General features: G+C 50.7%; 1 protein-coding gene across 3 annotated transcripts; it reads right to left on the reverse strand.

The window, feature by feature from the left end:
* Positions 1 to 1,653: 1,653 nt before the first annotated feature.
* TRIM62 (tripartite motif containing 62) lies at positions 1,654 to 33,004 on the reverse strand. Of its 3 annotated transcripts, XM_040468441.1 has the most exons (6): positions 32,899 to 33,004; positions 31,935 to 32,368; positions 19,838 to 19,933; positions 14,717 to 14,973; positions 13,775 to 13,890; positions 1,654 to 3,959 (listed from the first exon to the last, which is right to left on the reverse strand). In XM_040468441.1, exons 2-6 carry the CDS (start codon positions 32,340 to 32,342, stop codon positions 3,409 to 3,411), a joined length of 1,428 nt encoding a protein of 475 aa, XP_040324375.1. In that variant the 5' UTR covers positions 32,343 to 32,368; positions 32,899 to 33,004; the 3' UTR covers positions 1,654 to 3,408. The 3 variants fall into 3 exon arrangements, with proteins under 3 accessions (XP_040324375.1, XP_040324369.1, XP_040324385.1); XM_040468435.1 differs by having other exon boundaries at positions 31,935 to 32,974; XM_040468451.1 differs by lacking the exons at positions 31,935 to 32,368; positions 32,899 to 33,004 and adding an exon at positions 27,186 to 27,254.
* Between the last annotated feature and the right edge of the window lie 26,828 nt (positions 33,005 to 59,832).

The following is a 59,832-nucleotide window of genomic DNA, read 5'->3' on the forward strand; positions in this document are numbered from 1 at the left end:
CCTCATGGGCTTGTCTTGATATTAGATAAGTACCAGCACTTTGCCTGGGATCCAGATAGGAATACTGTCCTCCTATCAGTTCTCTCCTGCTCTGGGTAAGACCTTTGTTGATCCCTCCTTCCTCCCCAATGCTGAGATGCCTTTGCCTCCCCTCTTTGCTTGCCTGTGTTAAATGGGGGATTTCTGGTAACATTCAGCTTGACAACTCCAGATTCCTCATTCATGAATTCTTTGGACCCTGAGAGACACATGAGCCTTGTCTTGAAGTTGAGGCTTGACTCACAATTGCACAAATGCACAATGGTATGGAGCCAGGGAGATGCACTGATTTCCCAGAGTCCCAAGTTAGGTGTGCAAATTAGCTCCCTACAGTTACTCCCAGACACTAGGAAATGGAGAGTAAATACCGGGAAGTGGCCACCACTTCTTGGACCTTGTGCCAAGGCTGAGTAGGGGAAGGGTAAGAAGGACTGTGGAGGGGGTACTGCCTCCCCAGAAGACAGATGCACTGAGCAAAGATGGAGGGACATGGCTTTGGGGCAGCCAGTGGGGCAGGCGGGTTGGGGATACTTTAGTCTCAAAATCACCTCCCCCCAAACTGGGTGCTCTCCATCAGCCGATCAGAGACCTTTCTTTCTGCTCCTGCCAATCCCCCCAATCCTTGTTCATGGCCCTTTTTCTAGAACTCCAAGCAATTCAACAACTGGGGTGGTTCCTTCTCCTCTCTCTCCAGCTCCAGGTATAGGCGAAGATCCATCTGGAGCCTCAGGGAGCATCCAGTGTAACCCCCTTCATCTGCAGGGGAGGAGACTGAGGAAAGGGCCTTCAGGGTGCAAAATGAGTCAGCGCAGAACTAAGACTAGGCTCAGGACTCCTGTTCCTCAGCTGTGGGGGGCCCAGGGCTTTGCCACTTAGAGTGTACACAGCTCATCTGTCCATATGCAGGGCCCTGCCTGACTCCTGGTCAGACTCCTTCCCCATGAGCCAGAGGTAGGATGGACCTCCCTGTACACAGCAGACCTGGGGACATTTCTGGCTTAGGTAGTCCCACACTCCACACATAAGGAGGCGTAAGGAGGAAGGAGGAAGATAGACTCCTTAAGGTCAGGTGTCTTAGGGCACTGACTCCTGGAGACAGGTAGAGTGGGAGGCAGGACCTCCCTAAGTGCACTGCATTTACCAATAAATCATATGAGATGGGTGTTATTACCCTCATTTTCTCTGTGGAAAAACTGAGGCCTAGAGAGGCTAAGCCATTTCTCTAAAGTCACACAGCAATGGAGCTCAGATTCAAGGCCAGGCACTCTTATAGAATTCAAGAGACCATGGCACTGTCTCATGAGCTCCCCTCTTCTCTCAAGGCTGCCATGGCCCCCTCCTCCAGGCAGACTGCCAGTCTTCCCTGACAAGTAAGTTGTGATGTGAATGCTGGCTTTAGAACTCCGTTCTAATCCAAGTTCCACTGCTTCCCGGCACGGACTTGGGACTGTGGGCAAGTCGTGTCTTCTCTCTGAACCTCATTTTCCACCTCTGTAAAGTGGGCATAATATTACATACCCAGTAGGTTTGCTTTGTGGATTAGCCATGTTAATACATGAATACCACCTGGGACAGAAAAGGCAGGCCTTTGTCAAGATGAATAGAACTGACCACTGACATTCTGTAACTTTAATTTAATACAAATTCATCATAACTCACAAAATGGGAAACATTTAAAATAAAAATACTGCTGGGGGGGTGGCCCAGCTTCTGGTAGATGAAGGGGTGAGGTGAGAATGAGGATTCCTCCCGCTCATGGGGGACCCCAATGGGCAGCAGTTGTGAGGTGGGAGCCCCCCAAGTTCAGCTGGTCTGGCTCCTTTGGGATGAGGGTGGTCAGGGACCCCACAAGCTCAGAATCTAGGCTCCAGGACTAGAGAGCGAAGTGAAGGCTTGAGACATTCGGCCAGTGCTGCGGATAGATCCACCGCTTGGGCTCTTGCCCTCGGGCAGGGACAGGGCCACGGAGCAGGACACGTGGAGGCTCTGCTGCTTCAAAGCCAAGGCCTGGAGGTGAACTCCAGTGACAAAAACTGTGGATGGGCTTGTTCAACGCCTAAACATCCTTCCGGGCCTTTTTGCATGGCTGCAGTGAGAAGAAAGAAAACTACGTTTCCCAGGCACCCTTGCTGCCAAAGCTCTGGATCTGATTTATATTTCGCCAACAGTATCCCTCACAGAGATTTGGATTTGAGAACTAAACTGAGTGGGACAGAGGCAGGCCTCAGGACACCTACTTGCCGGCCCGGCCAGTAGTGGAGGGAACACAGTTCTGCGGTCAGCAGCTTCCTGATGCAGTGGCTTCCTGCAGGTGGGAGCCGCAAGTTGTTCCTGGAAATTCAGCAAGGAGTCTGCTCCTCCAGCCCTTCCAATGATTTTGCAAATCAGGGATGTGATAATAAATGCTGTCAAATTAAACTAGCTAAAGCAGCTCTTGTTTTCTGCAACAGGATTCTAACTGAGACAGACGCCAAGCCTGATGGGAAGTCCCAGCCAACAGCCTGTCCCAGTGCTCGCCTGAGACAACTGTTCCCCTCAGCCTCCCCGCACCCTAAGCCTGGTCACAGAGGCCGGTTTGGACCCTTATTTAAGCCTCTGGGGACCTCCGTCACCCAGTGATGCGTGTCCTGCAGCTGCTTTTGGGCTACCGGGCTCTGCATCAGCCTCGCGTGCCATCATCCTGATTTTAGACCCGCGGGCTGGAAGTTGGTGGCACAGTGACCGTAACACGTGGGTTCAGTGACCGGGTGCCTCCCACAGGCCACAGCATCATCTCTACCTGCAGGTCAGTGGGAGAAACAGGAACTATAAAGCTCTTGGTCCAGAGGTAGAAAGAGAGGTGGTTCTCGGGAACCCTAGGACCAGCTACAGCCTGTGCCCACTGTGGGCTGGGATCAAGGGTCAAATGGCCCACGGTGGGGTGCCGAGCAAGTCTTAGACCTGGAAGCATAAGTGGGTTTCATGTATCTTTCAGGCTGCCAACTGCCGGCAACACTCTTGACACATCCTGAGGTCAGGGCATGTGGGCAGGAGGGAGACAGGGAGAAGCTCCCCCTCCCCGCTGCCCAGAGGATGGGGATGAGGGCTAGGCAGGGGCCGCCCTGAGGAGAAGCCATGTCACATCCTGGGACCAAAGCTGCCTCCCCATCAAGGTCAGAACTACAGGACATCAATGCTGATGGCGTTTAAGAATCATGGAGCATGACCACCAATATAGAAGGGAAATGGAGGCTGAAGGGTAAACACCCAGCCCGAGGCCTCATGGGGTGTGGGGGCTACACTGGACCGGAGTCCTGGCCTCTGTCCCCTGGGCAGAGCTCTTGCTGGTGGCCGTGGCCCAGGTGGCCCCTGTGGGCTCCCTGTGCCGTCCTAGATGCGGACCGTGTTGATCCTCAACGGCTGCACGTTCTTGCCGTTGGCGTGGCTCTGCCCCGGGCTGAAGTAGGAGCAGAGCTTGCCCGGGAACTTCTCGCGGAACGTGTAGAGCCAGGACATGTCGTCGGCGTTGTAGAAGATGAGCAGGCCTTGGTCGTAGTCCAGGAACACGCCCACCTTGTCGAGCTTGTCGCGGACGTTGAGCCGCGTCCAGGGCTCGGTGCAGGCGCTGTACTGGTTGCCATCATGCATGACGATGCAGTAGAAGCCGCGGCTGGGCTGGATCTGGATGCTGCCCTTGCGGCTGGCCGCCTCGTGGGCCAGCCCGATCACCCACTGGGTCTTCTCCGCCACCACCACCTCCCAGTAGTGGACGCCGCTGCTGAAGGCCTCGGAGCCCAGCACCGACACCTCCACGTCGAAGCGCTTTGGCGAGTCCTGCAGCGGCTGTGGGTGCAGGTTGCCATAGGCCACGATGGTGCAGTCGTCGGACAGGATCAGGCGCTGGTGGGCAGTGCCCGGGTCCAGGGTCAGGGCGGCAGGCACTGCAGGGGGCGGAGGAGGGAGGAAAGATAAGTGGGGAGAAGGTTGGGGATCCACTCTGTGGTGTCTCCCCGAGGGCCAGGTTCTGGTTGGTGCCCAGGAGGCTGTGTGATGCTGAACACATGTGATGCCTGCCCTCTCTGGTCCTCAGCTTCCTCCTCTGTAAAATGGAAGGGCGATAGCTGAAGTCCTTCCAGATTTAAGCCTGGCTGCAGGGGAGCAGAAGCTGTGGCTGCTTGTTCGTTGCCAATGCCTGGGGCAAGGACATAGTGGGCACCCCACAAAAGTTTGTTGAGTAAACCATAATGAAATCCAGTATTAGGGAACTTCAGAACTGAGAGAGCTTAAAGATTATCCCAGGTGCTGGTAATCACCCTGGGACTGGGGCATGAGGAAATCTCTGGGGTGGGGTGTGGGTTTTCTCAGTAGGTGGGATCCATGCATCTAAATGCCCTGAATGAGGGGCGCCTGTTAAGCAACCGACTCCAGCTCAGGTCAGGATCTCACAGCTCGTGAGTTTGAGCCCCGGGTCGGGCTCTGTGCTGACAGCTTAGAGCCTGGAGCCTGCTTTGGATTCTGTCTCCCTCTCTCTCTGCCCCTCTCCAGCTTGCATTCTGTCTCTCTCTCAAAAATAAACATTAAAAAAATTAAAAAAAAATTTTTTAAATGCCCTGAATGAAATGCATAGGGAAGTCCCACGACCCCTTTGCCACCCATAAATTTTCAAATGCTCAAGCAGACAATCATGTGGATGAAAAATCATTTTTATAATGACCTAAAATTACAACTTAACTCCCTTTTATGTATAAACAGGAAATCTTTTTTTAAAGTTTTTATGTTTATTTTTGATAGAGAAAGAGAGAGAGAAAGAGAGAGAGAGAGAACGTGAGCAGGGAAGGGGCAGAGAGAGACAGAGACCCAGAATCCGAAGCAGGCTACAGGCTCTGAGCTGTCAGCACAGAGCCCTACCGGGGGACTTGAACCCACAAGCCAGGAGATCATGACCCGAACTGAAGTTGGATGCTTAACCGACTGAGCCACCCAAGTACCCCAGGAAGGAAATCATTTTGTACAGTTTTAACAGGCTGAGTATTACTACCATGTAAACTGAGGGGAGACTGAACTTGGTTTGTTTGGAACTTTGCTGAGAATTGTTCACTTTTCGGGAAAGTATATGTCTGACAAAAATGCCACTGACTCATATAACCTACCTGTTGTGGACCATATGTGAGGCACAGTCGTGTTTCATCTACGGTGTGAGCACCTGACTGCTTCATTATGTTTTCCACTGTGGCTGTGAGTGAGCATGTACAGATCGGCATACACAATATTTTATTATAAATCATTTCCTTCTATTTTTCCTTTACATTGTCATCACAGTATGTATATACATACCTGTATATATACAGTTTTTCAAGTTTATATACATAGTGCAGTTGTGGAAAGGTTATTATTACCTTTGAGACATTGCAAACTATTTGTTATGAAATGTAGGTGACAGGTCTGAAAAAGCGGAAAACCATGGATTCTAGGCTGACTCTTCCACTTGACAGATGGGGAAAATGAGACCCAGGGAGGAAAGGTGACTAATCTCAGGTCACCCAGCACTCAAAGGCAGGGCGAGGACTAAGCAAGGTCATGTGCAATCCAGCCCCAGCTCTACCTGTCACACGTCACTTCCACCACACGCAGCCCCAACACCTTCACCGGGACTGCCCCTCCACTGCCTCCTCCCTGCTTGTTGTAATCACCTCTGCATGAGGCTCAACTCCAGGGCCCATCTTGTGAGAAGCCTTCCTGGTTGCCCACAGGAAGGTGGTTGCTCCCTGGTTGCTCTTTCTTCTGAAATTCCTTAATTTTGTGTTCTGGTTATATAAGGGGTATTGTCTTCTGTGCCCACATCTTTTTGCACCATTTGTACCAGGAGGGTAAGGGCTGTGTACCACGCAGATAGGCTGTCCCTTGTGCGCCCGGTGCCCAGCACAGAGACAGGCATGGTGAGCGTTTCCAGAAAGGCTCACCAAATTAAACTGACCCTTGCTTGTGTTCTCTTGGACAGGTGGCACAGGCTGGGTTATCCTGTTCTGGGCTGGCCACACTGGCTTAGCAGGTCTGGCTCTCAGAGTCTCATGAGCTCTCATGTCAAGGGTTCTATTTACTCTCTCCTCCGTGACGGAGCTGAAGCCCAACCAGAAGATGGAGAACCTGGAAGTGGCCTTCCTGAGCCTGAATGACCATTTCCAGGCCAGAGCAAGACAGAGGCGAGGAAGGGTGAGGAAAAGGAATCCTGCCGCCAGTACCCAGGAGCGAACAATTTCTTCATCCTGCTCTCTGGCGGTTTCGTTATCTGGTGAAACAGGAGCATGACTACACTTGGCTGGAGCCTTACCCCCTCCTTCTATCACCTCTGTTGGCTGCACGCATGCACAGAAATAAAACGCCTCAGTGGTGGCAACTGTCACCAACAGGGAGCAACAGCCAGTTTCTGAACTGGTGCTCCCGTTCACAAGGCCACTAACAAAGCTGACCGTTGACTTACATCAAGCTCTTTCCACGAGCTCTGTTAGGAGTAAATTTAGTTTTGCATTTTACATTCTCCTTTCCTGTTCTTTGAACTCAGAGGGATGCATGGAAACAATTAGCCCTGTGAATAGAGGGGTCAGTCAATGGAATCACAATTCTCTATCCAGGGACATGGAAGAGGGGGAGTCAGGGGAAGGAAGACACTGGATCAGTGGACATATGTTTTACCCTGTGGTCTGAGCGGTCACAGGGCAGCCTGTCAGAACCAGAGGCTCCTGCCACATGGAATGTAGGAATTCCCACAGTGGGGTCAGGAGGTGAGAGGTGGAGGGAGGTGTAGGAAGTTATGTGTGAAGGGAGGCAAGGGAAAGAAAAATCTAATTAGACACAGATGGGCCACTCCTCCCGGCTGTGGAATGCGGGTCACACTCAGGCGTGTACAGAGGAAGGGTTAGAGCACGCACAAAGCCAAGGTGTGGGCAGCGGCAGTTCTGAGTGCCACGCGGGAGCCTGTGGTGCTCAGGATATCTAGGAGGTCAGCAACAGGCAGGAACTGCAGCTCAGGGCAGAAGGACCGTGCGACCCCGCGGGGGAGGGGCGGAGACACTAGCACACCAGATGGAGGGCTCAGCCCCAGACTCTAAAGCCTAATGTGGGGCAACGTGGGCCACTTCTAGTGCCACCGATGAGTGGGGAGGGCGCTCCAGGAGGCAGCCAAGTGGGCTCTCGGTGGTTCTGAGATTGGGCCCACAAAGATGAGCCTGCAGTGCAGAGGAAATCCTGACTGCGTAGAGTGCCAGCTCCTTGGGCGTGGAGCCTCAGCTTGGAAGCCCAGGGGACTGGGTGAGGGCAAGGCCCGCCACTCATTGGGTGGGCCTAGGGGCGGGGCCTGCTCTTCATTGGGCAGTGCTGGCAGTAGAGGCGGGACTAGGCGGAGGTGGGGCCTGATAACTGGGTGCTGGGTTCCACATCTCAGGGGCAGGGCTAGGGGCGGGGCCTGGTATTCTTATTGGCATAGGGCGTGGCCTGATTCTCAGACGCTTTTTACACTCCAAAGGACAGGCTGGGGTCCACCTCCAGGGTCTCCCATCTCCTCATAAACAGAGGTTCTGTCTTCCAAGCCTCCTTCCCACCCTCCCTGAGGCGACGGCTGGCAGGAGTAACAGCCTTCAGACCACAGACAGACCTAGAAGGGGGCCTAGCAACACCTTTTCCCCTCTCTGAGACGTCAGTCCGGGGTGGAGACTGGCAATCCCTCCACCCATCCTTTATCCTTGGGAGAAGTGCCAGATCTCAGCAAAACAAACCAGTCCCCTGGGGTTCACTATAGTACAGATCAGAGCTCTTTTCTAGGTCCTGACACACTGTTTTATAAAAACAAAAAGCAGGTATTGAAGCAGCCCATTTAAGCCTGAGACCTCGAGGTCAAAGGCATTTAGGGCGGGCATGGACTGTGGAGGCCCCAGGAAAATGTCTTCTGGCCATCTTCAACCACACATCACAGGCCCAAGCAGCAGAGAAACCCCCTAGTCAAGTACTATCACTTGGCAGCAGATGGCTGGTTCCTCTTTGTTCTCAAGGACGGTGGCTTGACCCTTCAGAAGCCTGACAGGACAGGAGACGCTGCCAGCTCTTTCCTCTGGCCAGGCCCTTACATAATCCACTGCCCCAGTTCTCCCACCTCTTTGGCCCCCTCTGCGCCATACTGGCATTCGAGAAACACGTTCACACCCACTGGTTCATGGGAATACCACAGCAGCCCCAGGAGTGCAAATTACCATCCCATTTTCCAGAAGAGGAAACTGAGGCTCCAAGGAGACTTCTCTGAGTTAAGTGGCCTGCTCAGGTTGCCACTTGGGGTGGAAGTAGAGTTGGAACTTGAGTTAAAGCCTTGTCACACCGTGTTCTTTCCTCTGTGTGGCTCCAGAAAGCCTGCTCAGCAAGACTGAGGAACCAACTGATTTGTCATTATAATAATGATAAACAAGTATCAAGTTCTTACTAAGTTCCAGGATTATTATCACAAATAGATAATTTTATTTAATTCTTATCCCTAGGCTGGGAGATAAATCACATCTTCTCCATCCCTGTTTTACAGAGGAGAAAACTGGCCCAGAGAGGGCAGTGATTTGCCCTGGGCTACACAGCTAGGTGGTGAGCACGCTGGAACCCACAAATGACTGGATTCAGGTGAGCAGGGGGAGGGGCGAGCCGCCCAGAAGAGGCAGATGGTAAAACCAAAGAAGGCGGGCAGTGTCTGGTGTCCTGGGAGCAGAGGCCACCTGGTCTGGTTGGGGAGAAAGTTTGTGCTTGGGGGCAGCAACAATCAGGCCAGGCAGTTGGAGGAGGCTTTCCAATGTCGGCTGAAGGGTGGGACAGGGGGTGGGGGATGGGTAGAGAGTGGAGGTTCCAAAGCAAGGGGAGTGACAGGTGCTAAATGGAGTTCTCAGATGACCCAATAGGAAGCCCAAACTGGAAGCAGGGCAGGCAGGAAGCTGCTAGAATCCATGGGCTAGTTCCCTGGGGGCGCCTGCCCCTCCCATCTGGACATAAAGGGCCTTGGTGCTGGCAGAGGAGCCATAGTGACTTCACAGGCCCTACAGACAAAGGAAGGGGCCTGGCTAACCAGGTCACTGGTCTCTGAACTCCCCAGGGACCGCTATCCTTGGCAGGATGTTCAGGGCACAGGCTACTGTTCCTTCAGCCGCTCTTCCACGCAGTTTTCTCTGGGTCAGTGGTTCTCAACTGGGGCGATTTGCCTCGCAGGGGTCATTGGACAATGTCTGGAGACACTTTTGGTTGTCAAAACTGGGGAGGGGAGCATCTAGTTGGGTAGATACCAGGAATGAATGCTGCTGAACATCCTATCATGCACAGGACAGCCGCCTAAATAAGGAATTATCCAGCTTCAAATGTCAATAGTGCTGATGTTGAGAAACCCTGCTCTGGGGCAACCAGCAAGTTCCCACATCCATTTACTCACTTGTGAGGGGGTTGGGAAGGGGCTAACAGCCCTATTTTACAGAGGAGGAAACTGAGGCTCGGAGGAGAAGTGACTTGTTCAGGATGTGTGGCAAGTTCCGTTCAAAAATACTTACTGAGTACCTACTTTATTCTAGTAGCAGAACTGAGACTCGGATTCATTCATTTCTTTATTTACTTTTCCACAAACATTTACCGTGCTGGCTGCTCTAGGGATCTACAGTGATGAATTAGACCCAGGGCTGACCCTGAGCTAAAAGTCTAGCGACACAGACAGCTGCACACACATTGACAAAAGAGTGAGATCAGAAAAGTGCAGGGCTACCTGAAGAAACCCAGGAAGGCTTCCCAGAGGAGGTGTTTATAAACTAAGACATGAAGGGGAGCAGGAGTTAGTCATCAAAGCCTGAGGTTTGTGTAGAGGGCACAAGGGAGCAGCATGTGTGAAAGTGGAGGAGGGAGAATATGGCTCATTTAAGACCTGAAGATGGTTCGGTGTGGCTGAGTACGATGTGGAGGGGAGAATGAGAGAATGGCAGGGCCCAGGTCTTATAGGGCCTGGATTGTCAGGCTGAGGTCCCTGGATTGCCTCTCTAAGCTGTCACAAGGATGCAGCAGGTGGTAACTGAGACAAATAGAGCTCCTGAGACCAGCTGCCCGAGGGGCTGCCCTGGGTCAATGGTGGGGGACGCGCTTCTTGCTTCCTTGAGTTATGCTGTTTCACCCATGTGTGGCCCTCATCCTGCTGGGTCTCAGTGTGGAGGTCCCTCCACGTCTAGGAGCACATAGAGGCTAGAAGGACCCCAAGAGGATAACCCAGAGTCCCCCCAGTCTGCTGGAAAATGCGCCCTTCCCCAGACTAGGCACAGATCCAGATTTAAGAGTACCAGGAATGGGGTGCCTGGGTGGCTCAGTTGGTTAAGTGTCTGACTTCGGCTCAGGTCATGATCTCACAGTTTGTGAGTTTGAGCCCCACGTCGGGCTGTGTGCTGACAGCTTGGGGCCTGGAGCCTGCTTCAGATTCTGTGTCTCCCTTTCTCTCTGCCCCTCCCCTCCTCACACACTCTCTCTCTCACAAATAAATAATTTGTGTGTGTGGGGGGGGGGTTGCGCCTGGGTGGCTCAGTCAGTTAAGCATCCAACTTTGGCTCAGGTCATGATTTCACGGTTTGTGAGTTTGAGCCCCACGTTGGGCTCTGTGCTGATGACTCAGAGCCTGGCACCTGCTTCTGATTCTGTCTCTGTCTCTGTCTCTCTGTCTCTCTCTTTGCACCTCCCCTGCTTGCAGTCTGCCCCTCTCTCTCAAAAAACAAATAAACATTAAAAAAAATTTTTTTTAATAAATATTTTTTTAAAAAATTAATAAAAAAAAAAAAAAGTACCAGGAGCTGTCCCTTCACTCCTGGGAAATCAGTATTGATACATCAAGTGTGGTCCTCAGACACCTACAGGGGAGCCCCATCTCTGTCCAGCATTCACATGCTCAGTGGTGCCTTCAGCCTCTCTCCATCCCTACCTGGAAGGCCCGATCATGAGCATCCTGGGTTCATTCATGCTCCTCCCCCACTGCCTTTGCCCATGCAGCTCCCCACACTGGGGACAGTCTGGAGGCACCACCAGGCCCCAGCCTTCCCCGAGTGGCAAAGCCATCAGCCTTCAGCGCCCGGTTCAGACATCTGTTCCTAACAGCTCTGTGCCTGCTTTCTCATCTGAAAAAATGAGGATAATAATAATGCCGACCTCTGAGGGAGGATTCTCCTTTATATCCTTGTCTTACCTCTAAAGGACGTGGTGCCTTTGTAGGTTGTATGATTTCGGGTGCCAGGGTCTACTCACTCTACTAGAAACCTGTTCAGACCTTCTCTCCCAGCAAACCTCCCATTACCTCCTCTCGCCCATCATCATCTCGGAGGATGACCTTGCTTCCTACCTCGCTGGGAAAGGGGAGGCTATGGGCAGAGCGTTCCCTCAAGCTCCCACCGCTGCCCATTTATTCTCCCTCCTCTGGGCTCCTGAAGATGAGCTGTCAGAAGAGGCAGCAGCAGACCCCACTCCTGGCTGTCCCTGCAGCACCTCTGTCTGCCCTGCATCCTCGGTTTTGCCACTGGGTCTTTCTCATCACCCACAGATAGGCTGTTACTTCTCCCACCTTCAACAGCCTCTGCCGCCTTCTCGCTCCTTCCCTTAAATAAAACTCCTTGAAAGCACTGTCTCCACTCGCTCCCCTCCCATTCTCTCTTTTTTTAATTTTTAGAGAGGAGTGCGTGTGCAAGCAAGCATGAGCGAAGGCGGGGCGGGGTGTGGAGAGGGGGGGGGATTCCAAGCAGGCTCCACGCTCAGCCTGGAGCCCAATGCAGGGCTCGATCCCACGACCCGGGGATCATGACCTGAGCTGAAATCAAGTTGGATGCTCAGCCAAATCAAATCAACTGACTGAGCCACCCAGATGCCTCATGTCCCTTTCTCTCTCTCGGATAGCTTCCTCTCCGGCTTATGCCCCTGTGGCTCCACCAAAGCTCTTGTCACTGAAGACCTCCATGTTGCCAGAGAACAGTCAGTTCCGTGTTCTCTCACTTGGCTTAGCGGCCTTTGTTGCCATTAGCCACTCTCTACTTGGCTTCCAGGACTCACCCAGGTTCCCCTCCCACTTCTCTGGCTGCTCCTTCCTGATCCTCTTGGCTGGGTCTCCCTCCTGTCCCTAACCTCTAGGAGTGCCCCAGGGCTCCAAAGTTTAGAGTGACTTCATCTCTCTTCTCTCCACTCTCACTTTCTAGGTGATCTCACCTAGGCTCATCAAATACTGTCCACGCGATGCCGACACTGCCCTGACCCTTGTCCTGTACTGCACATGTCATCCCGACTGCCTTCTCTACACCTGCACTTGGACGTCTCATCGGTACGGCAGACCTCACACGCTTGCAGCTCTGTCCTTCCAGGCGCCTCAGCCCAAATCGCTGTAGTTTCCTTGTCTTCTTTCTCTCCCGCCCCAGTTCTCTCCCATTCATTAGCAAATCCTGGTGGCTCTCCCTTCAGAATACGTCTTAAATCTGATCACTCCTTTCTACCTCCACCGCCATCACCCTGCTCCAAGCCACCATCACCTCGCAGTATTATTGTGGTAGCCTCCTACCCAGTTTCCCAGCCTCCACCCTCCATCCCCTTCAGTCCGGTCTCAACCCAGCAGCAAGAGGGAGCCGCTAGGAAGTTAAGCTCACGTCACTGCCTGTCCCCAAACCCTCCAACGGCTCCCATCTCACTCAGCGTGAAATCTGAAGTTCTCACGCTGGCCTGTAGGCCCTCACGGGCTGGCCACTGCTGCCTCCCTGACCTCCGCACCTCTACTCTCTTCTACTCTCGCCACATGAGTCTCCTCACTGTTCCTTGTACATGTCAGGCTTGCTCCGCGTCAGGGCCTTCATACTTGCTATCCCCACCGCCAGGAACACTCTTCCCTCAGAAACCTGCATGGATCACTCTCCTTCTTCCTTCAGGCCTTTACTTCTTCTTCTTTTTTTTTTTTTTTTTTTTCAGTATTTATTTATTTTTGAGAGAAAGTCGGGGAAGTGAGAGAGAGAAAGAATGGGCAGAGAGAGAGAGGGAGAGAGACAGAATCCCAAGCAGGCTCCGCACTGTCAGTGCAGAGCTCAATGTGGGACTCAACTCCACAAACTGTGAGATCACGACCTGAGTTGAAATCAAGAGTCAGACGCCCAACTGAGTGAGCCTCCCAGCTGCCCCCAGGCCTTTACTTCTATGCTTCCTTCTCGGTGAGGTCTTCTAACTGGGTCCTCCACCTAAAATCTCTATCCTACCTCAACATCCCCTCGCTCCCTTCCTTATCTTTTATCCTTATCTAATGAACTATGGATTTTACTTATTTACTTTTATTTTCTCTCTCCTTATGATGTAAGATCCACAAAGGCAGGGTTGCCTGTGTTGCTTACGGCTACATCTCCAACACTTAGACTAGCACCTGGTGTGAAGTAGGGGGTTTGATATGCGCTGAATGTATAGGATGGATGAATGAACTGTCCAACGCCTCAGTCTCTTCATCTGGAGAATGGATACACTAATGGAACCGACCTCATGGTTGTAGGAGGACTCGCTGAGCTGAGTGATTACGCAGGTGCCCAGCACGAGCCCTGGAACACAGTAGGTGCTCAGCAAGAAACTCTTCTCATCCCTCTGCCCTGCCCCCAGGCTGTGATTAGAGCAGGCAGCTGGGCTGGGATGTAACCCCCCTTTAGCTCCTGCCCAGGATAACCCTTGCCTCTTTGTTGGCCCTGTTGGTAACTGGCAGGAAGGGCCTTACCTGGGTGGATGTCCTGGAACAGGGACTTCCAGATGGTGTACTGCAGGGGGCCTGTGTACTTGGAGGTCGGGAAGTCTTCGTAAGTCAGATTGGTCTCATGGATTTTCCCTTTAAGCCTGAAAGGGAAGCAGGAGAGCAGGCTGCATTGGGGGGCCGGATTTCTGTCCCAACACACGGGGGGGCCCCACAGCCACCTTCAGGGCAGCTGACAGGGAGCAAGGCCGTGTATTTAAAGTCTGCCAGCCCTAGGTTCAAGTGCCTGCTTGTGCCACTTCCTACCTCTCCTAGCCTCAGTTTCCTTATCTTTAAAATGGGTGCTATGATAGCACCTGCCTCCTAGGCTTGTGGTGAGGATTACATGGCGCCATGTATGTACAATGCTTATCACCGTGCTTGGCTCACGGTCAACACCAAATATGTGATGTTAACTGTCAGTATTGATCATCAACAGACCGATAATTAAGTGTTATTATTTCTAACGGTGGCGATGGGACAAGAGAGACCTGGAGTTGAATCCTGGCTCTGTCATATACTAGATGAGGGGCCTCGGCCAATTGACGTAGCTTCTCTGTGCCTGTTTCTACACGTGTGAAATGGAGATGACAGCAAGGGAGCTAATAGGATTATAATAATATAAATATTATTTATTATCAGTAATATCAATGTTATTATAAAGACTATAATATATACTTGTACTATAACATAAATAACATTGTACTGTAAGTAATATTCTATGATTCTACTTATTACATATAGAACGATAGAAACACATAAAGCCTTAGACCAGGCTCTGGCACACAGCCAATGCCCCGTAACTGTCTGATGAAGATGTGAGTGAATGAATTCTCTGCTAACTACCCCATCTGCCTCCAGGGCCATCTCCCCACACAGGCTGGGGACGGGATGCCCATCTGGGGAAGGCAGCCCGTGGCGGGCACGTACCGCTCGGACAGGGAGGCCACCCCAGCCAGGAAGGTGTGTCGGTCGGTTTCGGCCAGCCGCTCCTGCAGGATCTGGGCCCCCTCCTGCACCTTGCGCAGCTGCTGGCTGTAACGCTGGACTTTCTGCTCAATGTCGGTTAGCGTGCGGGCCGTGTCGGCCTCCAGCTCCTCCAGCATGGCCTTCTGCCGCTCGCGCAGTAGCCGGTGCAGCCGCTCGAAGGCCTCACCGATGGTGGTCCGCAAGCTTTTGGTGGAAGACTGTGGGGACAGTCATCAGGGGTTATGCCAAGGGGAGCAGATGGGGTGACCCCTGGGAGAGAGGAGGAAACCGAGAGCCGTGGCACGGCGAGAGGAAAGGGCGGGGAAGGGCACACTCCGTGGTGGGAACGGCACCTGTTAAAGTGCAATGGCATGTCAGGCTGGCATGGCCGGGGATGGCACACACTTCCACGTGCCCATCAGGACACTCATAAAGTGCTCTGGGTGAGACACTGAGGCTTGCACTAGAGGGGCTGCAGGCTCGAAAGACATTTGGGGAGAGTCTCTTTAGCCCTGGTGACTGACAGTCTGGCTGTAGGGGTACGGGAAAGAAAGGTGTGAGGATGATGCCCAGATTTCTGGCTTGGGGGTGGGAGGGACAGAGAAGCTGGGGGAGAACAGGGGGGCAGGAAAAGACGCTGAGTTCAGTCCAGGATACAGTGAGGTCTTTCTTTAAAAAAAAAAAAAAAATCACTCAGGGGTGCCTGGTTGGCTTAGTCAGTACAGCATAAGATTCTTGATCTCAGGGTCGTGAGTTCAAGCCCCATGTTGGGCATGGAGTCTTAAAAACAAACAAACAAACAAACAAACAATAAAATTAAAATTTAAAACATCACGCATGGGGTTCAAGCAAAGACGACAAGGAGATCACGGATGGCAGAGAGCTTTATAACCTGCAATGTGCCGGGCAAACCTTGGCGGTCGCTCATCCTTGAGACCCCCTGGCTGAAAAACAAGAGCTGGAGGCGAAAGCCATGATCACAGGAGGCAAGACTGGACTTGCACATTTCTCTGTTCCCGCAGGCGTTGGCAGGCCCAGGAGGGGCCTGAGCGGTGCAGGGCGCGGGCTTTGGTAGCCGCCAGCCTGGGTGAGAATCCCAGCTCTGGGTCTCTAGCTGTGGAAACCTCGGTTGCCTAATGTCTCTGAGCCTCTTTTCTTCTCTGTGAAAGGGGTAACGCAACCACGTCGCAGGGTTCTGGTGAAGACTAAGCGAGGGCACGTTCACAAAATGCACGCCATTGTCTGAAGTGCAGAAGAAGAGCCTGGCTATTAAAGGGGATCCATTCTAACAGGCACACCCTAAAAGTCTTCACTGAGAGATGGCTTCTGAGCTGGGGCCCGAAGGAGGGGCAGGATGTCAACCGGGGGTGCGGGGAGCAGCCGGAGTCAGGACAACGCGGGGTACAGAAGTGTGGCCGGGCAGCAGCAGCGTGTGGGACCTGCCTCTGCAATTTTACTTTGTGGGATTCTGGCTGGGAGTTCACAGAGTCAGAGACCCCGCTGTGTTCAGTGCCCAGGGCTCTGTGGGAGGTTCAACAAAGGCTCAATTAGGGCCAGTTCCCTCCTGTCGCGGCAGCAGGAAGAAGTGCTGGCAGTGGGCCAGCCTCCCCGCGCATGCCCACCCAGAGCGCCAGGCAGACAAAGGGGGCGGGGGAGAAGCTGGGGATGAACAGCCAGGCTGCTTGTGGCCTCCCTGAGCCCCTTCCTGCACCCTGAGGCTTCTGTGCGGGTCACGGCGGGGGTGACGGGGCCTGCCCTTCCTGCGTCATCTGCTGCTGCCCTCCAAGGACCCCCAAATCCCACGGCCACCCCTTCCCGCTCCTTCTCAACCCCTCTAGGACAGTGTTTGGTGCACTGGCCCCCCTCTACCGGCGGCAGGTTCTGGTTTGCCTCCCACCTCTATGGCTGCTCTCTCTGGGCCAGCTCCTTCCATTCTCACCTACATGGCCTCCTTCCTGTTTGACCCCATGGCTTTGAGGATGGCTCCCGTGTCCTTAGCCATGGTCTTGAGTGTCTCCTGAGCACCACATTCATCCTTCCACCTGCCTCAACTACACATACTCCTGGGATCCCACAGCCCATCCAGCTCTCTCGGTCCGCAAGTCAACTCTGGGTCTTTGGCAACAAATTCACTGCCAGAGTGATCCTTCTGATGTGCAAAGTGGGTCAAAGCCAATGTTGTGTTTAGGAACATTTCTTGGCTCCTTGATAACTAGTAAAACACTCGATTCCTTAGCCTGGCATTCAGAGTCCTCAATCTGACCCCAGCTCACCTCTCTAGTGCCACTGCATTGTAATTACACCTGCCTAGAATGGGCCCCACCCCCAACAAACTCTTTATTCAACAGGCAAACAAACTCCTACTCATCCTGCAAGACCCAGCTTGAAAGCTACCTCCTCGGTGACATCTTCCCTAACTTTTTCAGGCAGTTAAATAGTTAAATGTCTCCAGAGCATTTTGTAAATATTCCTAATACACAGTCTCACATTTTATGTGGCTCCAGCTAGTGGATGAACCCCCCAGGGGTAGGAATGACGTCTTTTTCAGCCTTGCGCTTCCTGTGCCCATCCCAGGGCCTGGCACAGGCTGGCAGTCAGAACCTGCTTGAGAGGTGAAGGGGGAAGAGTCTTGCCAAAAGTTGCTCTGCAGAGGTGAGTGCAGACTCTGTCTTCTTTTTAGGGTACGGGCTAGTGTCTCCAGGACGAAAGAAGATGGGTAGGAAAAGGGAGACAGGCAGGGAGAGGTCAGCTCAAAAGAACAACATCGGAGTGACAGCCAGCCACCACACGTGATTCAAGGCTGTCCCTGAAAGGTCCTCCCCCCTCCCAGCCTACCTGTCCTATTGACCACAAAGCCATAGATCTTGCTGAGGACACCCCAGCACACGCCTGGAATATGCCAGAACTAGGTTCTGACAAAACTGGACAGTAAGCTGCCAACTAGCCACTTACTAGCTGTGATGCCTTAGGCTTGTTCCTCAACCTCTCTGTGCCTCAGTTTCCTTGCCAATAAAATGGAGATAACATTCCTCCATCAAAAATTGCCTCCCCCCCAACCCCCCGCACACACTCACTTGTTCTACAACTACTTATTGTGTGTGGGAGGCACTGTGCTAGGTTCTGGGGAGTCCCGCTGTCATAGAGATGACATTCCGTGGGGTTCAGTGAAACAATGAATGGGAAACACAATTACCCGCACAGAGAAAGGTTCCACTCAACCGGTGTGCCCCGTTTATTCTAGTTTCTTTCTAGGGCAGAGCCACCCCCACCCCACCCCCAGTCCCTTTGGTGCTGTGGCTGGGAAAGTAGCCCCTACCCCAGCCCACCACATCCCTGGGAATCCACTGGGGCTTGGAGGAATTGGGGCTGCTTCAGAAAAATACCCTGCCAAGAATGCGTCACTTGGTCAGGACCGACCAAAGAAAACACTGGGCCTGGGGAGGGAGATCAGACAGGCCCTCAGGCTGGGCCACTGGAGGGGCAAGCTCTGCAGGAAAGCCGAGTCAGGCACCAGGTGAAATATGACCTCCAAAGCATCCATAGGCATTTCTTGTATAAACACCCCAGTCCAGACAGGAAGCAGGGCTGGGGGAACTGGAGGGGGAGCTGGCCCCACAGGACCCCCCAGAGGTAGACAGATGGACAGGAAAGCAGGGGAGGAAAAGGTCAGTGGAGAAAAACAATGGGGAGTGGAGAGAAGAGATTGCTGGGGGGAAAAACCAGACCATAATATTCTGCTCTCATTCACACAGAGGCTTCCATTAGCTTCTTTTCACCTGAGAGGTGCTGAACCACCGGACAGATGGGGAAACTGAGGCTATGGGAGGCAAATAGGCTAGAGTCCTCTAACTGTTCTCATCTGTTGCCTGCTGAGGGTCCTGCCTGCAGGCAGTCCAGAATGTTCTCTGAAGAAATGTTTGTCATGACCTTCCCAAGACCCCACACGGGTTGGTGGCCAAGCCGAGGCACAGATCTGGATCTCCAATGGCCTCTCCGGGCCCCAGGCTGACCCCTCAGAGGCCCAGAAAATTCCTAAGGCTCTGCTCCAGCTGCTGCCGGCAGCTGCACCCCTGCTAGTGAGTGGGGCCAGGCTGAAATCACTGTAGAGGTTAGCAGCTGGGCCTGGGCCCCCAGTTTTTGGTCCCAGAAAGGGCAGAAATCAAAGCAAGCCTTGTCCCGTTGGTGAGACATCTGTGGGGGGAACTCAGAGGGAGCCCACGGGATCTAGAACTTCAGGGCTGCGAAGACCTTGGCAGAGTCTCCATTGTACAGATGGGAAGACTGGGGGCCCAGAAGAGTATGCAGTTTAGCCAAAGTCACACAGTGTGTTAGTGGCTGGATCAGAATCCAGGGCCTCCTTCTCAGGTCAAGAAGAAGCCTTTCTTTTCAAACCACCGCAGCCAGAGACTAGAGGGTTTGGCCCACTGTCCGAGTTTAAGAGGGGGGATGATACAAAGGCTGGGTCACAAATCATCAGGAGGGCTTCGAGGGCACATACTCAGGGTTGGCTCCTCTGGCAATGCGCCAGCGTGGTTTTGTTTTTTTAATATTTATTTACTTGAGAGAGAGAGAGACAGAGACTGATCACAAGCGGGGGAGGGGTAGAGAGAGACGGAGACACAGAATCCGAAGCCCCAGTTGGGGCTCAAGCCCACTCACCATGAGATCACGACCTCAACCCAAGTGGGAGGCTTAACCAACTGAGCCACCCAGGTGCCCCTGGGTGGGCGTGTTTAATAAGGCGAGAGGAAAAAGAGACCAGGTACATTCTCCCAGCCCTGCAGGACTGGGAGTTCTCCTGAGGGTCCCTGGTCCCACCTCACCTTCCACCCAGGGCAGGAAGGGAGAAAGAGCCCCACCCTTAAAGCCAGGCACCAGCCCAAATCATTGCCCTCAGTCCTGGGAATGGGTCCTGTCCCGTTTACATTCAGGTGAGCCCCAGCCTCCGTTCCACACCCCCCACCCCAGCCCCTCTCAGAATACGCTTGGCACCTTTACGCCCCGCCCCCTCTTCCTAGACGGCCCCGCCCCCACGCCCCGCCCCCCCCGCAGGACCCGCCCCTGCGCCCAGGCCTGGCTCACCTTGGTTTCTGCCAACTGTCGCTTGAGCAGCTGCAGCGCCTCCGTGTGCTCCCGCTCGCTGTCCTGAAGGGCCTGAAGCTGCTCCTTCAGCTCCCTCTGGAACAACACGAGGCGGGGATGGGTGACCCAGAGCCGGGGCCGACCGCCGTCGCGCTCCCCAGACCTGGCCCAACATCCTCCTCCCCGCACAGCTCAGTAACCCCCAAGTCTCCCAATATCCAGGCTGCTTTCATCTTCCCATCTCTCATCTGGAGTTTTGCAACAGCCGCCTCCCTGGCCATCCTAGGAGCTTGTGGTCTTCCTGCCTCCAACCCGCCTCCACATACATTCTGCCCCAGCCTGATTTGCCGGCAGACACTCCCCGCTTAGAATCCTCCCGTGGGTACCAAGGCCCGCTGTTACGGCTAACGCGTCCAGTGTGGGCTAGGCGCTGTCCTCAGTCCTTTGCTTGCATTGGGTCATTTAATCCTCGGAATGACACAGAGGTAGGCACTATTAGCCCCATTTTTTGACGTTAAAATTGGTACCGAGAGGTCAAGAAACTGGCCTGAAAGCATGCAGCTAAGCAGGTAAGGGTGAAGCCATAATTGGAACTCAAGCAGTCTGGTTCTGGAGACCATCATCTCGAGATGAGGTGACACGTCTTCCATAGTGATGACGCCCGTGACAAACAGCGACAAAAAATCCATGAAACACAACATCTCAAAACTTCAGATAAGGACAGGATCAGCAGTACTGACTTTTCCTTTGCCTCAGGTTCCAGGATAGCTCAGCACGACCCTGCTAGTGATCCGGTTTTTTGTTTAAAATGTTGATATTTTTGGGGCGCCTGGGTGGCGCAGTCGGTTAAGCGTCCGACTTCAGCCAGGTCACGATCTCGCGGTCCGAGAGTTCGATCCCCGCATCGGGCTCTGGGCTGGTGGCTCAGAGCCTGGAGCCTGTTTCCGATTCTGTGTCTCCCTCTCTCTCTCTGCCCCTCCCCCGTTCATGCTCTGTCTCTCTCTGTCCCAAAAATAAATAAACGTTGAAAAATAAATAAATAAATAAAAATAAAATGTTGATATTTTGTTCATCATGGGGCTTTTTGCTTTCATGTTGATTTTTTTAAAAATTGCATTAAGTCTTCTCCATCTCGATCACTGAGTTTGGGGGTGACTGCTTCAATGTCGCGCCTCACGCTAGTCCCACGGCTGTCTCCACCGCCCTTCTCCCCTCACTCCCATCTGGCCAAAGCGGCCTTCTTCCTGCTGCTCCATCATAGGCTGGTCTCAGCCTCCTGACTCCGCCCTTGCTACCTCCTCTGGCCAGTGCACTCTACTCAGGTTTTCTGGTGCCCGTCCCTTTGTGTCATTAACATAACAGCTCAGAGGCCACCTCCTCAGAGAGGTCTTGCCTGGCCACCCCACGTACAGCATCATCCCCTACACCCACATCCTGTTATGTGGTCTTCCTAGCACTTTCTGCTGCCCAAGATGCTTTTGCTCACTTATTCGACAGTGTGTTACTACTCGTCTCCTCCACAGAATGTGACTGTCATGAGGGCAGGAGTCTTGTCCAGCTTGTTGTATCCCCGGTGTTTGGAAGAGTTTTCAGCACACAGTAGGGCCTCAATACATATTTGTCAAATGAATGAATGTGGTTTGAGGTGCGCATCCCCAGTACAGGTCCAGCTGTCTGCATTTATTGGGCATTTAGCCCGTTGTATCGTAACTAGTCCTCCTGTCTGTCCCTAGTGCATCCCCATATTAGCCCAAGTCCAACGGGGGGGCCCTTACCATTCCCCGCTCTATTACCCCCTGCGTGCATCCACAGCCCAACACTAAGATGGGGCTCAAGGAAGTTTGCTTTGTGGATGAAAGCCTCTGAGCAGGGTCCAGTTTTCCCAGTCACCTTGCACTGCGAGCGATGCCAGGGAGCTGACTTACCTGTTCACCCTCACCTCCCTCCACTCACTCAGCTCATTGCCCTCAGAAAACATCTAGTCCCACTAATTTTACAGACTAGGTAGCAACATGGGAAGATGATCATGATGCCTCTCTAAAGGAAGAAAGCAGAAAACAAAATTACCTTTGCTTCCTATCCCTTATTCACGTGACAAATATTTGAGCAACTACTATATCCAGGCACTGTTGAGGCACGGGGGATACAGCAGAGAACAAGACAGACAGTCCATGCCCACAGGGCTCCTCCAGTGTAGCGGGGGAGAGAGATAATTAGCAAGGGAAATAACAAAACAACCAGGTAATTAAGGATTATGGTCTGTACTCTAGAGAAAATAAAGCAGCGTGGGACGGGACGGGGCGGTGGGGGGCAGGGGGGAGTTGGGGTAGGGTGGTCAGGGAAGGCTTTTCTCCTCTGAGCTGCCACCTGAGATGACACACAGCCACAGGGTGGGGAAGAGCCAGCCTCGGAAACAGCAGTTGGACAGGAAGCCAGGAGCGGCCTGGACTGTGATGGCAGAAAGCTCACACAGAACATAATGGCTGGCACTCAGGTAAAGACGGATGTCGCAAGCTGAAACCAGAGGGGTAGGAGGAGGAAGGAGCCTGGGTCCCTGATGACTGTGGGGTGCACTGCTCAGCGATGAGCTAGGAAGCTGCCCCCCCCCCCCCAAAAGCCCCTGATTTATAGTGTTGGCCAATTTCTGTGGTGTAAATACTCCCACCAAAGCCGATTTCAAGGGATCAATGTGAGGTCACCGGGCACAGTCAGCTCACAGGCACTAGAGCAAGCTGGCTCCAGCACACCGCTGCCCCGGGGGCCTTTCCTCCAGGCACGTTTTATGGGAGAGAGAAGCACAAGAGAGAAGCAGCGTACCATCTAATTGCAGCTGCTTAGTCAGGTGTCTGTTACGAATAGCCAAGAGTCATTCCTAACAGGTCCATGCGCATCTGAGTCATTGGAGCAGACAAATCTCATTCACCTAAGTGCGAAGAATGATCGCTCCTTGGGCCCTTCCTGACAGTCCCGGGTCTGGCCGGCTTGGGATGTGGCTAACACGCAGATAATCGGAGGGATGAGCCGGGTACGCCGATCCCCTGCCTTGGTGTCCTCATGGCTTCACTTAAGACTCATGAGTCCACATGAGACTCAGCTCCCCAAGCGGCTTCTCAGAGTCTCACAAAACTGCTCTGGAGGCAGAGTTGCTCACATTGCAGAGAGAACCCCAGGAACTTGGACAAATCACTCCCTGCTTCCAGGGCTGAGGAACAAGGGGAACAGGCCTGCCCCTTCCTCCTGGACCCCAGGACAACGGAACGCTCCTTTGCCCATTCCAAACCCGTGCGGAGGCCTCCTTGGGCCCACATGGTGCTGTGGCAGCAACAGGCAGAGGGATGAGGGACAAGTCCCAACCCATGATGCCTCAGGAGGGTGCACATGAGTTGGGGGAAGACAGGGACACACACGTTACCATGGCAGAGAATGCTGGAATAGGGTTAGGAGAGACCAAACTTGCTGCTCTTCCCATGGGCCCATCTCAGTGAAGGCCGCCCCCACCCCCACTGCCATCCAAGCGAGAAATGAAGGTGTCATCCTTGCCACTGTCCACCAACTGATGCGATCAGTCATCAGGTTTGGCTTGCAATCTGTTCTCTCCTCTCTACACCCACTGCGTCTGGTTTGGTTTTCACCCCTGCTTTTCTGGACTGTGACCCTAGGCTCTTCTCTGCCCCTGCATTCTCCAAGTGCCCCTGGAGTGACTGCTATACGGGACAGATCTGTCCATGCTTCTCCCCCATACCCTACTGCAGGATTTCCATGTTGTCTGGGAAGACGGGCACAGAGCCCGAGCATGGCACTCAAGGCCTTCACCACTGGCTCCAACTTCTTCTCCAGCCTTATCTCTCAGTCTTGCTCTGCACTGTCCAATACAGCAGCCACTTGCCACGTGTAGCTATTAAAATGAAAATGATTTGAAATTACATAAACCTGAAACTCAGTTCCTCAGCTGCACGGAGGCATTGGGTTGCCCATTTTCAAGTGCTCAATAGCCACATGTCACCAGTGGCTACTGTCTCAGCACAGATGCGGAGCACCAGGAACCATCTGGCCAAACCCTCCGGATTTCTTTAACAGGAAACTGAGGTCCGAGGAAAAGGACTGACTGACCCACGGCCACACAGCTTGACAGAGGAGAACCAACCAGAAAACTGACTGCCAGCAGAAGTGAGACAGAAAACAGGAAGCTGTTGATAAACTCTTGAGTGGTAGGACTATGGCTCTGGAGAAGGGCAGAGGCGAGGTTTGGGCTCACGGGGCACAGGTCACCTAATTCTCACAACAACCTCATGAGGTTCGTGCCTTTATCATCTCTGTCTCACGGAGGGGGAAATAGAGGCACACAGAGGTCAGACAGCCTGCCTAAGGTCACATGGCCCCACTTCCAAATCTGTAAAGTGCAGCTTAATACCAGTGCCGGCTCCGTGGTCGGGAGGATTTGGTCACTTAATTCATAACCTGACAGGACGCACAGGATGTACTCAGTCACTCTTCATTGTTGTCAGTCTCATCATAATCATCCCAATTACATGTGAAATAGGGAGTCAGAACTGGCAGAGGGGCCAGGAGAGGGTTTATTTCTGATGGAAAGCCCAGGGAAGATGGACGGATGGGCAGGGTTCCTTCAGATCTCCTGGGTGGGGCCTAAGCATCCCAGGTGGAGAGACTAGTCGTGTAGGGGCACCCCTGGTGGTGTGCAGGAAGTCGGGGGGGGGGGGCAGTTGGGGATGATGGAAGCTAGGTGTGGACAGGTGGGTGGAGTCACGAGCTGGAAAGGCCAGCGGGGCTCGCTGGGGCCCGAGTAGGAGGTGGAGGAGCCCTTGAGGGTCAGCTTGGGGGAGGTGGACTCTGAAGGCCCCATCAGAGCAGGGGGGAGTCAGGAGGGACAAACGTCAGAGGGCAGAGCCACATCTCTGTACCCCTTCCACTGGACAGGGAGCAGAGTCAGGGCTGGTGGACAATTATGCAAATGTCAGCTGAGAGGCTCTGGGCTCCCATAGGTTTGGAGAGGCCAGGACTGGGGCAGCAACTGTGGGGAGGATAGAGAGCCAGGGCTCATATGCTCCCAAGGCCAGACCTCCCCTCCCGTGGGGTCACCCCAGCCTTGAAAACAAAGCTGCTGCCGGAAGCCGTCTCCTGTCGGCTTCAGGGACCTTTCTCACCCCTGTCACCCAGCCGACCTGCCCAGTGGAGACAACATGAGCTCTGGCATCAGAAAAACCTGAAGTTTGAATCCCGGCTGTGTGACCTTAGGCAGATCACCTCTTCCGCTCTCAGGGCCCACTTCTCAGAGCCTAATATGTCAAATGGGGATCAGAGCCACTGGGCCAGGGTGGTGTCAGCACAAGCAGGTGCCCAGGTCCCTCCCCTCCTCTGAGCTCTGGTATTGCTGCCTCTCCTGCTGTGACCCAAGGACGCCAGAAATCTTAACATGGCAAACTGAACTTGCCTCTCCTTTTTCCTCTCCCCCATCCCTCCCCTATGCCTAGAACCCCTGGTGCTCTTGTTCTCCTGACAGCTCTGAACTCTTGTATGTCCTCTCTCTTTGAGCTCCGGCCCTCCCGGTCCAACCAACCAACCCAACCGACCGCAGTCTCTCTCAAGGCCTTCTGGCCTGCTCCTCCTGCCCCCAGGCTCTCCTAGTCCTCCAACTGCACACTGCCCATAATGCAGACCTGACCAGGCCCCAGGGGCCAGCTCAAACCTGTTCCTGGCTCCCTAGCATCTCGAGAACAAGTCCAAGCTCCTTGGAGTGGGGGATGGTGGCCCGCTCCTTTCTGAGCCGGGCAAACCTCACTTTCCCATTCTGGCCTCGCCCCAGACACCCTTCCCTCCAACCACAGCTAACCACCTGCTCGCCTCCGTGCCTGTCCCTGGTCTGAAAGCCTGAGTCCGAGTTCCAGTTGCAGCCACACTTATTGGTTATGTGGCAGTAGACCCAGTTTCTGAGCCTTGGTTTCCTCACTTGTATAACAGGGCACTCACAGGGTTGCTCTGATTAAGTGACCGTGCCAGCCAAAGCACTGAACCTGCCCCTGGCACTCTGCATCCAGGCGATGGTGGCCGTGGGTGTGTTTATTCCTTCTGTCTGTAATGTCTTCTCTGATCTCAGGACTCCGCTCAACTGTCAGCTTCACAGAGGCCTGGACAACTCTCCGTGACAGCCAGAGGAGCCTGGGACGTGATCTCGAAGCTTATAGACCTGTCTCCCAGAACCACAGAGGGGACAGCTCTCTCCTGGGCCCGGCATGGGGCCTGGCCCTCAGTTGCCCCCAGCAGGAGGGATGACGGGAGGAATTATTGAATGCATCCCTGAATTCAAGATGGAACCCCTCTCCAAACCCTCCACACCCATCCCAAGTGTCCAAGCGGAGCTCAAAGTCCAGAGGGTAAATGATGCCGTGTAAATACTGGACTGAGTCTGGGCAGCAGTCAGCGTCCCCTTCTGTAAGGCAGGGAGAGGATGGAGCTGGGTGGTTTCTGAGGCCCTTCCCCACTCGGGTGCTCCCTGAGGCAGTTAGGATGTCGGTGAGGAGGGTGAGCTCTGAGCCAGACAGACCGGAGCCTGAGTCCCGGCTCGTGGCTCCCACTTGCATCCGTCTTGCGTCCTCCCACACCCACTCCATCTTGGGCAAGACACTGCCTCTCTCAGCTTCCATGTCTTCATCTGTGAAACGGTGCTTGGCCCCAGTCCCACACAAGGAGTAGGGAAAGGAAAAAGGAGTTGATGTCCATAATAGCACCTGGCACACAACAAGTGCCTGACGAACTTTGGCTAGTGGTTTTTTAGAGTTGTTCTTATTTCCATTGTTGTCACTCCCTACCAGATCCTTTGCTTTCTGTAAAATAAATGTCCTGCCCTTCCCCCGCCCGGCCCCCCCCCCAATTCAAGTTTCCACACTGTGGCCTGTGCCTAGCCAAGGTGTCCTGGATGAACAAGGCATTCCTGGAGGCCCACAGACACCTGTGAGGAGGGAAGCAGAGATGCCAACAGCAAGCCTTGGGTTTGACTCGCGGCCAGCCTCGCCCCCGTGGAGGCTGCTGTCTGTACATAAATCCTGTCCTCTCCTGGGAAAAGTAATGGCAGAGGCTGCTTCCCCAGGACACAAACACCCTGTCCGTGGCACAAAATAAAGTGACTTCGCATCTGTTACCTGCTTGGGTAGACAGCAACTCTCTCCCTCTTTGCACGTCAAGTGGACGGTCTGGGTCTTACTCTCCCACATTGGAAAAGGATGAGAGAAGGCAGTACTTCCGTTCAGCTGGAAGAAGCTGGAGCCAGGATTCGAACCCAGTCCCCTGACCCTGCTCTTTGTCCCCCTGTGGCTGCATCTCTGGGTCACCACGCCCAGCTTATCAGGGCTCCCATCCAAGGCTGATCCAGCACCGTCTCCTTTGGCATGACAGAGGCCTTGGGAAAGGCTCCAGTGGTCACATGAGGCCTGGAGGGGGTGGCTGGGACTGAATGCGATCCCTTCTCTGGAGGCATGGGAGCCGAGGTCTCAGGCCAGAGAGCCAGATGCACGTCTGACCAAGATGACATCCAGCCACCTGCCCTCGGTGCATCAGCTGGCACAGTGTCCTTAGCCTGACCCTGTGTTGACTACTTGAAATACAAAGACAACCAGCGTCCGCGGGGGGGGGGGGCGGGGGGGGGGGGGGACAACTACCTGGCCCTCAGAGGCAGCTTGGAAGCCATGAGTGGCCCAGTCAGACTGGCTTCTAATCCTGCCTCTGCCATTTCCCAGCTGGGTGACTGAACGAGGCCCTGAATTCCTCTGAACCTGTTTCTTTATCTGTAAAAGCAGCAAATTACAGCACCCACTTGACGGGGTGTTTTGAAGATTAAATGAGGTAATATAACAAAAGTGCTTAGTACAGTCCCAGGCAGTGGGCTAGGGCCCAATGAGTATTGGCTGAGAAGCCCCAGACCCTTCTGAGATGGGGATCCCTCCCTCCCTTTTGCTCTGCGGTCCAGTGCTTAGCAGTGAAAAGAAAAAAAGGGGGGGACGCATGTACACATGTATACACACACTCACGTGCTATTCACACAATAAAAATTCTGAAGAATTACAAAGCAGTCCTAATCATGCTTTTCCATAGGGTGAGACTATGGGGGGACTTTAACTTTTACATTATATAACTCTGTTTATTGTGTTAATTTTACAATCAGATACAATAAAGATATCTAAAAATGGTTGTGTACTACTCTGTGCCAGGCACAGTATCAGGCACTTTTGATCCCTCACCCTTAGAACACCCTTCCCAGGAAGGCCATATTATCCCCATGTTATAGATGAGCAGGTAGAGGCTTAGAGAAGTGAAGTGACCTGACCAAGGACACAGAGCTCATCAACGATGATGCCAGGATCTGACCCCAGTATTGGAATCAAGTTCAAAGCAATTCTGCTTGGCAGGTCAGGGAAAGCTTCACAGAGGACGTGATCTCTGAGCTGAGCCTCGAAAGCCGATTAGGGCTTCTCTAGGTCAGGGTTCTCAACCAGGGATGATTTTGACCCCAGGGGACATTTGATAAAGTCTGGAGACATTTTTGGTTGTCACAGCATGGTAGGGGGGGGAGAGGATGGGGGGGGGAGTGCTACTGGCATCCAGTGGTTAGAGGCCAGGGATACTCCTACACATCCTGCAGTGCACAAGATTGCCTTGCACACAAAGACTTATCTGGCCCCAAATGTCAATAGTGCAGAGTATGACCTAACGTGCTAGAGCTGTCATTTATTGAGTGCTTACTATGTGCTGAATGCAGTACTAAGTTCTTGCAAATGTCATCTTATTTAATCCATCCCCACTGCTGTCAATGAGGGATGGTAAATAACTTTTCTGAGTTTCCACTGCCAGAAAATGGTAGCACCAGGATTGAAGCTGCCCAAGTACAAAGCCAGAGTTCTTAACCTTTCTGCTCTGCTACCTCCAGGATTTATAATAAATGTAAAAGCTCCAGGCCAACCGCTAGGTGGGATGTGAGGAGAGTCCAGCTGAGCCCAGGCACAGCCTCCTCTGGCCTCTGGCCTTGGGCAAAGTCCCCTCCCTCCTCCTCGGCCAGCCGTTTCTCCATCTGCCAAGTGAGGGCTGCACCAAAAGATCTCCAAGGCCCTGGCAGCTCTGAGTCAGTTAGTTTCCAGGAGAGGGGCCCAAGCCCTGGTTCTAGGAACCGTGGGACAGAACCACCTCATCATTCCCAGCAGACAAATAACGAATGAGCCCCACTTCCCCACAAGGAGAGAGAGGCAGGTGGGGTGGGGAGTGGCTCAAACCTCCCCCAGGAGCTTACCTCTCCAGTGGGCAGGGATGTTTCTCTGCCACCTTCTTGCCAAGCCCAAAGGAGGCACCAAAGCAAGGCCTCCTTCTCTCGCAAGGAAGGCAGGTCTGGACATTTGCCCAGCTGGGTACATGAGTTCTCTCAGGTAGAAGGAGAAGGGATGGGAATGCATGCTGACCCAGCCCCTGCCCTGTGCCAAGCATTGCAAACAGCAGGCCCACCTCAGGTCAGCCTCCTAAAATCCTGGTAGGAAAGAATCACTGTGACCCCATTGTACCGGCCAGAGCATCAAGGCTTACATGAAGGGACTTGTCGAGTCACACACTGGCAATGCTGAAGGAAGGTTTGGAACCCAAGACTATCTGACCGCAGGACAGTACATACTAGAAGGTAGGTGAGTGGCCCTCCTGTTCTTTTCACCCAGGAGTAAAAGTGTTTCACTAACGTTTGCAGAAAAGATATATTTAATTTCTCCTGCATTCCCCAGGACATGGAATGGACTGCAAAAAACCAAAACACAATAGTTCTGACTTCTTGGTTTGCAAACAGAGGAACCCAGGCTCAGAAGGCAGAGGGCTCTCCAGTGAGAAAGTCAGAGAGAGGAGAGGCTGAGTGATGGAGGAGGAATCTGGCCTGGGGCAGGCTGAGCTTTCTAGTCTGGCTCTCATTGCCTGGTAGTGTAGCTTTGGGGAAGTTACATTAACCTCTCCGGACCTCAGTCTCCATATCTATTATAAGGATGAGGTTGGACAGATAGTTTCAAACAGACTCCCTTCAAACCCCACAACCTGCACCAAGCTATGTCAAAGGTTCTCTCCTCCGTTTATGGGACCTCGCAGATGGAGAGGTGGGGCTACAAGGGCCTGGCACAAAAGACTCTGGAGGTGGAGGGCCCATGCCAGCCTGTGCAAGCTCCCAGAGCCCCCAACTCTTGCTCTCCATCCTCACAGAGCCAGACTGGGAGGGAGTCAGTAATGGTTTGGGGATGAAAGGAACAGGGTGGGGAGGGTGGTAAACATGGGACCATTTCTCCTAGGCCAAGGGTCATCCATGGGTATCTACTAAGTGCAGGTTGACTTACAGAGACTTATGTACAAGCATAGGGGGAGGGGGCTTCCTACAACATAGGGGAAAGTAGTTATTTAATTCCTGCTTAAGCATCTCAAGGGTCAGGGAGCTCAGTCTCCGCCAAGTTAGCCCACTGCATATTCAAAAAATGTTTGAGTGAAAAATCTTCTGCTTCTAAAGGCTCCACAGTCTGGGCCAGCTCAGGCCAGAATTAGTCATTTATTATTCAAACTTTACTGATATGTATTGATGTGCCAGGCTTTGGGGCCATAGATATGATGAATAAGAGACTTCCCCTGCTCTTTGGGAACTGTGTGCTAGACTGGTCAAGGCCAAAGAAACGGGACTGCAGGATTGAAACAGTTTAGGTTGAGAAGATTCTAGGCTTCCAGGCTGAAATAAGCTTGGGTGCCATTTTATTAAACACAGTAAAATGGGTATGTTTGCTACAAGATTTCTCCAAAACCTTTAATATGCAAAGTGTACATGAAGAATCCTCCAAGGGAGGTAGAGATAACATACTATATTTTCCCAGTATAGCTGATCTTGGAACACTACTTTTTAAAACATCATACTTATTAACAGAAGATATTTACAGACATGTAGCTCTAATGCAATTTTTTTTTCCCTCTTTTGGCTGGGGGAGCTTGGGAAGGCTTACACAGAAAGGACATTTGAGCAGGGCTTTGAGAGTTGAATAGGAGTTGGTCTGTTTCGATGGGAAGGTTTGAGAGAGATCAGTTATAGTCTTAGGCTGACTGAACTCAGGTTACCCCTGCATATACTGTTTCATTTAGTCTTCAAAGGTCTTGATGAGGCCAAGGAGGTCATCAAAAGCTCTTGGAGACTCCTAGAGGTCCATCCCCCTCCCTTTTCTTGAATCACCTCACCTTAGGGTCTTATTTTCCAAATCTTGAGTCTTAAGTCCTGTTCCCACTGTCAACCTGGCCCCTGGTTTAAACCCAAAATAGTTCTTACAGTATCTGGACTTGATCCCATCTTTAACCCCTCAGACACCTTGGCCTAGCCAAACTCATCCTCTTGGAACCCAAACTCATCCTCTCGGTACCCAAACTCATCCTCTCAGAAGTTTGGGGATGACCATAACTTAGGCTCTCTCTCAGATTTAACTCTGACTTGCCCAGCACAATTTAGTCCTGGTACTGTCCCCTAAGGTCTTGGTGCACACCTGATTGAGTCTTGCCCCATTGTGCCCCAAGTCGGTCCCTCAGCTACTCCAAATAGTCCTGACCCATTCCCGGATGGCAGTCCCGCCCCCTGTCTAGCCCATTCCCATCTGTTTGTCCCGAAGCATTCATTTGTGGTCCCTGCTTCCAGGTCCAGGCCGCATGGGCCCTGACAGTGGCCCTGCTCTTGCCCAGCTCTGATCCTTCCCCGTCCCCAACCTTGCCCTGAGCCCGTACCTGGGCCAGCTCTGATCTCATTTGTCCCAGCCGTAACACCCTGTGGGTGACCTCTCCCCAACCACGGACCCACCCCCACTTAGAGTCTGTCTCAGATCCCTCCGGGTGCACAGGGCCCTAGGCCCCGCCTCCAACAGTCCGCCCTCTCGCCGCGGCCCCGCCCCGTTCCCGTCCCGTCCTAATTCTGATAGGGCCCTGACCCTGCCGGCGGCCCCGCCCCGTGACAATTCCGACTTGGCCCAGCCCTAACCCCGCCCCCGGCCCGGCCCTGGCCCCGTCCCCGCCCCCGCCCCCGCCCCCGCCCCCGGCCGACCGGGCTGCTCACCTGCAACTCCTCGAAGGCATCATCGATGCCGGTGACCTGGTGCTGCTCGTGCAGCGCGGGCTCGTCGCAGAAGAAGCAGAGCAGCGCGCGGTCCGTGAGGCAGAAGAGCTTGACCTTGTCGTGCGCCTGGCAGGGTCGCGCGGCGCGGCGCGCGTTGAGGATGGCGTCCAGCGGGAAGGCGCTGTAGCGCTCCACGATGTTGGCCAGCTTGAGGCTGGGCGCGAGCGCGGGCTCGGCGAACGTGCGCCGGCACTCGGGGCAGTCGCGGGCGCCCTGCGCCTCCTGCCTCACCCAGTGCTCGGTGATGCAGCGGCGGCAGAAGTAGTGCTCGCAGCCCAGGCTCACCGGGTCCTGGTAGATGCTCAGACAGATGGAGCAGAGCAGCTCGTCCTTGAGGCTGCACGCCATGGCGCTGGGGGCGGCGGAGAGGGGCCCTGAGATGCAGGGGGGCTGCTGAGAGAGCGCGGCGCTGTCAGGGGCAGCACCGAGAGATGGGTGGGGGGAGCAGGTGGCGAGAGGCAGGAGTAACAGCCACAAGAGAAGGAAGGGGGCCTGTCCGGGAGGGAGGGGGGCACGCGAAGAAGAGGTGCAGGGTAGACACTAGCCGGCGTGCGAGTCCAGAAAGGTGGTCTCGAGGTAGTGGGTGACTCGGAGCGATGGGTGCTGGAGGGTGGGGGTCGTAGGTGTATGAGGGAAGGGGCTCTGGCAAGGAGGTTCTAGAGGAAAGGACAGTCTGAAAGGGTGGGCGCTGGGAGAAGAGGATCCAGGAGGGGGCGGAGGCCTTAGGGGGGCTGAAATCCCGGGATGGGTGCAGTGGGGGGAGGGGGAGAAGCTGGGATGGGGAATTCTGGGGAAGGGGGAAGCCAGCTGCGCCGCGGTTGTGCGTGGCAGAGGAGAAGAGGGGTGCGAGCACGCTCAGCTGCCCGATCCCGGCCCCAAGACCCTGCCCGGCGTTGCCCCTTACCCTGCCGGCTCAGCGGCCACTGCTCCGGTCCGAGCGCAGCCTCTCAACCCGGAACCAGCCGTGCGCGAGCTGCCGGCGGCAGTGACTCCCTCCCCGCCCCCGCGGGCCGGGCCCGGGCGACTCCGCCCCTGCGGCGGGCGGGGGAGAGGAGAGGCGGGGCCAGGCCTCCAGCCTGCGGACCCCCTCCCCGCCCCCACTGTTCCCCTACTCCCCCGGGGACCGAAACCCAGCTGTTCCTTCAGGATCCGCTCACGGAACAAGAGGCACGTCTCGCTTAGGGTCCCTGCGGCGGGTGAGGACAGCTAATTTAAGAGGATAACGAGTAAACAAGGAGCATCTTTCTGGATCATCGACTTGAAGATTTGGGAAAAATAACATGTTTTATTAAAACAAACAAGGATATGTTTATCATGTAATCTCTATAGAACACAACTTTTGCATAAAACGTAAAGATACACTCGAGAGAAATGCCCTGCTTGCTTAGAGCAAGTTCAACATTTCCTCTTCACTTTCTTAAGGAGTGCTTGGAGGAGCTGGCTACTGTCTGACCCAATGAGTTGCCTCCATTCAGCAAACATTTCCGGAGTGCTATATTTGTGTGTGTGTGTGTGTGTGTGTGTGTGCGCGCGCGCGCGCGCGCCGCGGGTGGGGGAGAGGGTGGAGCTGGAGAGAAGGAGAGAGTAACAGGAGACCTTATCTTGTATGCCAGATGGAGAGGGGATAAGGGATTTCTAGATAGAGGAGACAGGCTATGCAAAAGCACAGAGGCGTGAAAAGAGAGGCACTTTGAGGCAAGTGCATGTAGTTCTGCAGTGTGGCGGTTGGGGAGGGGAAGGCAACGAGTGGAGGGTGTTGAGGGTCATGGTAAAGGGCTTCCTGAAGGCATTGAACTTTCAAGTAGGGGCATGACTTGGTCTGATGTAGGTGTCAAGGAGTCAAGGAGATGCCCGCAGCAAGGTGAAGAAGGCTGGGACACTTTCGGATCTGTCTGCACATGCGCAGTGCTTGGTACACGGTAAAGGTGTGTAGCTGAATGACAGCAGTAAGATTGTCGACTGCAGGAAGAGAGACTGGCCCCAGTTAGGTCACTGTTGTCATAGTGCCTGCAGGAGACCTGAACTGGGGCCATGACATTGGGGAAGGAGAGAAGACTATAGGGTATTGAGAGTATAGACACTATGGAATTTAGTAATGGAGCATGGCTCCCCACTTTCTGCCTTCTCCAGAAAAGGCTTCACTGGAGTTAAACTTCGTTGAGGTACAATTTAAGAAACAGTTTGAATTTACTTCTCTGCTGTTTACATTACGTTCCCTCCCTCACACGACCACCTACCCGGTCCGGTGTCTCCATCATTGCCAGAAACAAGTTGTTACCTTAATGCGAAGACTTTTTCTTGCAGTCGGAGTCTGATTTTGCTCATGTGGGTCTCTTCCCCAAGTGACCAAGGGAAGGATGACCCCAGCCCAGTCTGGCAGTTAAGTCCCTTTTGGTCCAACTCCATTGTGGTGTTGTATTCCTCTTGCCAGTGATACTTTGGGCTGGAACATGTAGATCTGGCCTGAAAAACCAGAGGGCAAGCCTATGGTGGGGAAGTGACTTCTGCTGAGGGTCTCTTCCCTTTCAAAAGCACTCTGCCCCCTTTGCTGATTGTGGATGTGTTTGGTGGTGATGCTCGGAGTTGCCACAGTTTACTTGCTCCCACTCTGAGGATGCAGCCAACGCATGACTGAGGTGGGGGGAGTCCAAGGGAAGAAGGGCTGGTGCTCTGAAGTAGAGCCTAGACCTTTGGATATATGAGGTGGCCCACCTTATTGCTTAAGCAAGTTTAATAATTGTGTGCTGTCACTTGGCAAACAAAAGAATCCCAAATAATATACTGATATGCACCCCCAATATTTTTTTGCAAGGAGGGTGGGGTATAGATTATTGAAGCATTTGAAGCGAAATGAAAAAAAGCCTTGATGACAGGTGGATGGGCTTCAGTTATTCCACATGTAATCTATCCCCCTCTTCTATAGCAATATAGTAGCTGGCCACATAGCTGGTCTGCTGGAGACCGCACTTCCTAGTTGCTATCGCTGCCGAGCGTGGCTTTGTGACTAAGTCCTTTCCAATAGAACATAAATAGAAACAGTGCTTAAGGCACTGGGGCTTTTGCTCTGCCATGCTCCATTTCCTCTTCCCTCGAGGTGGAACACAGATGTGCCAGGGACCCAGCTTCCATAATGCTTCAAAGGGGTTGACAAAGCAAAAATAAGGAAGGAGGCTGGGTTCTGAATGACGACACGGAGTGGAACCACTCACCAACATGGACTAGAGAAAGACAAATAAACGTCCACTTTGGATAAGCCGTTGTATTTCGGGTCTATTTCTTGCAGCAGCTTGGCCTAGTCCAAGCAGTTATAGTTACATGCTATCCCGTAGCTGTTTTCAGAAGCTCTGATACTATGTTAGCTACTGCCTGAATCTTTTCAAGTAGCTAAGTTCCTCTTGCTCTGTAGCTGCAACCCCTTCCCAAGTGTGGGGAATATGGTCTTCTCTGGAAATAATTGCAGGAAAAAAAGTTGTTTTGAAAACTATCCAAGAGATCTTGTTGAGTGGAAAACACACACACACACACACACACACACACACACACACACACACTCAGACACAGACACACAGTCACACGCATGCACACAGGCATTATCTGCCTAGGAGAAATCTGTAAAACTCTGCAGGAGTTCCAGCGGTGTTTATCTATGGGCCAGGATAATGGAGGGGACTTGAACTTTTACATAGTATGCGTAGCTCTATTTACTATTTAATTTTGTGATCAGAAAAAATAAGTACACAGTCAGATGTCAATGTCATTCTTCATGATTTCCTTATTTGCAAATGTACCTGCTTGTAAATTGATCTGTAACCCCAAATCAATACTTGAGGAACTTCTGCAGTCATTTAAGGATCTACGCACGCGCAGAGTACTGACCCTTTCGGCTTGTCTGACACTCGTGTTCTCAGCTGAGGTCCAACAAGGTGACCAGGGGATATTCTGCCTTCTTGTTTCAGCCCTCCTACCGTAAACAAGTGTCTTTGTCATGGTGTATTCAGTGCCATGTTTTCATCATTTTTGTGCGCTTTGTTGGTGATGTTGCTGTTTAAACTGACCCCTGAGGGTCGCACTGAAATGCTGGCCGGTTCCTAAACCCAGGAGAGCCGTGTTGAGCCTTAGGGAGAAAACACGCGCATGTGGTAGATGAGCTTCCTTCCGGCCTCAGTTACAGTGCTGTTGGCCACGAGTTCAGTATTAATGAATCAACAGTGCATATTAGATATGGTGTCTTTAAACAGAAACATACATAAAACAAGGTTATGCATTGATTGGCTGATGAAAATGTGGCCGGAGGCTCGCAGGAACCTAACACTGTATTTCCTCAAGGGGCAATGATTCAGTCAGTATTCCCTATTTCAATCTTTATGGCAACTTTAGAGAACCCAGCCACCATGAATAACGAGTGGACTGTATTTAAAATTGTTGTGTTTAGGGGCGCCTGGGTGGCTCAGTCGGTTAAGCGTCTGACTTCCGCTCAGGTCATGATCTTCCGGTTCGTTAGTTCGAGCCCTGCGTCGGGCTCTGTGCTGACAGCTCAGAGCCTGGAGCCTGCTTCAGATTCGATGTCTCCCTCTCTCTCTCTCTGCCCCTCCTCCGCTTGTACTCCATCTCTCTCAAAAATAAATAAACATTAAAAAACATTTTTTTAATTGTTGTGTTTAACGGCATCCACCAGGATAAGGACCAACAGCCATGTCCCTTTCCATGCAGACACCTACCTCCGGTTCAGGTTTACTCAGAGCAGGAGGGGCAAGATAATGAGCATTAACTGAGCCTCTCCTGTGTGCCAGGCGCTGTGCCTGGTGTTTCATGGCGTGGTTTCATTTAATCCTCACCACTGCCATCCAGACTGGCTGTTTTTCTCCCCCTTTGCAGATAAGGACACTGTGGCTCAGAGGGGTGAGTTACTTGCCCAGAGCCAGGCCAAGTAGGAGGCACAGGCTTCTCCACCCAGAGCCGCTGGAGAAGATTTCATGGTGTGCAGCCTGGAACTGGGCCAGATCTGGGCCCTCAGCTCCATCCAGTGGAGCCCCTCCCCATTCCAAACCCTTGCCTGTCTCCTCAAGCCCTGCAGATTCGCCCCTGCTCCCTTCTCTGTGGGGGACCTTGCCTTCCACTCCAAGAAGAAAATAGAGCCCCTCTCTGGGGACTTCTCAACTTCCAGTCTCCTTCAGCCTGTCAACTCAGCTATAGAAATACCTCAAGTCCTCTGTGAAATGAGGCAGAGTGTAAAATAAACAAATGGATGAAGTCAATGCATTTATAACTTTATTCGTCCTCACTTCCTTCCCCCTCGCCTGAGGGTGAAGTGTGCCTTCTGTTCAAAATGAATTCCTCCACCTGGGTCCAGGTCCAATCCCCTCAGACCTCCTCTGGGACGCAACTCCTTCAATTATCCCCCTCTCCACTGTCTTTGTGTCTCCACTGCCAGCATTGGCCTCTTTCCCTCAGCCAGTGAGCACACTCAGGTTACTCTTCAAACAGCACCGTCCACGGTCCCCACACCTATATAGCTCCCACCTCATTTCCCAGCCTTAAAAAATTTTTTAAAACATTTTTAAAATGTTTATTTATTTTTGAGAGAGAGAGAGAGAGAGAGAGCGCGCGCGCGCGCGCACACATGCAAGTGGGGGAGGGGCAGAGAGAGAGGGAGACACAGAATCCGAAGCAGGTTCCAGGCTCCAAGCTGTCAGCACGGAGCCCAATGCAGGGCTCGGACCCAAGAACCTCAAGATCATGACCTGAGCCCAAGTCCGCTTAACCAGTTGAGCCACCCAGGTGCCCATCCCCTGCCCCCCACACCCTCCCCTGCCGTTCATCAGCCATGACAGCTTGGCTCTGCTCCCTGCCACTCACTGAGGTCGGTAATAATCTCCTAATTGCCAATTAAAGAGAGCTGCTAATACACAGTTGCTACTGCAGAAGAACAAAACACAGAGAAAAATTAAAAGGAAAGTTGAAATATTCATGATTACACCACCTAGAAAGAGCTATTATCAATACTTGTTTATATCCTTATAGACCTTTTCACCTGTTTTACGTGTGTGTGCGCACACACACAGGGAGGAGGAGGTGGCAGGAGAGAGAGAGAGAGAGAGAGGGGGAAAGGGAGAGAGATTTTTTAAAAAAAATTCAAATGAGTTCACTCTCTAAATCATTGCTTTTCAAAGCCTGGTCCTTGAACCAAATGCATCTTAGCATTGGTTATTCCAAGAGCTGACCTTGAGATAAGGAGTGGAGTGAAAATAGTTTATTTGGGAAGTGTAAGCAACACTGAGAAAGTGATCCAGGGAAGGGGAGGGCGCGCTGTAATGCAGCACTGTTAAGTCAGCTAGCACAGCAGGTAACTGCAGATTTTAGTTTTAGAAAAACCATTATTGTATCCTCTGGTAGAAGCATTCTCCCCCTGCCCTTTGAGAACTAAGATCTCTAGGCTTAAGGGTTTGGGGTAGAAAGCAAAAATTTATCAAGCAGGACAGTGAGAACAAAGGTGAAAGAGGCCACTTCCTTTGTTTCCAGACCTGTATATTCTACTGATCAGGGAAATAGCATTTATATAATGGCTATTGGCTCAAAGTATAGAAATATGTCTTCAGGCAACACGTCAACCCTGTCTGTAAGTTGATGCCTTGGTTATACCTTCAAGTGATTATTCCAACATCTTCTTAGTATGGTTGGCTCTGGTTGATATGGTGTATAGCAGGACCAGTGGATAATACGGTCATGTGACCACGTCCTCCATGGTCACAGGCGGGGGGGGGGGGGGGCGGGGGATGTCGTGATGATAAATTAGATACTCTGGGAGCCTCAGAGAGTAATGCTAGCCAAGACACTGTGGACTGAGAAGACAAACCTGTACAAATCTCATGAAGTTATGGAAGAATCATGGCCCCTCCGTGACGGTTGGGCTCATTGTAATTCACCTGACACCACGTGGCTGGGTGCTCTCCTCAAGGGGTGATAGCATATCAAGAGCATGGCATCAGTCTTTGCTCTAACAGGCTGGACATTTAGTAGCAGTAACACCTAGATCACTTTTGGTGAGAGGGAGCCCGTGCCGTTGGGCCACGTATGGCTTCCATCAAGTTGAGACACTCTTTGAAGTTCTGCCTCCTAGGAGAATGTCCCCTTTCCACTCTCCTGCAGGACACCCCTGAGTGGGGCTGCAGATCAGCAAAAGTTGTGTTTTGTTCTGTGTCTTTTACTAGCCTATGGGGCTAACCTGTCCATAAACAGGCCCAAGCGTTCTCCTCCTCTGCAGCTGGTCATAAGGAATCCCCCATGAGTTATAGCTGTGAGCTGAGGGAGAGACTTCAGTGAAAATAGGGTCACCACGTGGGGTCTGGCCTGCTCATGTAATTCCTCTGTGACCTCTGGGCCTGCTCAGGCCTGGTCTTGAACGTCTCATTTCCATCCCACGATGCCTTGCTGTTGCAATTGTCCGCCTTTATGACTTGGTGAATCTGACAGTACTTAACTTACCCTGGGAAACTCTGGCCACATGGGCAGTTGGTCTCCCATGGTCAATTGCTCAGTCTCTATCAGAATCTCGTAGCACACCAGGAGTTGGTTTTCAAATACTGAATGGTTTCCTGCTCCAGAAAGCATATTCTTGCTTCAGATACCTAGGGGTCTGCACTGAAGCCTCCCACTGGGCTGGTCAAAGGCTCCATATGTGTCTTTACCTACTTCGATCACCATGGCATCTGATAAATGGTTCGGAGTAGTATTCCCACATGAGATAGATGTTGTCTCCAAAATCCAGAGGTCCACTGAGTGCCTCTGCCTTGGTGATAAGAGACACAAAGTACAATTACTTGTCTATTACTTTGAAGGGGATGTCTCTGCATGTCCTAGATCACTGAACCCCTAGAACGTGTACTGTTGTTTCAGATCCCTGAATCTTTTTGTCTCCTACCCACTTGCGCATATGTCTTAGAGGGCATCCAGAGGACTTGCTACTTCCTCTTCCCCAAGTCTGATTCATATGATCTCACCGACATAGTATTTCTCAGAAGCAGTATGAGGTTCTGAGGAACGGGAGGTACCATACTGTGACAGACTGGGAAAGTTAGCATCGCCCTGAGGCACAAGCATGAATGTATACTGCCGTCATCCCAAATGAGTGCTAATTATTTCTGGTCTTCCTTCCTGAAAATGAGCGGGGGAGGAGGGAGGCAAATGCATTTGCCAGGACAGTTGCTACAAACCAAGGGCCAGAGGTTATCTTGGTCTGTTTTGCTTAAGAGAGCACATCTCGCACAAAAATGGCAATTGAGGCTACTACTGTTCAGTTAAGTCTATGCAGTGCACCATCACCCACCATAATCTGTTTGTGTGGTTTTCATTTTTATTTTTGCAGTGGCCCATCTGAATTAAACAGGAATACCATGGGGACTACTGCTTCTACAGTATTCAAATCTTTGAGGGAAGCGCTAATCTCTGCCATTCACCACAGAGCGCAGAATTATTTCTCATTAACCATCTTGTCTGGGGGTATGGGTGCAATTTCAGATGCTTCCACTCCACCTTCCTACTATTATGGATCTTTCTGTACAGATCAAGAAACCAATGTGAGGTTTCTTTCAGCTAAGTTTATTCATCCCAGTTTTGGAGGATGGGCAAACGATCACAGGAGAGTCTGCAGACCCAACGACCTACTGTGGGATGGGCTTTGGCCACGACTCCATTTGTCATCTTGCTTCCAAATGTCCCCATTTTAACAGGACAGCCATGTCCTGGATACCCTGGTATTAGTGTCAGCCCAGATCCTGTATTCAAAGACCATAGACTCTGGGACGCAGCAAAGGCAGTCGTAAGAGGAAAGTATATAGCAATCCAGGCCTTCCTAAAGAAGGAAGAAAGGTCACAGATACACCACCTAACCTTACACCTTAAAGATCTGGAAGAAGAACAGCAAATAAAACCCCAGACCAGCAGAAGACAGGAAATAATAAAGATTAGAGCAGAAATTAATGCTATCAAAACCCAAAAAACAGAACAGATGAATGAAACCAGAAGCTGGTTCTTTGAAAGAATTAACAAAATTGATAAACCACTAGCCAGTTAGATCAAAAAGAAAAAGGAAAACACCCAAATAAATAAAATCAGGAATAAAAGAGGAGAGATCACAACCAACAGAGCAGAAATAAAAACAATAATAAGAGAATATTACGAGCAACTATACGCCAATAAAATGGGCAATCTGGAAGAAATGGACAAATTCCTAGAAGCATATATACTACCAAAAACCATAGAAACATCTGGGTATTCTTCACTCCCCAGTGTACAGTTAGTGTGGATAAATGGCCATAGGTCCTTTTGGGGAAAGAGTGGAGAAATCAGTTCTGCATATACTTACTTGGCATTGCATGGCCCTTTCCCAAAGGAACCCAGTCTTTCCCTCGAACAATAGGCCCTTGGTCTAAGGACTAACTGAAGCATGGAAAATGGGTGAGAGAGAGCAATTTTCCACTACGATGGCTCACATCAGCCTTCAAAGCACATGCTCTTAATAGGTTTTAATTATATGGGTCAATAATACCATTGTTGGTTGCCCATTGATCTCACCCTTTGGAACTCTAGGGTCTATTAGCTATCCCTCAGATCCCTGTGGGTAAGGGCCCCTTGGGTAGACTTTCCATCCACCTTGCCTCTGATGGTCGAGTGCTGCCACCTGGCCTCTGCTGTTCTGGAATCCCATTGTCACCATGAACACACACTAAGGAGACCAGTCCCATAGCAGCTTCCCCAACTGTTCACTTAGCTTAGAAAGAACCACTACCACTGAGCTGCTCCATGATGCCAACACCCCCTTCACATCCCAGCTCATTTCTTACCACTCCAGTGAAAGGGGCATACTGGGAACATACTCAGCTGGAGGGTCCTCTGGTTTTCAATAATATGTTTCTTCTAGCGGGCCCCACCTCTTGGAACCTTTCCAAGTTGTAGCAGTTCGTGGATTTTTACATCCTGTGTCGTAGCTGTTCTCTCGGTCACTTGTTAAGCTGTAGCCTCTTAGCACCAAACCCACCCTTGTATGATGTGTTGTGTAGTGTTGGAGCAGACTGCGAGAAATTGAAAATCGCATTCAGCATTCACCTGTTGCTCCCTGCTGTGCCCTGCCCCTAGGAGTGCAAGAGGGAGTTGACTGGGCTGAAGCAGGGAGGAGGGATTTGCTCTTCCTATTGGCTTCCTGTTTCTTTTTTCTTTTTAAAAAATTTTTTAAAATGTTTATTTTTGAGAGACAGAGACAGAGTATGAGCAGGGGGCCTGTTCTCCAGATTTCTCTTGGCACCTGTTAGCCAGATCCTGTGGTTCTTTCTGTAAAAATCCCATTTCTCCGGGAAGAGCTAGTACTTCCTCAGTGGTGCCATGCTGAGACCTGGTCCTGGTATTGATTGGCCTAGAAGTCACAAGAGAACATGGGAATAGGCAAGGTGTCTGCCTTAGGCGATGCTCTGTCATAGAGGTTTTCTGGCTTTCATGCCATACCCTAGACTGGTAGCTGGCTAGTCAGAGCTCATCATTTTCTTCTTTCCTCCGGTCAATGGGACTTCTCAGCCAACAAACTCCACCAGTTCTCTTAATTCCCATTGCCCCACACCTCTCAAATGCTGCAGACAATGTATAAACCATTATATCTCCTGACATGTGTAGCCTAGCTCAAGTTTACCACAAGCGAGAGTTCTTATTTTATAAGGTTTTTTTAAATATTTATTTATTTATTTATTTATTTATTTATTTTGAGAGAGGGACGGAGAGCATGAGCAGGGGAGAGGCAGAGGGAGAGGGGGAGAGAGAGAATCCCAAGCGGGTTCCTCTCGTCAGCATAGAACCCATTGTGGGGCTCAGTCCCACAAACTGAGAGATCATGACCTGAGCTGAAATCAAGAGTCAGACACTCGACTGACTGAGCCACCCAGGCACCTTGAGAGTTCTTATAATGGGGCTTCTCTACATGTCAAGGTCTACCAACAAGGGGGTGTTGTTCCCACCGACCGGCCAGTGATCCAGTTTTAGAATCCTGTCCTAAGGACCTGCTTCCGAGCACCATTGCTGGCACAAGCTGTCCTAGCTCAGGAGACCTTGTGACAAGGACTCGGGTTGAATTAGCTTATTTGGGGAAGCATCCACCACCCTGGGAGAGAAGTAGGAAGTGGAGAGAGAAAGGAAAGCATCCAAGAAGAACACGCTATTGAGCCAGCTATCACAGCTGGTTCTCAAAGTTTGCTTATGCCAGCAAGGGAATTCTAGGCAGCGGTACAACACACAGGCCTCAGAAATCACCCGTGTGAGGGGTAGGGAGCTGGGGTGCGAGTCACTGCTTAGGGGCAGATGCCAGCAGTTGGCTGTTGGCAGGAGAGGCGTGGGGATAGGGTGGGGAGCCGACAGCACCTGCAACAGCCTGCATCCACTTCTGACTACGTGCTGAAAACACAGGCTCCTGGCTGGGGGAAAGTGGGAAGGGTACGGGCGGCTTCTCTGCAGCTTCCCAAGGACCTATAATTATTTCAAAATAAAAAGTTTAAAAAATAGATAGGATGGGCGCCTCGGTGGCTCAGCCGGTGAAGCGTCTGACTTCGGCTCAGGTCATGATCTCGTGGTCCGGGAGTTCGAGCCCTGCATTGGGCTCTCTGCTGTCAGCAGAGCCTGGAGCCGGATTCGGATTCTGTGTCTCCCTCTCTCTCTGCCCCTCCCCCTCTCATGCTCTGCCTCTCTGTCTGTCTGTCTCTTCTTCAAAAATAAACATTAAAATAAATAAGTAAAAAATAGGATGACCAAGAAAACCAATCATATGGAAACGCAGCTAACAGAATATACGTACTTAGTGTAGATTCTTGGGCCTCTTTCCGTAAGCACAGCCTACTACAGTGAGGACACAGCCCCTTTCACCTCCTACTCTAAATGGAAATGGTGGATAAACTGTAAGAAGTATACACTTAAATATCTACCTGTGCGCAAGATCTGTAGGTGGCAAGGATCGAGCGGGGGGTACCTGCAATCAGCCCGCCCTAGTGTGGGTGTGAGGACCAAGTTTGCATTAACGATACAGTGGTGGTGGCGGTAGCTGGGGGAAACCTTGCCAAGAAATGGAAATAACATTTGTTGTGGAACTCCTTAAACTAAATGGAGCTCCTTGTGAAGCTACCCATGGCACTTCTCTGCAATCTGGGGCACAGGGGACTTCCATAGAAAACACCTCCCACGAGCAAAACGTTACAAAGTATGAGAGGAGAGAGACTTCCGGGAGACAAAGCCAGCAGATGAAACAACTCGGGTAAATCGCATGCAGTGTTAGCGATCCAGGGATGTCCGAGAGGGAATGGAGCTGGGAGTGTTGAGGGATGATGCCTCCCAAGGACAAAGGGGGTGGGCAGAGAGATCCTCAGCTGAGAGGCAGATCTGGCAAAGTCTTGGCTGACCCGAGGGCCAATTACAGAGTAAAATGTGCCCCTTAGCGGAGTCCCAGGGTGAGTAAAAATGACATGACTCTAGCATCCTGTTCGTAATCCGTCATTGCTTGGGGACTGCCTAAGGAAGAGCGTGGCCTCAGCTCAAAAGCTGAGGCAGACCCTGGAGGCACAAAGCCCGAGGTTGTCAGCTAACTGCACTCCTGGTCGCTGAGGACAAGTCTGTAGTGAAGGAAGACGTTGAGTGGTGCACATGCCAAAAATTCTGGCCACAGAACAATTGGGAAGGATGTTTCAAAAAGATACAATGAAGGCTAGAAGGTATCGGGTAAGAAGAGAGCTTGTGACAAAAGAACCAAACAGAAAAGGGTAGAAATGAACTATCAAAAACCCAAGTATGGGGGCTCCTGGGTCGCTCAGTCGGTTGAGTGTCCAACTTCTGCACAGGTCATGATCTCGGGGTCCGTGAGTTTAAGCCCCACATTGGTCTCTGTGCTGACAGCTCAGAGCCTGGACACTGTTTTGTATTCTGTGTCTCCCTCTCTCTCTGCCCTCCCCTGCTCATGCTCTCTCTCTCTCTCAAAAATAAATAAACATTAAGAAAAAAATTTAAAAACGCAACCTATTTTTTTTAATGTTTACTTATTCTTGAGAGAGGGGAACAGAGTGTGAGCGGGGGGGAGGGACAGAGAGAGAGAGAGACAGAATCTGAAGCAGTCTCCAGGCTCTGTCTGAGCTATCAACACAGAGCCGGATGTGGGGCTCGAGCCCCAGCCCCACATCCCGGCTAGAGTCTGAGACCATGACTCTAGCCGAAGTCAGAAGCTCAACTGACTGAGCCACACAGGTGCCCCTCCCAATCTAAGTTTTGAAAAGCAGACTAGACGCAGTCTGGAGAGGGAATCAGCAAACTCAAATTGATCTGAAGGAACGGCCCAGAATGCAGCACGGAAGTGACACAAAAGGATGAAATTAAATGATGATGGATCATAGAGAACATGCGTGGAGAGCACAGGCTCTGAGGTCACCTGCCCGGGATTAAATTTTAGCTCTGCCACTTACTAGTTGTAAGGTCTCAGTCATGTTTTTAAAGCTCTTTGTGTTTCAGTTTTCCCATCTATAAAATGGGGGCGTTCTAGTCCCTACCTTATGCTGCTCCTATTAGGATTAAATTAGTACAATTCTTATCAATGAGTTATGGTTTTGTTTCGGTTTTGGTTTTCTGGGTTTTTCTTTGTTTTATTTTATTTTTTTAAATATTTATTTATTTTTGAGAGACAGAGTGAGACAAAGTGAGAGTGGGGGAGGGGCAGAGAGAGAGGGAGACACAGAATCGGAAGCAGGCTCCAGGCTCTGAGCGGTCAGCACAGAGCTGAACGCGGGGCTCGAACCCACAGACTGTGAGATCATGACCTGAGCCAAAGTTGGACGCTCAACCAACTGAGCCACCCAGGCACCCCTTTCTGGGTTTTTCTTGAGAGAGGAAGTGTGCACATGTGCGGGGTAAAGGCAGAGGGAGAGAGGATCTTAAGCAGGCTCCACACTCAGTGCAGAGCCCAATGCAGGGCTTGATCCCACGATCCTGGAGTCATGACCTGAGCTAAAATCAAGAACCCGATGCTTAACTGACTGAGCCACCCAGGCACCCCTCAATGAGTTATAGTACTTAGAGCACACAGTAAGTGTTCAGTAAATATCAGCTAATTTTTTAAAAAATGTTTAATGTTTATTTTTGATAGAGAGAGAGAGAGAGAGAGAGAGAGAGTAAGCAGGGGAGGGGCAGAGAGAGAAGGAGACTCAAAAATCCAAAGCAGGCTCCGGGCTCTGAGCTGTCAGCACAGAGACCCATGCGGGGCTCCCAACTCCCAAGCAGTGAGATCATGACCTGAGCTGAAGACGCTTAACCGAGTGAGCCACCCAGGTGCCCCCAAATCAGCTAATATTATAGGGGAATGAAAAATAGGAGAGATAAATTTAAAGTCATGGTGGAGAAAATGAGAGGCTCCAACATTTATCCACTAGTGGTTCCAGAAGGAGAAAATAGGAAAGAAGCAAACAGCATTTGAAGAAATAATGGTGAAAAATTTTCTATACATGGAGAAAAATTAGCCCCTAAACCGAAAAAGACTGAATTCTGAATAGGATTTAAAATTTTCATTCCTAGACATGTTGCAGAGAAATTAAAACACAATAAAGAAAAAAATCTGAAAAGCTACCAGAGAGGAAACAGATTATCTGCAAATGAATGACATTCTGCCTGAAGCCAATTTCTCATCAGCCGCAATAGATGCCAGTCGAATAATAGCTCCAGAGTGATCGGAAAAACAATTAGAATCCTACATTAGCTAACCCGCATTGAAGGGTGAATGTGAAATAAAGAAAGTTCCCCATACCCACAGAATGAGAGAAAAGGCAATCTGGTCTCAGACTTTTGTTCAAAGAATTTATAAAGGGTGAACTTTAGCAGGAAGAAAATCATACTCTGAAGGAGAAAGACTTCTCTCCCAGCCAAGCTGTAATAACAAGAGCCAGATTTACTCTCCTACCTGGAACAATCCAAATGCGGAACAAAACATTTGAAACAGTGGTTCCCCAGGCATCAGACGGTCAGGGACAAAGGGCAGGGATCTCTCCAGACGGGCAACAAACAAGGGGAGCCCTACGGTTTTCCCAGCTCACCACCTAGACGAAGTTTCCAGGCCACAGTGCAAGGAGGCAGGACTGAGGCACACCCTGGGTCCCGAGACGGAGCTGGGCGCTCAAGCCAAAGAAGCAGAAGTTTGCAGGACAGAATAGCAGAGGAGAGAGCCTCACGGTACTGAATACTGATCAAATCTGCACGTGAGGATATGATCCAGGGCTGGGGAAAGAACCTCCCAGAAGGATTAGAGGGAACTATTCTCAGAGTTCGCATGTAGCCCAGGAATAATGCCATTCCCACCAGCTAGCGTGGAAAATATAATTCTTGGGGCACTGAACAGAATATTTCTATACACTGACAACATCTCAGCAGAAACTAAAAACATCATTGGCAATAGCATAAAATATGTGAAATACGTAGTGATAAATCAGAGGGAAGATGTGCAAGACCTGTGCCCTGAACACTACAAAGCCTTGCTAAGAGGAGTTAAAGAAGGTATACCAAATAAATGGGCAGATATACCATGTTCTTAGATTAGAGGTTCCATATCGTTACAATGTCAATTCTCCCCAAATTCATCCATAGACGCAACAGAATCCTGATGAAACCCCCAGCAGGCGTGGGTGTGGATGTGTAGAAGCTGACAAGCTAATTCTAAAATGTATATAAAAATACAGAGGCCCTAAAATGGGAAAAACAGCTTTGAGAAAAGAAAAGGACAAAATTTGAAGGACTTCTCCTACTTGGCTTCAAGACTTATGATAAAAGTCCAGTAAGCAGGACAGTATGGCATTGGTTGCAAGAGAGACCGATCAATGGGACAGAATAGAGATTCCAGAAATAGATCCACACTTAGCTGATTGATTTTTGAAAAGATGTGAAGGCAATTCAGTTGAGAAAGGATGATCTGTTCAAGGGATAACACTGCAGCAATTAGATATCCACAGGCAAAACATAAAACCAAAAACAAGACGTGGAATGGATCATAGACTTCAACGTACTACATAAAACTATAAAACGTTTAGCAGAAGGGCGCCTGGGGGGCTCAGTCGGGTAAGCATCTGACTTTGGCTCAGGTCATGATCTCATGGTTCGTGAGTTCAAGCCATGCGCCGGGGCTCTGTGCTGACAGCTCAGAGCCTGGAGCCTGTTTCAGATTCTGTGTCTCCCTTGCTTTCTGCCCCTCCCCCGCTCGTGCTCCTTCTCTCAAAAATAAAAACATTAAAAACAAAACGCTTAGCAGAAAACAGAGAAGAAATTCTTTGAGGGCTTTGTGCTAGGCAAAGATTTCTTGGATACCACACAGGAAAAAATAAAAATTGGATACAACACACAAGAGAAAAGGGATAAATTGGATTTCATCAAATTTGAGAAAAACCTATTCTTTGAAAGACACGGTTACAAAAATGGAAAGACAAGCCACAGACCGGGAAAAAATATTTGCAAATCACATATATCCAGAATATGAAGAACTCTGAAAGCTCAGCACTAAGAAAACACAGAGCTCCCCACCAAAATGGGCAAAGGCACTTCACCAAAGAATATACGTGGCTAGCAAATAAGCATATAAAAAGATGTCCGACTGGGGTGCCTGGATGTCTCAGTCAGTTAAGCGACTGATTAAGACTGACTTTGGCTCAGGTCGTGATCTTGTGGTCCGTGAGTTCGAGCCCCCATAGGAGCCTGGGGCCTGCTTTGGATTGTCTCCCTCTCTCTCTGCCCGTCTCCTGCTTGTACTTTCTCTCTCACTCACTCACTCACTCACTCAATAAATAAATAAATACACATTAAAAAAATAAAAAGATGTTCAACATCATTAGTCCTTATTAAAACACAAAGGAAAACCACAAGAAGATACTGCTACGCACATATGGTTATGGCTAAGATCTTGCCAAGTGTTGGTGAAGACATGAAGCCACCAAAGACCTTTCTTACGTTGCTGGTGCAAATGTCAAGTGCACAACCATTTTGGAAAAACAGTTTAGCAGTTTCTCATAAAGTTAAACCTAAAGTTAAACCCACTCCTTCCACTCCCAGATGCTTAAGAGAAACGAAAGCATTTGTTGTATACAAATTTGCACACAAATGTTCATTCCTGCTTTATTTATAATCGCCCAAGGTGGACATAACTCAAATGTCCCGAATCGACAGGTAAATGGATAAATAAAATGCTCCAAATCGACAGGTAAATGTATCCCTACAACGAAATGGATATATATCCTCAGCAATAAAACGAATAAACTAGATATGCAACCACATGGTTGAATCTCAAAATAATTATGCTGAGTGAAAGAAGACAGACAAAAAATAGTACATACTGTGTGAGTCTATTCATATAAGACTCTAGAAAATGAAACTGATCTAGAGTGACATAGAGCAGATCAGATGTTTCTTCGGCACAGGGTGGGGCAGGGAGCTGAGGGAAGGAGAAATTATGAGTCACCAGGAAACTTTTGAGGGTGATGCTCATTATCTTGATAGTGGTGATGATTTCATGGGTGTGTACATATGCCAAAACTTATCAAAGCTGCTCACGTTAAATGAGTGCAGTTTATTATCTGCCAATTACACCTCAATAGACACGTTAGGGAAAAAAATCCCAGATGGAAAGTGTGGGAAGGAAGAGGTGATAGTGAACAAAGAAATTGGCAAATGTGTGCGTGAGTCTAAATAAGTAGTGATTACTTAATAAACATTAAAAAAGACAAAAATTATAAGATAGGTTGAAAACGTTGGATTTTGTATTGGTTGGAAGAAAGAAGGTGAGGCATTTTTATTCAACTCTTGATTTTAAGTGTGTGCTGTGCAGTTAACTTCCACACTAGCTGAGGGAACAAAGAAAAGGGATTTAAAAAAATCAACTCAAAGATGTGAAATAAGGGGCGCCTGGGTGGCGCAGTCGGTTAAGCGTCCGACTTCAGCCAGGTCACGATCTCGCGGTCCGTGAGTTCGAGCCCCGCGTCGGGCTCTGGGCTGATGGCTCAGAGCCTGGAGCCTGTTTCCGATTCTGTGTCTCCCTCTCTCTCTGCCCCTCCCCCGTTCATGCTCTGTCTCTCTCTGTCCCAAAAATAAATAAACGTTGAAAAAAAAAATTAAAAAAAAAAAAGATGTGAAATAAGAAAAGTGAAGCAAAGGAAAAACGTGTGGTAATGAAAGTGATGGGAAAGCAGGCAAGAGTAGCTTAATGCAGCTTCTTAAAAATGCCTGTGGGGGGGTGGGTGTTGGCTCAGTGGGTTAAGTGTCAGGCTCTTGATTTCAGTCCAGGTCATGATCTCACAGTTTCCTGGGTTCGAGCCCTACATCAGGCTCTGCGCTGACAATGCGGGCCCTGCTTGGGATCCTCTCTCTCTCCCTCTCTCTCTGCCCCTCCCCTGCTCACACCGTCTCTGTCTCTCTCGAAAATAAATAAATAAACTTAAAACAATTAAAAAATAAAAATGTTGGGGCGCCTGGGTGGCGCAGTCGGTTAAGCGTCCGACTTCAGCCAGGTCACGATCTCGCGGTCCGTGAGTTCGAGCCCCGCGTCAGGCTCTGGGCTGATGGCTCAGAGCCTGGAGCCTGTTTCCGATTCTGTGTCTCCCTCTCTCTCTGCCCCTACCCTGTTCATGCTCTGTCTCTCTCTGTCCCAAAAAATAAATAAACGTTGAAAAAAAAAAATAAAAAAAAAAATAAAAATGTTTATGGGAATCAAAGAAGGCTTCCTGGAGGAGGGGACACTTATTTAAGATGGTTTTAGAGAATGAGCAGAAGGTACCCACCTAGAGAAGGCAGGGATATGATAATAAATACAGGGGGTTGTTGGGGTGCCTGGGTGGCTCAGTCAGTTAAGCTTCTGACTTTGGCTTGGGTCATGATCTTGAGGTCTGTGAGTTCAAGCCCCACGTCGGGCTCTGCGCTGACAACTTGGAGCCCGGAGCCTGCTTCGGATTCTGCGTCTCCTTCTCTCTCTGACCCTCGCCTGTTCACACCCTGTCTCTCTCTCTCTCTCTCTCTCAAAAATAAATAAACCTTCAAAAAAATTTTTTTTAAATAAAGGGGGTTGCATAAACAAATGTACAGGGAGATAAAAAGACATGTTAAGTCAGCACATGGGATGTGACCCTAGTGGGGGGCTGGAGGGGAGGGATGGGAGGCTGCCGATGGAAGTTGGAACCACATCACTGAGGGCCTTGAATGAGAGCAGTGGAGACCCGCAGAAAGCTTTTCCAACCAGAGGGACGGGGAGTGGTGTTTTGGAAGCATCCCTTGAGGGCCATGTAGAGAATGGGTCAGTGAATCACTACTGGAGACAGGGAGACCCATGGGGAGGGTTGAGGAGAGGCCATGGGGCCCCAGAGAAGAGGCCTCTCCCCATTCCCCTGCAACTCAGCTTCCTGGTCAGCATCGGTGAAGGCCCTGTGACAAAGCTGCGACTTCTTGGCTCAGCGATGAGGAAACTGAGTCAGAGAGAACTGTTGTCACAGCAAATCGGTGGTGGCACCGCGTCTGTGGAAACATGCTGTTTAAAAGTGACCTCACTTCTGACCTTCGGATCCACCTTATGAAGCGAAAGCAGCAAGGAACGAGCCCTGGCCTCGGGTCTGAAGGCCTGGGTTCTGGTGCCTGATGCAGCATTGGCTTGCTGTGTAACCTTGGCCAAGTCCCTAGCCCTCTCTGAGCTGCCATCTACTACTCCCTACCTCCTGCCACAAAGTGAGGGTGTTAGCCGATCAGGTCCTTCCACCTCTGACGGGCCAGGACTAGCTCCAGACAACTGCACGGTGGGTCAGCAGATCCGGCCGAGCTCTTTGTGTCCCCCTCAATGTCCCAGCCCCCTAGCATGCCCTCCTAGTGGTGTCATCCCTGCCTCCCCAGCACTGGGCTCCACCACCTGGGGAAGCAAGACCCTCTGATTGCTTCCTTCCCTCAAAATGAAAACCGCTTTAGGGGCGCCTGGGTGGCTCAGGTCACGATCTCATGGTTCATGTGTTTGAGCCCCGTGTTGGGTTCTGTGCTGACAGTTCAGAGCCTGGGGCCTGCTTCAGATTCTGTGTCTCCCTCCCTCTGCCCCTCCCCTGCTTGTCTCTCTGTCTCTCTGTCTCTCTCTGTCTCTCAAAAATAAATAAACATTAAAAAAAAATAAAAACAGGGGCGCCTGCGTGGCTCAGTCGGTTGGGCGTCCGACTTTGGCCCAGGTCATGATCTCATGGTTCCAGCCCCGCTCTGTGCTGACAGCTGAGAACCTGGAGACTGCTTCAGAGTCTGTGTCTCCCTCTCTCTCTGCCCCTCCCCCACTCGCACTCTACCTGTCTCTCTCTCAAAAATAAATAAACATAAATTAAACATTTTTTAAAAATAAATAGGGGTGCCTGGGTGGCTCAGTCGGTTAAGCGTCCGACTTCAGCTCAGGTCACGATCTCGCGGTCCGTGAGTTCGAGCCCCGCATCAGGCTCTGGGCTGATGGCTCGGAGCCTGGAGCCTGTTTCTGGTTCTGTGTCTCCCTCTGTCTCTGCCCCTCCCCCGTTCATGCTCTGTCTCTCTCTGTCTCAAAAATAAATAAACGTTAAAAAAATTTTTTTTAAATAAATAAATAAAAACAGCTTTATTGATCCTGTTATAGAAATAACATGGGCTTATTGTTAACATTTAAACTGTAACAGTAAGTTAGGAGAAAGCAAAATTCCAGTTTAATGCTATTATGCAAAAGTAGCTACCATTAAGATTTTAGCAGTAGTCTTCAAGATAAATCCCTATGTTCTCGCGCACGTGTGCACACACACACACACACACACACTTCAGACACCCTCACACTTTGTGTAGGTGGGATCATAGTATTTTAACTGTGCTGCAATCTGTTTTTCACTCAGTGATATGCCATGAATATCTATGTAAAAAATATTTACTTTGTTATTTAAAAAATCTTGATTTGGGGAGGCACCTGGGTGGCTCAGTCGATCAAGTTCCCAACTCTTGATTTCGGTTCAGGTCATGATCTCACGGTTCGTGAGTTCTGTCCCCAAGTTGGGCTCTGGGCTGGTAGCCCAGAGCCCGCTTGGCATCCTCTCTCTCTTCCTCTCTCTCCCCCTCTTTCTCTCTCAAAATAAATAAATAAACCTTTTAAATAAAATCTTGATATTAATTACATACTCACATGCAAATATACCGTTTACACAAGTGTGTGAATGTGGTCAGCATGCACATGACCAAACCTACCTCTTTATTTTTAGTGGCTTCCTGTTTTCCTCTATAAGAGAATGAACCATAAACACTGCTGAAACGAGCATCTTTAAACCTAGATCCTTTTGCATTTTTAGGATAAATTTCCAGATGTGAAATTGTTGGGTCAAAAATGTGAACAGGAAAATGTTTTTTTTAATCATTTTTTTAATGTTTATTTATTTTTGAGAGAGAGAAAGAGCATGAGTGGGGGAGGGGCAGAGAGAGAGGGAGACACAGAATCCTAAGGAGCCGACATGGGGCTCGAACTCATGAACTGCGAGATCATGACCTGAGCTGAAGTCGGACACTTAACCAACTGAGCCACCCAGCCGCCCCAAAAATGTTTTTTTATACACAGTCCAACTATCCTCCAAAAAGTTTATACCACTTCTCACTTCTACCAAATATGAGTGCCCATGTCTCCAAACTCTTGCTAACAGAGGTCCTTCACAATTTCTAACCTAAAAGAGGGCCATGTCACCTCATTCGTTCTCATTTCCATTTCTTTGGTTTTTAATGAGGTTAACCATCTGATTATTGGCTATTTGAATGCTTCCTTTTGTGAAATGGCCTGTTTGCATCCTGTGTCTACTTATCTTTCGGGTACGTTTGTTTCTTACTGCATTTATTTATTTATTTATTTGTATTTTATTTTTGAGAAAAAGACAGAGAGAGCAAGCAGGGGAGGGGCAGAGAGAGAGAGAGAGAGAGAGAGAGGGAGAGAGAGAGAATCCCAAGCAGGCTCTGCATTGTCAACACGGATCCCAATGGGGGCCTTGAACTCATGAATTGTGAGATCATGACCTGAGCCAAAACCAAGAGTTGGATGCTTAACCGATTGAGCCACCCAGGCGCCCCTTCTTATTGGTTTTTAAGAGCTCTTTGTATATTAGGGATTTAACCTCAGACCACCTGGTTTCTCAGGGTCGGGGGTATTGGGCAATGTAGTCCCCTGTGAAATCAGATTCCCAAGAGACTGGAGCAGTTCTGCCTCTGGTCAGTGGAGGGCAGCAGTGGGCAAGATTCACATTATGGCAGGACAACAGGCCTGTCAGGAGCTGGACCAACATTCGCACACATCCTGCAAAGACCCTTCAAGACAGCTTCTCGGGAAACCGTTTGGTTCACTGACTCTAAGGGCTCCCCAACACAGAATGATTTCCCCCTTGGTCTCTAGAGACAGTTGAACAGTGAAGAGAATCAGGCTCTGAAGTCAGAGTGGAGTTTAATATCCAACTCTGTCACCTCCTGGCTGTAGGTTGGGTTCGGCCCTCCTCAGTTTCCTCAGCTTCCTCATCTGTAAAATGGACCCACCAATACCCACCATCACAAGACATGGTGAAGGAAAAGCAAACAGAAGAATTATGTAGCCTGGCATAGGGAGGTGTCCCTAACTCCTACCTCCATTCGCTCATTGGCTGACCAGAGGAAAGTGCTGGCTTCCCAGAGGCTTCCCTTCCAGAGGGAAGTTGTTACCTTCAAGTTTGCTCCTTCCCAGGCTTGTCCCCATGCTTGACCCCTTCAGTGTCTAAGGAAGATCCCCTTTGGGCTGGCTATGTCGAGGTAGACTGCAGGAGAGGAGATCCATTTTGGGGAGGTTGCTGATGAGGACACACACCAGGGCGTAAGGAAGGACCTGTATGCAGGGGCGACCAGCGAGAAACATTCTGAAAGGGCCAGCACCTGGCGAAGGATGAGAAGCATTGGCTGAGTTTTCTACCTGAGGGACTTCGTGGACGGCCAGGGCAGGGACAGGAGGAAAGTTCTGCTAACACTGGGCTCAGTTTGAGGTGCTAGGGGGACTTCCAGGACTCTCCCAGCAGTGGGAAATCACGGCTGTAGGTTGACCTCTCCCCTCCTCCCTGCCCCCCTCACCCCCACTCAGCACAACCTGGGTCCAGAGCTGCTCTAGACCTAAATCAGGCAAAGAAAGGAGATTGTCTCCTTCCTTGTTTCCTCTCTGATCTCCCCTCTTGCCACTCAGTTCCCCCTAGATTCCGGATCTGGAGAGGGGGAAAGGGGAAGATTGATTTTCCACTCAGGGCTCCTACCCCTCCCTTAAGCTAGGAGCAAGGCACCGCCTAAGAGGCCCCTGGCTCAGGAGGGGAAACCAGAAAAATGGGTTTCTGATGGGCATGACTATGGCCTGGAGGCAGGATGAATCATCCAAGTCAGCAGGCAGACTGGGCATTGAGCAGAAGGTGAGGGCTGGGCCCAGGCCCCCAGGTTGTAAGCTTAGTGGGGAGGTGCGGTGGGCAGGTTAAGAGGGAGTGAGGTCCCGGGTGTCCCCTGGGGGAAGCGAGTCAGGGGGAGGAAGGGTGTCTGAATTTCCTTCCATAACCAAACTGGCCCCACAGCTAAGGCAGGATTACAGACTTTTATTCCTTTGTCTATTACTGACAATGGCAATAACAGCTCCCTTTATAGACTGCTTACTCTACCACCAGCCTCCCTTTAAACTCTTTACAAGCATTACTCTATTTAATCCTCACTTACCTTATTGTCAATCTCCATTTTACAGATGAGGTCATAGAAGCTCAAAGAAGTTAAACCACTTGCCCCAGGTCACACTGAGGAGTCAGGGAGTCAGGGCAGAGCCCCCAGAGGCGAAGAGCTCCCCACCCTGTTCTCTCTCACCCCCCAGTCGTGGTTGGACCAAGTCCTGCACCCAGCAAGACCCTTGGTTTCCTTCCTGGCATCCCAGACATACCTAGAATCCTCGGAGCCATAATCAAGGTGAAGATGTCCAGTGGGTGACAGGTACATTCATCCACCGATGGGTCACTATAGGCACAGTCTCCCTAACGCCAAAGGATTCTGGGCATGTTGAAAAAAATTTTTTTTTAAGTTTATTTATTTATTTGGAAAGAGACAGAGACTGTGTGAGTGGGGGAGGGGCAGAGAGAGAGAGAGGAGAGACAGAATCCCAAGTAGGCCCAGGGCTACCGGAGCCTCACGTGGGTCTCGAACTCACAAAACCATGAGATCACGACCTGAGCCGAAACCAAGAGTCAGACACTTAACTGACTGAGCCACTCAGGCACCCCTGAGCATGTTTGTAAAATCTGTGAGTTTTGTGGGGAGGAAAGGAATGAAGCTACCTGATGATGTTTGGTGGGGAATGTGGTGGGGGCCCCACCAGATTGGCAGAGCCAGGGTCAGCTGAAGGAGGGTGCTGGGGGCTCTTTGGGGTTCCTTAAAGCTGTGCCGTTATGTGGTTCTGTGCAAAAGGGACAGGGGCGCGCATATTCGGGGGGGATGGGTCTGCTGGCAGTCAGCCCCTACTGTGTGCAGGCAGGGGGCCTAGTGCTCCCCTCCTATCCAGCCCGAGGTAGGCAGTGGTTGGTGGGCATGGCTTCCAGAATCTTATCAATCCCTCAGGAATGTGTGTGGCTTTGGTAAACCCCAGCCGCAGGCAGAGGAGTGGGGTACAGGCCAGGGCCCGTCCTTCCTGACTGTGGGTGGGGAACCTGGGGACGGTCCTCCCCAGGCAGGCTTGGGCCGAGGCCAGGTTTGGGGTGGGGCTGGCCGAGGAAACCACGCAAGTGTCAGGCATTCCTGCCCCCTGCCCCATGCTGGCTTCCCCCATGCTGCCAGGCTGCTCTCCAGCTTCACACCTCCCCACCCATTTCTTCAAGATCTAACCCAGGAAGGTGCAACAACCTTTGTAATATCCTCATTTATGAACATGTAGAGAATCAGAGCTGCACCAGGCATTTCTCTTCAAGATCCTATTTAATCCTCACATGCTACCCAGTTATACATTTCTAATCACTGGTTTATAGATGAGGAAAAGTGAAGTGATTTGTCCAAGGCCACACAGCTACTAAATGTCGGAACCTGGCAGGATCCAGGTGTCTGACTCCAAAGTCAATTCATTTTTCGTTTCACTAAGCTAGGGGTTCGGAGGGAAGAAGGTCTGATCCGACCCATAAGGGGTGTCCAGGCTGTTCCCAGGGGGATAGAAAGATAGGTAGATAATCTCACACAGCATGAGAGACGAAGCAGGAGACAGCAGTGACAGGAGCACTGGCTGTAGGATGGCTGTCTTTTCTCCTGCTGTAGACACTTTCTCTGGTGATGCAATCACATCAGGTCAAATCACCCCAGCAAAGGAGGAGGAGAAGAGGCAGGGGAGGAGGGGGCGAGGGGGAGGCGGAAGAGGAGGGAAAGAGAGATGGAAACATGTGTGTGTGTTTTGATGGCAGAGGACCTGGACCCAGCCGTCCATGAGCCTGTATTTCCCCAAAGAGTCCGCCAACAATCTCCCTTTTTAGCTTGAGCCAGTTAGACACTTGCAACCAAAAGACATCGAGTCAATGCCACTTGCGTGGCGTGTAAAAGGCTTCAAAGTGAACTCAACTTTTATCTCCCAAACTTATGCCTTTCCATACTTCTCCATCTTGCTATATGGCTCCACCATCCACCCAATTGTCCAAGCCCTCCTCACCCCATGTCTAACCCAGCAAAAGCCCAATCAATCCTACCTCCCAAATATATCTCAAACTATCGATTTCTCTCCCTTTGCACTGCCACCTTAGTCCAGGCCATCATCACCTCTCACCAGGGTTTCTGCATATAGTCTTATCAATGGTCTCTCTGCTTCAATTCTTGCCCTCCCCCACCTTAAATATTTCTCCACATAGCAGCCAAATAATCTTTCAAAGAACCAGACCATGTCACTCTTGCATAAAATTCTTCAATAATGTCCTGCTGCACTTGGAATGAAATTTACACTCTTTGCCAGGGCTTCTAATACCTGACCCTTATCTACCTTGTAATGTCATTCTGTCTTCTCTCCATTCCACAAAGCTGCCAAGCTCACTTCCCCTTTAGGGCACTTGTGTTTGCTGCTTACTCTGTCTGGAAGAATCCATATCTTCCCGTGGCTGTCTGCTTCTCGTCATTCACATCAGGCCTCAAGTGTTATCTCTCACAGAGGTCTTCCTTGAACGCTCTAGGCTAAGCCGCATCCATCTCTCACTCCTAACCCAAATTACTCTCTGTTCTGTCATTCTAGTTACCTCCTTCACAGCACTTTTCACAGTTTGTAATTTTGAGCCAATCAGAAATAGACCAGCCATCTTAAATACTGGAAACCAGCTCAATCTCTCATTGCATTAAAGTGATCTGCCTCTACTCCCCATCAAACTAAATGTATAGGGGCACCTGGGTGGCTTAGCTGGTTGAGTGTCCAGCTTTGGCTCAGGTCATGATCTTGAGGTTCATGAGTTCGAGGCCCACATCAGGCTTGCTGCTGTCAGCGAGGAGACTGCTTTGGATCCTCTGTCCCCCCTGCTGTCTCTCCCCTCCCCTGCTTGCTCTCTCTTACACACACACATACACACACACACACACACACACAAAAGTAAAGGTATATCCTTTCTTGAGGAAGGGAACATGAGCCAGAGCCTTGAATTTTCTCTACATTTCTCATCCACAATGTCAAAATTTAAATTTTTTTTTTTCAACGTTTATTTATTTTTGGGACAGAGAGAGACAGAGCATGAACGGGGGAGGGGCAGAGAGAGAGGGAGACACAGAATCGGAAACAGGCTCCAGGCTCTGAGCCATCAGCCCAGAGCCCGACGAGGGGCTCGAACTCACGGAGCGCGAGATCGTGACCTGGCTGAAGTCGGACGCTTAACCGACTGCGCCACCCAGGCGCCCCCACACAATGTCAAAATTTAATCAAAAATTACCAAATATTCACGGAGACAAGCATTGACCAAAAAAAAAAAAAAGTCAAGAGAAAACGTATACAAATATATGACAGAAAGAGATCCGCAGTAGACCCTGCTATTGGCATTAGCAGATTTCTCAATAAGTGATTAATACGATCAATAAATTAAACGAAAAGATGCAGCATTTTGGCAGAGAACTGGAAACTATGAAAATTATTTAAAGGAAACTCTATAACTTAAAAATATGAAAATTGAAATTAAGAACCCAATAGATGGGTTTGATAGCAGATTGGATGCAATGCAGGAGACAATTGGTGGGTTGGAAATAATCCAAAAGAAAACCATCCATACCAATGTAAGGAGAGATTAAAGGATGAAAAAATCAGAAAAGAATACAAGAGACAAATGAAACACAGTGAAGACGTTCAAATAATGTGTAATCGGAATCTCAGAGGGAAAGAGAGAGAAAATAGAGCAGACACAGTATTCAAAGAGATGATATTTGAGAATTTCCCAAACCAAAGAAAGACATCAAGTCTCAGGATGTGTGAAGCACTATGAGCCCTAGGCAGAATTAATACAAAGAACACCAAATTCAGACACATAATAGCAAAACTTCTGAAAACCAAAGACAAAGAGAAAATTTTAAAAGAAGCCAGAGGGAGAAAAAAAAAAGATAAATTATCTTCACAGAATATACAATAAGGCTGACAGCAACTTCTACACAGAAGCAGTGATAGGAGCACCGAAAAAGCCATAGAAGTAATAGAAGCTGGCAGACGATGGAAGGAATGATAATCTCAAATCCCAGAATTTTGTATTCATCACTATGTCCTTCATCTTCTCTTTCTTTCACTTCTTCTTTTTTTTTTTTTAATTTTTTTTTCAACGTTTATTTATTT

The sequence above is a fragment of the Herpailurus yagouaroundi genome, unplaced genomic scaffold (assembly GCF_014898765.1).
Source record: "Herpailurus yagouaroundi ecotype Mexico unplaced genomic scaffold, PumYag 77, whole genome shotgun sequence".
Taxonomy (NCBI): domain Eukaryota; kingdom Metazoa; phylum Chordata; class Mammalia; order Carnivora; family Felidae; genus Herpailurus; species Herpailurus yagouaroundi.

What these genes read in the sequence shown, in the direction of transcription:
- TRIM62 (XM_040468441.1), bottom strand. Translation starts at nt 32,342, where the DNA reads ATGGCGTGCAGCCTCAAGGACGAGCTGCTCTGCTCCATCTGTCTGAGC. An exon ending in ATGCCTTCGAGGAGTTGCAG is followed by an intron (nt 19,934 to 31,934) that starts GTGAGCAGCCCG and finishes GTGTTGTTCCAG; the next exon opens with AGGGAGCTGAAGGAGCAGCT. An exon ending in GACAGTTGGCAGAAACCAAG is followed by an intron (nt 14,974 to 19,837) that starts GTGAGCCAGGCC and finishes CTGTCCCCACAG; the next exon opens with TCTTCCACCAAAAGCTTGCG.